Source organism: Anastrepha ludens, chromosome X (assembly GCF_028408465.1).
Source record: "Anastrepha ludens isolate Willacy chromosome X, idAnaLude1.1, whole genome shotgun sequence".
NCBI lineage: Eukaryota > Metazoa > Arthropoda > Insecta > Diptera > Tephritidae > Anastrepha > Anastrepha ludens.
In genome coordinates this window covers 31992704-32064792 of record NC_071503.1, presented here as the reverse complement: position 1 = coordinate 32064792, position 72089 = coordinate 31992704, and the positions used below count along the sequence as shown (strand labels likewise).

The following is a 72089-nucleotide window of genomic DNA, read 5'->3' as shown; positions in this document are numbered from 1 at the left end:
ATATGTAATACTTGTTCGAAAGTATTAAAATTACCGACATGTATGATGTTAATTATTTATTATTTTCAATTATTTTCCGATATATATATTTATATATATATCCCGGATTTAAGAACCAAATTAAAAACAATGGAAACAGAATTCATTTTTTAATTCTGTTTCCATTGTTTTTAATTCGGTTTTTAAATCAGGGATATATATTAAAATATATATTAATTATTATGTTTTTTATAGCTACTACATCACCTATGTTAAAGCATTTAATGTCGAAACATCCTATTTCATATCAGCAATGTGTTGAAATCGGAAAAAAGCGTATGGCCGCGGATGAAAATAAAAATAATGAAGAGTCGCTAAAATGCCAGAAACTCGGGCCACCAACTAAAGCCGAGATAGATCAACTGTGTATCGAGATGATCGCAATCGATATGAAACCTTTCTCAAGTGTTGAAGATAAAGGTTTTCGAAGATTATTAAAAAGACTCGATACTACGTATGATCCGCCATCACGTACTACTTGCTCGCGCAGTCTCTGTCCCAAATTATATGAAGAAATAAAACAAAAAGTAATGGACGAATTGCAAAACGATATAGCATCAGGCTTAATGAGTTTATCTTTCACTACTGATGGCTGGAAGTCGAGAACTGGACATCATTACTTATCATTAACTGTACATTATATGACAAGTAATTTTGAACTGAAAAATATTATGATTGGCCTAACCCAACTTGAAGATCGTCACACTGGGAGTTATATCAAAATGAAACTTGAAAAAATGTTATTGGAATGGAATTTATTAGATGTTCCTAATGTTCCCATTTATTTTACCACTGACAATGGTGCTAATATCTGCAATGCTATCCGTCAAGGAGGTTGGAATCACATCTATTGCTTTGCACACACACTCCAGTTGGTTATAAAAGATTGCCAAAAATACACCAAAGGAATCACTAATTTATTGAAAAAAGTAAAGATTCTCGTACTATTGTTTTTTTAAAGCTCTATAGTTGTTTTTATTGGAATTTGTACATTTAATTTTCAATTAGAATGGTTTTAAACTTAGAAATAATTATGAAGCTCAATTTTTTTTTTTAATCTATTTCAATCAAATTATTCAAAATAATAAATTTTTTAACACAATTCTATTTATTTTTAGGCACGACGTATAGCCACACACTTCCACCACTCTGACCCGGCTCGGCGAGACTTTGAAAATGCTCAAAAAGCGTCTAGTCATCGATCTTCCTTAAAATTAATATAATTCAATCAGTACCAACTCGCTGGAACTCGGAGTATGACATGCTCGAGCGCATGAAGAGATTACAGCAACCATTGTCAGATGTGCTTTCGCGAACTACTAGTGTAACTGGATTGTCTGGCACCGACTGGAAGAAACTTAGTGATATTATCAAGGTCTTAGAACCATTGAACGAGGCCACTAAAATTGCTTGTGGGTCAAAATACCCTACGATCTCCATGATTGAGCCAATACTTCGAGGGGTGGAGGAAGCTTTCGAAAATCTTGCTTTCGATGACGAGACAAGCGTTGGTCTGAATAATATTGATAGCGAAGATAGTGATGACGATGATAATAGTGATGATGTTCAGATGGGACTTCCAACGATTGATAACGAGTCTCAGATGCCTATGGGTTATAACTTTTCAAAAAATATAATCCGGAATTTAAAAATTAGGTTTTGTGAGATTAAGGAAGATAAGTTGTATCGTAAATGTACATTTCTCGATCCTCGTTATCAGGATTACTTTTTAACCGATGATAAGGTGAAAGATGACATAGAGAAAGATATAAAAGAAGAGATTATTGCCTATAAATATTCGAACAATGTTTTTGAAAACGAACATGAAACTGTTGCTGAACCTCCTGTAATCAAACCCACCAAGTTTTGGGACTTCATGAAACAGCGACGAGCTAATAGAGAAGAAACAGTAACCTTGCGCCTTGAGAAAGACATTGATCAAGAACTTATTCAATATTTGTATTCAGCAGATATTGATCCTTCGGATGATCCTATTCATTGGTGGAAAAAAGAATCAGTTAAATATCCTCTCTTATCAATGCTGGCTCGACGTTATTTGCCAATTCCATCTACGTCTGTTGAGAGTGAGAGGCTGTTTTCTACTGCTGGAGACATTGTGACTGAAAAGCGCAATTCATTATCACCTGATAATGTTGCTCGGTTGTTATTTTTAAATAAAAATATAACTCGTTATGTTTGATTGAATATTATATCGAAATTTTAAATAAAATAACGCTATTCTATTTAGACACGCGAGCAAACGTATTCTTAGAAAGAAATTTTTAATTAGAAAAGTTTATTAGCTTATAATTATTTATATTGTTCAAATATTATTGATAAATGTTATATTCAACGATAATTAAATGATAGAAAATTTATTTTATTTTTATTATGTAGAATTACTATATTATAATAGAATAACCTGTTTAGGATTTTATTTCTTCGGATAATTCAAATCGCTCGAATTATTCGAATATTTCAAACTATTCGGAAATTCCGAACTATTCGAATATTTCGAATTATTCGAGTATTTCGAACTATTCGAATATTTCGAATTATTCGAATATTTCGAATTATTCGAATATTTCGAACTATTCGATATTCGACTCGAATATCGAATCGAATCCTAGGATTCGATTCGATTCGAATCGAATGGGATTCGCACACCCCTACTATAAAGTTCATGTTTTATTTTCCTCATTTTATTATTATTCATCCTCAATGTTTTCAATTTCAACAAATGATACGAATGGCTTATGATAGCTAAAATATGATACAAATGCTTTGGTTTCGATGTTGTCAACATGTCTTTGAAATATCGCGTCAATGGTTGTTTTTGATCGTGTTGTCGATTTAGTGCGATTGTTACACATTTTTAAATTGAATGTTTTATTGAGAAAGTCAATTAAAGGAACCGCTGTGTCCAATGCAAAATTTACGTTAAAATCGGCACTTAAAACCATTGGAACTTTATCGTAATCTTTTCTAAGTATCCGCGATACTTCTGGTGATACTTTATTAAATTTTCGTGAATGAGTTCCGTGATGCTATTTATTGATTGATTCGGTGAAATATAAATTGCCACAATTAAAACAGTTTTTCCATTGCTCAATCTGGTTTCGCATGCACATATTTCTCCCACTTTAGAGAGCTCAACAGACAGTGATTCTAGTTGCTGTGCATTCAGATCTATCTGTGGAGTTACAATACGAGCACCGTCATTTTGATTGTGGTATATTGCAACACCGCCTGCTCTCGTTTGTGGTCTTTTAAATTGAACTACAATATCAAAATTGGGAATGTCGAAAATGTTTTCATTATACAACCAAGTCTCGGAAAGAATTAGAAAATTTGACGATGTTGCTACTTTGTCTAACTGCAGATCGTGTACATGAGCGCGCAAACTTCGGCAATTAAATGTAAATAATGACAACTCTTCCCTAGCTGTTATAAAATCACTTAATAACGTTCCAATTGTTTCAAGTCGATTGAGATGTAGCCTTTGAAATTCAGCTAGCAACTCAATTGTAGATACTGTTCCTCATTCTTTTTTGAAACAAGATGTAGTCCTTGAATTAATGTAACTCGTGATAATGCGACGTACAAGAGCTGTTGAGCGTGGGATTTGTCATATTCATATACAATTTCACCAAATGTACCTCCCTGGGACTTATGAATCGTTATGGCACACGCAGAAACAAGTGGAAAATGGTTGCGTTTCACAATCACTGATTTATTAGGCACTAATGGTATAGAAGATGTTCTGCGATCAATTGGAACTGCCAGTGGAGGAAGATTGTGTCGTTGTATGGAGGCCGCGGCCTTTCTTCGGATTTTTTCGCCAGTTTTGGGAGAACCAGGGAATTCCAGCCATAACCGACCTTTGTCATTATATTCTATGTAAATCAGCTTTCCTGTTGCACCATTCGCCAATCCATCTGACACGTCGATATTAGTACTGATGATATATGGTTTATTGATAACTAATGTAGTTTCGTATGGTAAACCTCCTGTATCAACAGTTGACATTTTGTGTAATTTTTGACGCATGGAAGTTTGCTGCTCGACACTTTGACAACCAATGACAACAACCAACCAGAATTCAAAACTTTATTTTTGTACTGAGCAACTGAAAGATTATCGAAGAATAATCTTATGCCGTCTGGAAAAAGTCTTTCAGTCTCTTCTTCAGAGTAAAATCTCGATTCAATCAATTGCAACTCGTCCTCGTCTAACAGCTGTCCATCACCAATTTTCGTTAATATTGTTGAAAAAGTTCTATTGGCTTGTCGCATCACTTCACTTAGTTCGAAGAATTTCAACCCTCGCCATAGTGTTGGCCCCGCTAATTGTCGCTTTATTTGTTTATAAATAGGTGTAGCGCGAACGGGCGGAAGTTGACGTAGATCACCAATCAAAATCAAATCCAATCCTCCAAAATTAACTTGAAAATTACCAGTGCTTTGTTTCAATCTCGCATCAATTTGAGACAATAACTCGGCTCCAATCATACTAATTTCATCAATAATTAATACGCGGACGTATTTGAATAGTGATCTATATTGTTGTGCTACTTCAATTGACAAAGGGAGCAACTTTGATAGACTTATCTTCAGTGCAGTGTGTACCTTTGTCCCATCAATGGCCACAGCAGCTTTGCCAGTTGAGGCGCAAGTGATATAAGCGTTGCAAAATCCATCGTTTTCAGCATAACGATTATAAATTTCCATCAACAGCCTGATCACAAACGTTTTACCGCATCCAGCAGGGCCTGTGAAAAATACTTGTAACGGAGAAGGATTTTGTAACTGAAGATTGTGAATGTCATGCATCAAAAGTTCCTTTTGTTTGTTGTTCGCCATTTTCATCAGCTCATAAAATTGCTCATTAGGCATTAGATTTTCCTTCCGCTTGGCAATGGCACCAAGTTTATTCAGTGTCGCTAAGCGCAAATCACTATTTACATCTGAATTTGGATTGTCATACAATGTTTCGAATGGATTTGCTTCTGGAAACTTGGTAGCAACATCACGTACTTCATCGTCTTCGTCTGCTTGTCCATCTTCACGACATAGTCTTCGACAAATCTCAATAGTTTTATTTATATCTAAGTCGGATTCAAACTCTCTACGACGTTCCAAAATTTGATTTTCATTTTCGTCATAAATGCGAATAAATTTCATCTCTTCAAGAATGTCGATTTCTTCATTTCGAAATGGGATATGTAATGTCACCATTTTCCTTTTATATTCATTATAATCTGTAGCTATATCATAATTTCTATAACGAATTATGCGTCGCTGCTTCCGACGAACATACCCTCCTTGTCTAATACGCTGTCGTTCAATAGGCCATACGGTAGAGATATACACTACAGAGACAGAACTTCTGGACATTGGTTCACGAAGTAGATACCATACTGCCTCCTGACTCGTCAATTCAACAGTATTGAGCATATTAATACTCATTTTCCTTGTTATTTCAACGATGTCGAACTCTGGATGTTCATTCATTATTTCAAGAATTTGCCGCTGTAAGTTGCTTATACCTCTATTAGTATTGTTGACGTACTCAACAACGTATCAGGCACAAGAGTATTCTTCGATAATAAATTGTATGTCTGTATTTGATTGTAATATATTGAGCACAAACGGATTGAGAGGGTTATGCCATTTCTCTCGTGGTTGTCGTTTTAAAAATACTTTTGGTCTAGTAATTCCAGCTTCAAGGATATGAAAGTAATCTTCGTCTGACGAAATTTGATTTTCTTTGTAAAATGATTCAATATTTTCATAATCATTATTCTCGAGATTGGTATGTAACTGTTTATAACGCTTGGCAAAAGTGGCATATTCTGGATGATGTTTCTGCATTGGTTTCAATATCGTCGTAAATTTACATGGCATGAATGGAGCATCAAATCGACATTTTTGAGGTTGATTAGCATTGAGTTTTTTGTAACAGGTGAACGTATGTTTATGAGTTTGCAAACGGATATGTCCAGAAGCCTCTGCTGAAGGAACTGATATTAATTGATCTATCATCGATATAGCTTGTTGATTGTCTTTATCAAGCGCATCCGATGGAGCATCATTCAGCCACAACAAAATATGTGCATGAGGACTGCCACGATGTTGGAATTCTATTCTTTTAAAATAGTCGACCACATGATAGGTTCCAAATGGGCTGTTTTTCTTCGATTGGAGGATAGTCATTAAAATATTGACTAATTTATTGAAATATATTGCACAAGTTACAGGATCTTCATTCACAAGTGTAGTCTTTGATAAATAATCTAGCGATGTAGCTGCTTCTGTTGAAATTTCTGCTCCATTATTTTTTAATTTGTATAGTATTTGTAGTAATTGAATCATTGCGAACAAATCTCTTTTTCGCTCGCTCCAATACCATACTGAATTTGGTATTGATCGTAGGAAAGCCATATTACTTTCGATACAATTATTAATATACTCTTCGCATTCAATTTGCTGCCGTGTAATGTTGGTATTTTTCCCCACATGTTTAAATGCAATAGTCAATGAGTCACGAACTCTTAACCTCATAATTTTCATCGCAACATACAATAAATGATACGGGGTAACTCCGCGTCGGGCAGACCTCCGTAATTCACTTGTCGCTATTGTAAATTGTGTAGCATTAACTCTCTGAATGTTCGGAAGTGACCCAAATAAATCGATGGGAAAGAGAGTTCTTCAGCGTGCTCATCGAAAATTATACTCTTTGGAATATTATGTTGTCCAGGTGCAATCCGCAAATGCTCGTCATCATTCCATATCAGAGTCTGTTGTTGCGCTGTTAGATTGTCTTCAATTGATATGTCTTCACTGATTTCATCCCGGTTAATGTTGGAAATATTATCATCATGATTATCATTGAAGAAGCTTTCATTAATTGTAATGTCGTACATAACATACAGTGGAGTTTGGAGCAGATACTGAAGCCACACACGAAGTGTTCTTTTATTTACGAGTCCCACTAAGTAGCTTGATCGGTGAATTTTTTTCCTCTTGATATGAACGTTAATACAGTGATCTTCGTCAATATTACGAGGTAAATGTTTCACCATATTATCCACATCGACTGGTACATTGATAATTTGTCCATAAATTCCGTATTGTCCATGGACGTGTCGCAATCGTCTAATTTGCATAAATGGAATTCGCGGAGAGACAAGTCTTTCGGAAATCAAATCCGGTGGCGGTAAAGACGCAGGTATTTCGTGATATTTAAAACCGTTGTATTTGGACATCGTTGGAATGTTTTTCTTCTCTATCGCTTGATGACACGTATTGCACAATAAAACATCCTCAATTGTATTATAAATGTCCACTATTACACTTAAAAGTTCTTCATGTTCAACGCGTGGTGTTTTTAAATCTTTTTTAAACCACAATCGATCACACACAGAGCACGCATAACCGAAGGAATTGTCCAAAAACTTTTTGCGGAATTCTTCATGGGCAACTTTATTTCGACGAAATTATGAGTATGGAATCTCAGGTTGAACATCTGTCTGAGGGTCCCCTGAAAAGCAATTTATATTATATTATTCGTTAAGTAATATAATAAGGTCCAATTGAGAAATAAAAGTTTTACATATGCAAAAATATTTGAGTACTTACAATGATCATTTTCAATATCATGTTCATTTGGAGCATTGCCTTGCACATGTGATACATCCACTTGGAAATCGTCTGAAAAGACATTGACAAATAAGGTGCATTGTGCATGTAGGTTATGCATTTAATCTATGAGCATAAACACAAAAATTTGTTGATTAGAAAATATTAAAGTACTTACCATGATCGTTTTCACTATTTTGCACAGTGGATGCATTGTTATGCACAATAGAAACACTAGGTTGCGCATTTCGTATTGTTTTTCGGTGTGCACGAAATTCACGTACACGTTCTGTTGAAGTCTTTGCGGTTTTTCTAGTTTTATTTATTTTTTTTTTTTTGTCGATATTCACGACACTTTTCTGCATTATTTTTCGGCCTAATTGCGGTAAATATTAAAAAATGAAAATATTTACGAATATAAAAATACGGACGCAATACAGCACACGCGGTTGCTATTGTGGGCGTCGTAACGCGTATATTACACAGACGTACTAACATACACACAAACATTCGTAGGACGGTTGGTCTAAGCAAGTATTAGGTAGTGCAGTATAAGTATACATAATGCCTTCTCGCTCACCGTGGCTCCGTTATACGCAGGCGCGCACACATACGTACTAGCATACATACAAACATACATACGTATGATGCTTGAACTAAACACCAAAGCAAGTAATAGGCAGTGTAGTATACATACTACAATACAATACTCACTATACTAACGTGGCTCAGCAGTACGCAGCCACACACATATACGTATATCAACATATAACGCTTCATAGCCAAGAGTGGGGAGGCTACGAAGCACCGCACAAATAGGAGACGGAGAATAGGGAACGCTGTATAACTGTGTTCTATCTCATCCTCTCGCAGGCTATATACTATAAGATCTATATGTATGTCTCTTTTTAGTGTCGCTTTTTCGTTTCATCGAGTCTCAAATCACTCCCAACGATTCTAAGAAAGTTTTCACTTCAAAAATCAGTTGTAATTCAGTAGTGAAAGAAGCAAGTACCTAGTTTTTATTTTTTTCTATTTTTTGGAGCTCAAATTATAATATAACTGGCTCAGTCGGCTTAGGCCTGGTGGATGATTTCAATTTCCATTAAAAGCGCGGGAATATCGGAGCAACCTGGATAAGAAATCAGAGAGTTTCAACTCTTTACTACCAGGAACAACAATGTTTAGAACCATACCCTTGATTTGGATACCACTAGCATTTCCTCAAACGATAGACATAACAGAAATAAGCAACAGCAGAAAGTAGTTAGATTCCGGTAAGGACCCGCACTAATCACAAAAACCTCATACATATTGTTAACCTTGACGAGTGCACTAAAACTGACAATAAAAAACAGAACACTGTCTCAGGCTTCGAGAACACCCACAGAACTACAAGCTTCACAAAGTAACTAGGTTAAAAGTCAAGGAACTAGAAAATAAAGTACAGACACTTACACCATATAAACGACATAAACGTGGACTCATCAACGAACTATGCACAGCCGTGAAATTCATCACGGGGAATATGGATGCCAATGACGCACTTTCCATAAATAAACAAATTCAAGACATTAAAACTAATACAACGCATATCCAGGCTATACTGAATTACCAGAACCAAATAAATTCAATCATGCAGGAAAGATTGCAAAACGTCACTATCCATATAAACAAGGAACAGGATAAAATAGAAACATACATTAACAAAATAGCAAAAAATTTCTTGAAAGAAGATGACCAACTTTTCGAACTTCAGTATATCAGCCAAATTAATTATAATATAGACCTTTTAAACAATCCCCTAAACAATCCTACCAAATCTAAATGTGATATCGAAGTTTTAAACTAAGCACTACAGAGCTAGACCAAATATATAATTATAATATATATATACATATATATAATAAAAATTAGCTCTAAACAGCAAATATATGACTGCTTGGACTACAAGCATATTATAATAATTCATTTATTATTATTATTATTATTATTTATTAGAGCAATATGAAATATAACACTAATTGATAGAGCACACTAGCTACTTAGGCCTACGGTACTATTGTTTTAAATATAACTTTATATGCTATTTTACACGTATAGAAGATTGTTAAGCTTTTTTAATTCGTCGATATTGGTTAAATGCTGTTGATTAGGTTGGTATCTTTTATGAAATTGAATATTTTAAGTACATTGTCTACGGTTATGTTTTTTAGGAGTTTGGAAGGTTGTGTGGAATTGAAGTGGAGTTGTCTTTTGGTGGACAGAGCTGGACAGTTGTCGAGGATGTGTAGTATGCTTAGGTTGTTTCTGCAGTATGGACAAGCAGAAGGGGGTGTGGATGAGAGGAGGTGTTCGTGAGTTAGTTTGGAGTGGCCAATTCTTAGGCGGGTGAAGATACTGGTTTGCGTTTTCGATAGTGTAGGTGGGAAAATTGACTTTTTGCATTCAGGGTTGAGGTTAGTGTAAGGGTGGTTGAAATGAGTCCAGGTGTTATGTTGCTGTAAGTAGAGGTAATGAGTGATAAGCTTGCGGAAGTCTTTTTGCATGAGAGGGTTGAACGTGATGACGGGAGAGAGGTGTAAACTTTTGGCTGCAGAGTCGGCATGTTCATTTCCGGTAATACCTTTGTGACTTGGGGTCCATATTATTTTTGTTTTGCCAGGTTTTTTTATTAAATGGTCGCGTATTTGGGGGATTATTTGATTGCTGTTGTGAATATTGTCTAGACTCTGGAGGACAGAGAAACTATCGGTGAAGACTGCGAACTTGCCTTTTGCATTAGATGCGAGGGTTACTGCCTTCAGGATTGTGAAGACTTCTGATGAATAGATAGAGCTGTAACTTGGTAGTCGACCACCTGTTAATAGTTTGCCGTTGTTATCAACGACAGCAAAAGTTGTACTGTGGTCGATTTTGGACCCATCGGTGAATAATAGGGATCTATTGGCTAAATCTTTCTTGTTGACTAATTCATGATAAATGCTGTTTAAATGTGTCAGGACTGGTGTTATTTTTTTTGAAGGAATGAAGACTATAATTGATTAAGGGAGGATGTAGGAACCATGGCGCCTGGCGGCTTACCGTCGAACAGATTGGCGGTATTTTTATATCCAGGTCGTTAAGGTTGGAGATGCAATGTCGTATGGCGGACTTTATTTTGTAGGTTTCTTTGTGCTTGGAGGCGTTTTTCGAGATATCAAATAGAGGTCTGTTGGTTGTGGTCAATATTTTCGGAATGAGCCTCAAAGTGGCCGTTTTGTATCGTTCGAGGATAGATGGCAGCCCGGCCTCGGCGAGGACGCATTTGTTGGGAAGGCGCACACGCTTCTGCGTACTGCCGTTTGATAAGGTTTATTGAGAAGTTTAAGATGAGAGCTGGCGCATCCTCCATATATTGGAAGACCGTAGTCTATTTTGGATAGAATCAAAGACCTGGTTATGTTCACAAGTGTGTTGGTGTGAATATGTGGGTGTTTTGAGGTAAGGTATTTGATTGTGTTAAGTCGGGCTATAAGGTTTTTTGAAGTGAAAACTTCTTTAGAATCGTTGGGAGTGATTTGAGAAAAAGTGAAACGAAAAAGCGACACCAAAAAGAAGAAGAAAAAAGATATACGTATATATATGTATGTATAGAAAATGCTTCATTACCAGGCACACAGAAGGATGGCATAAGCAAATTTAAATTTGTGAATTTATATATGTATGTATATATGCGGATATATGTATATATGTTGTGTGTATGTACATATGTGCCTCGCCACAGCAAAACATACGGTAAAATTTCTCAAGAAATCCAGCGCGCATTCATAGGCACAGCATTGCATGTACAAATTTAAATTTGTGAATTTATATATGTATGTATATATGCGGATATATGTATATATGTTGTGTGTATGTACATATGTGCCTCGCCACAGCAAAACATACGGTAAAATTTCTCAAGAAATCCAGCGCGCATTCATAGGCACAGCGCACATTCATAGGCACAGCATTGCATGTACAGTAGGGCGGGTCGATTTAAAAATCGCTCATTGCTCTATGAAAATCGTATTATAGGGATCAAAATAAGAAACTTTGCCGAAGGAACCATACCTCTAAAACGAATTCTGATGTCCCCCAATTTCAAAATATCACCATTTTTGGCCTTTGCATGAAAAAATTAGCTAAATGGCTATGTTTTTTTCTTTATTTTTATTTATTTATAATATTATCTATTTTTTCTCTTAAGAAATTTATTTAGTCAGAACATATGTAAATGAATGAATGTGAGTTATAGAAAAGAAACTAAAAAGTTCGACCCATATTGGGGGACATCAGAAATCGTTTTAGAGGTATGGTTCCTTCGGCAAAATTTCTTATTCTGATCCCTAGAATATGATTTTCACAGAGCAATGGGCGATTTTTTTGCCTTCCTACAAATCGACCCGGCCTAATGTACAGTAACCTTGAACAGGCAGCTGCGGTTGTCGAGCATTTAGAAACATATATTTACATACATATATGGGTGCAAACATATTTACGGAGCCGCGGACACTCGACTTGACAAAAATTGAATATTGGCAAATAATTCTACGCGAAATATTCCAATATTGACTATGTTCGAATTGTCGAGAAAATTAGCATATGGGCGGCTCGTTTTATGAATGAAAGTACTTGCTCTTAGAACTATGAGCTCGAATTTATAAATCAATTTTTTGATGATGAGTTTTTGTTGCACAGTACAATAGTTGAAACTGTTCGGCGCCGCCGCGACTGTTCAGCGCTATGGCAACTAGGATCATGGCCGCTACGCCTGCGCCTATTAATGCATTTTGTTCTTGTAGTCGCTAGGCATAGAATTTTAGCTTTGGACGACATACGCATTTCCAGCAATAAAGTGAGTGGCCTGTGTGTGCGGTTGTATGTAGATGCATATGTGTATATTAATAAGCATTGTTTTGCTGGAAGTTCAGAACACAAATATGTATGTACGTACATAGGCTAGGCCATAGTATAGCATACATACATATGTATAAAAAATTCAAACCAAGCGTCCTACGAATGTTTGCGTGTATGTTAGTACGTCTGTGTATTATACGCGTTACGACGCTCATAATAGCAACCGCGTGTGCTGTATTGCGTCCGTATTTTTATATTCGTAAATATTTTCATTTTTAAATATTTACCGCAATTATGCCAAAAAATAATGCAGAAAAGTGTCGTGAATTTCGACAGAAAAACAAAAATACCAGTCTTACGGTTAGACGCGATAGAAGTGAAACCTTCCGTAAAACAAACTGAGAGAGAATGAGATCAAAAACAAGAATTGACGCGGTATTTCAAAGATATGTTGACAATCACACTCGTATCATTTGTTGAAATTGAAAACATTTAGGATGAGTAATAATAAAATGAAGAAAATAAAATTGAACTTTATAGCAATATTATAATGAACCTATGTATAATTATCCCGCTCCTAATGCTGCTTTCGTCTCATTCTCTCTCAGTTTGTTTTACGGAAGGTTTCACTTCTATCGCGTCTAACCGTTAGACTGGTATTTTTTTTTTTTAGGTAGATACAATGTTCTTTGAATGTGTACTTGGTATCGAAAATGATGCCCAGTACTTTCTATGGTTGTATTCGTTGTGTTTACTTGTAGCTGGGGGCAGTTGGATTTTCGACAAATGTGTAGAATTTTGCATTTGTCGTGTGCTAAGATCGCTCCTGAGTATTGTCCCCAGGAGTTAGTGTCTTCCAGCAATTTCGACAGAGTTCTTTGTACGTTGTTTATGTCTTTAGATTTTGTATAGAAGAAAGCGTCGTCGGCATATATTCTGAAGTCTAAACTTTTGTGCACGGATGTGACTTTATTTAACTGTTCAAAGGCTATAATAAAGAGGACTACGGAAAGGGGGGAGCCCTGTGGAATACCGTTTTCAAGTGAGTATATGGGGGTGAAAAAACCGTTAACTCGTGTATAGAATTTACGATTTGTGAGGAATGATTTTATGAGATTGCATATCTTTGGTCCAACTCCCCAGGATGTTAGCTGTTCGATAACGATATGGGCGCCGATGCGGTCAAAGGCCTTTTCAAAGTCTGTAGCCAAGATTGTGACGTGGTTTTTTTTTGTTAGGGAGTCTGCGATGAAGTGTTGTAGTGGTAGGAGTCCGTCCAGTGTGCCATGTTGTTTTTTGAAGGCGATTTGTTTGTGACTGATGAGATTTTTTTTTGTTATAAACCACATTAGGCGTTTGGCGATCATCTTTTCTAGAGTTTTGCCCATGCAGGATAAAAGGGAAATGGGTCTGTACCCGTCGGTTTTATTTGTTTGCTTTTTGGGTTTTGGTATAGGAATTATTGTGGCTGAAAGCTATGGGTGTGGGTTTTGGTGGAGAGGGATAACAGAGATTGTTTGCAAGAAATGGGCAGGTTGTATAGCATAGGGTAGGATATTCTGTCTCTACCGGGTGACTTGCCTTTGGAGTGTTGCAGGGAAAGTTATAGTTCTGTTGGACTAAAATCAACTTCTAGGCTTTGTGCATCGCCTGTTAGTTTATGAGGGTTATATGTTTGGGATAGTATTGATCTTTTGTTTGTGATGTAATTTAATGGGAAGTTGGAGTCCATTGCGTAATCTGACCAAGTTTTTCCGAAGGCGGTGGCAATATCCGAAGAGCTGGAAAGTATCTTGTTGTTTGGGAGTCGGATTGTTGTAATGGGAATTGGTGGGATGCCTACAAGAGACTTTATGGAGGCCCAAATTTTTTTTGGTGTGGAGGTAGGGTTTATTTTTTTTGTGAATTCTGTGATTGATGATCTTTTGGCAATTTTGACGGATTTTTTGAACAGTGCGTTAGCTTTTTTGTACTCTATTAAGTTGGGGAGGGAGGGGGTGGATTTGTATATTTGCCAAAGCTTTTGTTTATTGGTACGAAGAGTGTTTAAGTCTTTGTTCCACCATGTTGAATATTTTCTGATGTGTGAGGTATTACTCTGTGGGATGTCTATATTGGCAGCAATTTTGATGGCTTTTGTAATTTTTGATGCATGTTGGTGGACGTTGGTGGAGTTCCAGTTACCGAAGTTTTTTTCACAGAGGAATTGATACAGTTGCCAATTGGCGGTGTCTGTTTTAAATTTTGGCGATTTTTTGAGGTTACAGAGAGGTGAGTTGGTTTGTATTTCACAAAGTATTGGGTAATGATCACTTCCATATAGGCTTTCGAGTACTTGCCAAATGCATCGAGGACTTAGATTGGCGTCAACTAGCGTAAGGTCAATGTGTGTGAAAGTGTTGTGTGTAGAAAGGTGTGTTGGAGATCCGTCATTTAAGATGACAAGATTTTTTGTTAAGATTATATTTTCCATCGTTATACCGCGAGGGTTTGGTTTTGGAGAGCCCCATAATGGGCTCCAGGCATTGAAATCACCTAGAAGTAATGTGGAATTGTGGGTGTGGGATAGCAGAGGGAAAATATCACTCTCAGAGAATTTTTGACTAGGAGGTATGTAGGTGTTGATTATTGTGAATGACGGGGAAAGATGGAGTTCGATGGCTATGGATAAAGGCATGGAATTTTGGAATATTATTCTGTGGGGTATATCGCGCTTGATAAGAATGGCCACTCCTTGCTCAGAAGTGTTATTGCATTGGCTTTTGTTGAAGTACCCTGCGAAGTTTTTTGGTGTGACTGCGTGTTTAATGTGGTGGGGGATATGGGTTTCTTGGAGACATATCAGATGAGGTTTCGTGTCTCTGACTAAGAGGTCTAGCTCATTGTAATTGTTAAAGTATTCTTTGATATTCCACTGTGCAATTTTAACAGACATTGTTATGGTACATAATGTAGGCTATACAGCAAGTAACATACTGATGATATAAAATTACTCTAATTTTAGTGGCTGAGCTTAGTATGTATGGATAAGTGTATGTGTGTGTGGTGATAGATATAGTTTTGTACAGATTTTTGTGGAAATTGTGTATACGTGAATAATAATTTGTATGTAAATATGTTATTGTGTGAACGAGATGGAGTTTTGGTCCTTACTGAGCGTTGTTGCTTTGTCTAGGTATTCTTCGGATGTTGCCATTGTTGGAGATGTAGCTAGTATGTTGTTGTTTGTGGTCGCAGATGAAGCTCTGGAGTGTATTGTTGTGTTTGGTTGTTGTTGTGAAAACGTGTGGATTTCCATGGTACTACTTTTACTTGTTTCGCAGGTAGTGTAGTTTGGTGAGATAATAGGGGATGGGTATTTGTAATTTGCATTTGAGGTTCCATGTGTTTCGTTTGCCGGTAGGCATGTGTTTTGGGTAATGGTAGATGAGATGTGATTGTGGTGTTGTTTTTGTTGGTTGGTGTTTGTTTTGGTTTCTTTTGTTGATTGTAGGTTTTCTGTGTTATTTTTGGTTATTATTGAAGGGATGATGGTATTTTGTTTCACATTTTTTTTTTCTTCAGGTACGTTGCTTTTTGAAGCGACGCTTGCGTAGGATGTGGAGCTGACCTGTATTGGATTGCGGGACTTGTAAATTTTGTTGGCTTCGCGCATAGAGCATTTTTCTTGGGTTTTTATTATAAGCACTTCTTTTGCTTGTATGTATTTCGGGCAGGAGTTGAATGATGCTGTGTGATCTCCAGCGCAGTTTGCACAGTAGATTCTTGTGCATGGTTCTGGAACGTGGGGAGGTAGATTGCACGAGGCACAAGCGGGCATGCCTTCACAATGTTTTTGGGTGTGCCCAATTCTTTGGCATATTTTACAGCGCATCGGGTTGGGGTAGTAAGGCCTGACGGTTGTGTTGATCCATGCGATGTTTATTTTATCGGGTAGATGGTAACTGTCGAATGTGAGGAGGACGACTCCGGTTGGTTTCAAGGTTCCATCGGTTGTGCGTTGGAATTTGTATGCACTAGAGACGTTGTATTCTTTTAATCCTTCTACGATCTCAGTTTCTGGCACGTTGTTTAAGAATGGAGCATAAACCGTTCCTTTGACGCTGTTGAGTCCTTCGTGGTATTTTGCCGTTATTTCGCATATACCAGGGAGAGTCTTGGCATCTAGGAATTTTTTTGCGTTTGTTTGGTTTTTCAATAAAAGTATTAGGCTTCCATCCGAAACTGGGATTATCTTGTTAATGTCTCTGCATATAGCCAGTAGGGATTTGTGGATCGCGAAGATGGAGTAAGCTGAAAGATTTTTTTTTGGGTCGCTGGCTTTCACTATAATGAACTTTGAATCATCTTTTTTGGTGACCGGGAGTTCAGGAAATTCTGGAAATGGATTTTCGGTTTGATTTTTTTTTTCTTTTTGCTCGGGGCTGGGGGACAATAGAGCAAACCTATTATCCCCAAGGTTGGTGGCCCCAGGGGCCATTTGACACTGAATTATGTTGAATGTCTGCGGTTGTTATGTGTGTGTACGGTGAAAGTGGGTAAATGTGAGTAAATTTAGCACAAAGATAATACAAATAGCACAATAACACTAGATTGCTGTTTAGGCACTGAGCAATAATGTGAAACACTGTAAATATAAATAGCCGAGGAGCGTTGGTGACCGTTCGCGGTGAATGCTTGTCGGTGACTGTCAATTATTATATATAATGTACAGATACCAAAAGTGTCAAAAGATAGCTATTAACTTTAACACCATAACTTTTTTGTGTGAAATTAGTTTTTTTTTGATTTCAAAAACAAAATTGTTCAAAAATGATTAAAATTTTACTTTACTTTCACTTTAGTTCGATATGACCACCTTTTGTCTTGTCTATAGCCTTCAAACGGTCAAAAATTGAGTTGCATGCTGCACGAATGTGATCTTGAGGTATTTTGGCCCATTCTCGTATAATCGCTTTTTTTCAGCGCATCCATACTGGCATAAAGCAGCTTCTAAGACATTTAACACGATCGTTTTGAGTGTTTATGAACTGCTCAATTGGGAAATTTTTTTCATCAGAAAACATAATGTTAGGAAATTCGCCACGTTGGCGCAAGCGCAACAACTCCTTTGCTCTTTCGCACCGATTTTTTTTTTGCTGGGGTGAAAGACAGTGTGCTTTTTGGAACTTGTAAACCATGACCTTGAGCTCATTTTTCAATATGCGTCGAATGCTGTCTTCCGATATTTTTAGTTCTTTGGCCATTTTTCTTCCACTTCGACGTGGATTTCGTTCAAGTCGAGCCTTCACTTTCCGAAGCATTTCTGGCGTTGTTGCGGTTTTTTTTTGGCCCAATGCAATGCTACCTGTATCATTGTACCGTTTTATAATGCGATACACAAACATTTTATTCCTTTTGAGGTGACTGAGCTCACAAACAATGGCTGGTTGTGATTTTCCAACCAAATACAACGCAATCACACTATTACGTTTGAATTCCATCACAGAAAAAAAATTATTCAACAAAACTAAGACGCAAATGCTTTTGATGGCTTATAAACAATATATTAAACTGTCATTAGAACAATTTTGGCGTTGATGTCAAGAGCTGTTTTACAGATACAAGCAGTGTGAAGTTGGTAACACTTCATATCGTTCACCCTGTACTTCCACTCCCTTTAAAGTTTTAAAGGCAAGAAGTTTCTGAATGCGCTAGCAGTGCTTGACTTAGTTCTACTCAACAGTGGCACAGAAAACACATTCAGCAAAATTGTACTGGTTCCATCATAGACCTCTCATTTATAAGTAGGGTACTGAAAACGAGAGATGGGACATGACGATACAAGAACTGTCCAAGCCTGAAATATAAATAGCGACCCTCGTATTCCCAACATCAATAGACCAGCAGATTATAATGAAGTTACGGTAAGTGAATTAATTATAAGGTTGATCATGGCCGATTTATGTTTTTTGTTTATTTATGGTTTCTCACGGCAACTGGATTTCCCGGCATCTTAGAAGTTATGCAGGCTGCGTTCAAGTCGAATTGAGTATATAAGGTGGCGCCATTAGAAAACAGTTTCTTTATATTTCGCGATTTTGACAATTTGACGTCAGCTCTTTTCGCAATACAAAACAAACGCACGAAACAAACAAAAGCAGGAGATATTACATGTTTGTGAAAATTCAGTGAATGGCTTGGTAATATTGTGATTTGTGAGATTTAAACTAATCAAACTAATGAAAACGAAGTGCCGTGTGTTACATTGTGAAAGCACAATGTGATATAAAGCCTCCAAATTCAGTTTGCTTGCGTGTTTATGCGGAAGACGCCGTGGCAAGAAAGTATGTGTGTGCGTGTTAAATAAATCTTCCTCTTTTTCAATTCATGTTTAAAATTTAATAAACATGTTTTTTATTCCACATATTTTCCATTCACATTTAAAATAGAATAAAAGACTTTTTGCAAGCTTTTATTATAAAATGTTCACATATGCATATGTAATATAAGTATAAACGCATATGTAATATATGCAGAGTCAATATTTACATTAAAATAATAAATACATAAATACTTAATACATCACAAAATAAAAAAAAAAATATTTTACACACAAACTCTAATGTAAAATTAGAGGCACTTATTGGTGATAACCTCAAAACCCTGACCCGGTGTAAGCTCGATCATCTCTTCGTTAAAGGGTTCTTTTTCATCAATATCTTCCTCCACCAAATTAATGCATAAGCAATTGACTGTAATATCAAACGTAATGCTTTATTTCTTAATCAACTCAACATCTAGCTTTTCAGAAAAACGACTTACCAAACAATTTTTTGAGTAGATCCATCGGCATGCACCAAGTCCATGGGTTTCAAGGGTTTTTTTATTGTTTTCCAGTCCGGATGGCAAACACTTGGCGTGTTTAATCTAGTTTTTTTGAAGTCAATCCAACAATATAAGAAAAAAGAGCAATATTCAGGGTATCCTGTGACCGAATTTGCTTTTTAAATTTAAAGATTCTCTCTAACCGCTAGGCGTTTGAACAGGGAGCGGAACGCGTTAGCTTTGCAATTTGTGCGGCTTATTTAGACACGATGTCGGAGTGAACAGGTGACCAACTTGCTTTCGCAATCGAAGCATATTTCAAGGCCAATGATATAGATTCAAATCGTACAAGCGCCTAAGCCTAACGATTACAATATGCGTAAAAAGGCCAATTTTCAAAGTTTCGAAGTTTTTTATTAGGATAATATTGAATTGAATTTTACTCTAAAGGGAAGACAGTCAATAGTTCCAATAATGATACGAATAATATAATAAATAAGCACGATAGAATAGATCGTCTGCTATGACGCATTTTTGAGTCAATCAATAAACATCGAGAGCGGTACGATGGTAAGGGTTCAGAAAAGTATGAAGTTCATACCACAAATCGAAGAAAAACTTTCTCAACCCTCTCAACCCGATTAAAGAGATCTACTTGGTACGGTCTCCAAATAACAGGGATATACTCTCATCTCGATCTAACAAAAGCACAATACAATGTTTTGAGAGTGAGTGGGTTAGTAAATACAGAACAATTTCGGCGTAGGAATGCTAGCATCGAATATAACCAGCTCGTAACGTCGCTAGTGAAATTCAACTTATAATACGTTCACATATATTTACATAAGTAGATGATCTACTTTTTCGCGCTCTACTCAAAATCTGTGATTAAAAAGCGCGATTTCCCATACAAAATTTCTCTCCCAAAATCTGAGATTATAAAATAATCCCAGATAATAACGATACTTATTGACATACAACCCTGTGTTTTTTGTGCTATCGATAATTATTATTACGAATGTAAGGAGAAACATCAAAATAAGATCTAAATGAAATGGATGCCGGCAGAGAAAACTGGTCATTAAACCTTATTCTAATATAATGTTTGTAATTAGGGTTTCATTTTGCAGAAAAAAGCGTGTGTCCATAAACATGTGTCCTCCTTTTACTTATTATAAAATGTAATATAGAATTTACTATGCGTATTACTGCCATAATTTTCTGCAACCTCAGTAAACGTCGCATACTGATTTCCTCCAACTGTTTATTATTAGCAGCCAATTGCGCAATTAAATTAGATATTCCTTCTCCTTGTACTTTCTTCATATCATAAATTATAATTAAAGGAACCAAAAACATCGAAGTATTTCACCAAAATGATGAGAAAAGAAAAACCTCTCAAAGTCGTATTGACAGCTGATTGTAGACTTTGCAGGTAATCTGCCAAATGTGAACGGGTTTATAGGTGATTAATGCATATGTGAACGTATTATTAGAGTTAAAAATAACGCCCAAGTCTTAAATTTCTTCAACGGATTGCAGGGGTGAACAATCAATACAATATGAAGAATGCAAATTTTTGGTTGATTTGGCAAATTTTACGTGAAAGCAGTTGCTTATGTTTAGTAACAAAGGATTTAAATAGCATTAATTGAAATTGGATAAGTCGGATTGCAACTTTTCTAAGCTATGGACACTGTTAATGAACGGGATTATTTCAAAATCATCAGCATACAATAAGTGTTCAGTAAAGGAAAATCATGGCCTACAATACTTCACTGCGGAACACCATGGGACGCAATAAATGCGCGTGGTGTCGCATTACCAACGGCTACAACGCAAGGTCTATTGGACAAATATGACCCGATCCACGACAAAGCGTGGAATGTATACCCATTGAAGCTTCGAAAAGGGTATTCGATGTGAGACTTTGTCAAACGGCTTAGAGAATTCCGTATGAACTGTGTCGACTTGAGATCTGTTCTGGAAGGCAGAAATGTAGTAATCATTGAAAATAGACAAATTAGTGACAGTAGAGCCTGTAAGAACAAAGACGGCGAACTGGTGACTGACATTCAGAGCAATCTTAAAATATGCAGGGAGCACTTCTCGAACCTGTTAAACAATGATAGCTGCGCATGTCAAAGAGAATGTGAAGATTCCGATACCCAAATCGTCGACGAGGTGAGAATAGCGATAACACGGCTAAAGAACAACAAAGCGCCGACGGACTGCCAGCTGAGCTATTCAAACATGGTGGCGAGGAGCTGGTAAGGTGCATGCATCAGCTCCTATGCAAAATATAGTCGAATGAAAGCATTCCTGCCGATTGGAGTGTAAGTGTGCTCTGCCCCATCCATAAGAAGGGTGATCCTGCAATCTGTGCCAATTACCGCGGGATTAGTCTTCTAAATATCGCCTATAAGGTTCTAGCGAGCGTATTGTGGGAAAGGCTGAAGCCAACCGTCAACCAACTGATTGGACCTTATAAGTGTGGCTTTAGACCTGGAAAGTCTACCATCGACCAAATACTCACAATACGCCAAATCTTGGAAAAGAGCCATGAAAGTAGAATCGACACACACCATCTTTTCGTCGATTTCAAGGCTGCATTCGACAGTACGAAAAGGAGTTATCTGTATGCCGCGATGTCTGAATTTGGTATCCCCATTAAAACTAATACGGCTTTGCCAGATGACGTTGCTCAACACCAGCAGCGCCGTCAGAATTGGGAAGGACCCCTCCGAGCCGTTTGATACCGAACGAGATTTCAAACAGGGTGACTCGCTGTCGTGTGACTTCTTTAACCTAATGTTGGAGAGCATCGTACCAGCCGCAGAACTTAATCGTTCAGGCACAATATTTTATAAGAGTGTACAATTGTTGGTGTATGCCGATGATATTGACATCATCGGCCTTAACAACCGCGCTGTTAGTTCTGCTTTCTCCAAAGTGGATAAAGAGGCAAATCGAATGGGTTCAAACAAACAGTCGTCGCACTCGCGTTTCCGCACCCACGTCACCGTTGACTGTTATAGTTTTGAGGTTGTAAAAGACTTCGCTTATTTAGGAACCAGCATTAAAACGGATAACAAGGTCAGCCTTGAAATCCAACGTAGAATCTCTCTTGCCATCAAGTGTTACTTTGGACTAAGTAGGCAACAGAGCAGTAAAGTCCTCTCTCGACGAACAAAACTAACACTCTAAAAGGCCCTTATCATACCTGTCCTAACGAAGGGCGCATAAGCTTGGACGATGACAACATCCGATAAAGCGACGCTTGGAGTGTTTGACAGAAAGATTCTGCGCAAGATTTTTGGACCTTTGCACGTTGGCAACGGCGGATATCGCAGACGATAGAACGATGAGCTGTATGAGCTTTACGACGACATAGACATGGCGGAGCGAATAAAGATCCAGCGGCTACGTTGGCTGGGTCATGTCGTCCGAATGGATACAAACGCTCCGGCTCTGAAAGTATTCGATGCGGTAGCAGCTGACGGTAGCAGAGGAAGAGGAAGGCCTCCTTTGTGTTGGAAAGATCAGGTGGAGAAGGACTTGACTTCACTTGGTGTGTCCTACTGGCGCCGGTTAGCACGAGAAAGAAACGAGTGGCGCGCTTTGTTAAACCCGGCTAAAGTCGCGTAAGCGGTTCTAGCGCCAATTAAGAAGAAGTAGAAGTAGAAGAGCCGCATGCAACGAAACCAGTCTGGTTTGGATGTGTTAGGTCTTTGACAGCAAAATATAACTTATCATTCGCAGTTATCTCAAAAGAGAGTTTCCAAATCGGCCTGTAATATGCTAAAACCGTTTCATTTCAACTTTTAAATATAGGGGTTACGGATGTCAATTTCCAGTTATCAACAACTATGCAAGAATATAACGATTTATTATATATAATATAATTGAAAGACGCTCAGCAGGACTCAAACAGTTCTTCAGCAAGATTGCCGAGAGGCTAACCGAGTCAGTTTTCGATGTGGGCTTGAGCTTCCTCATACCATTGACGACATCTGTAACAGACCCGATATTAAGAAATGAGAAAATATAACAGGTCAAACTAGAATTGAAGTCCAAGTCGAGTTCAAAAGTAAAGGAGGAAAGTCAGTAAAAAAATTTACTTAATCTATGGGAGATTCTGTATTTACAGTAAAGGAGGGAAATTTCTACTCCGACAGGCAAACGGCAATTCGAGCCCTGTGCTCGCTGTTTATGCGTTCGAAATTAGTCGGGGAATGCCTGACTCTCCTTCCGATTGCATCGGAATACTTCGATATTAGGCGCATTTGGGTTCGCGGTCACAGCGGCATAGAGGGAAACTGGTAGGCGGATGAGTGGGCCAGACAGGGAACCCTTGAGACGGTTTCATTGCAATATGGGAGAATTGAAGTTCCCTTAAGAACCTGTGGTCTGCTACTGGAAAGATGGGCTTCGTGTCAACTCAGCGAGCATTGGGCTAGTACGGAAACGTGCAAAGTCGCGAGGTCCTTCTGGCAACGGGTAGATTGGGGGCGCTCGAAAGTACTTCTAAGGCCAACAAAGCTAACACAGCTATCGAATTTGATATGTATCCGCACCGTACACTGTCCGTTAGTGGTCCATGCGGTGAGGCTTGGCATTGCGTCAAGCAGAAGCTGTTTGGAGGACGAGGTAGAATCATCTGAACACCTTCTTCTCAGCTGCGCTGCTCTCGTCGGGCCAAGGATTAAACTTCTGGGATCTCACTTTTTCGCTACATCAGCGGATATTACGGACTTAAGCATCACAAATCTTGTGAAATTCATCAGCAGCTTGTAGCGGTTAATACAAACGTGAATCGCCCTGGATTCTGTTTGGTTCTTCCCCCTTTCCTGTTCCCTTCCCCTCCCCCTATATGGTATCCCAACGGACAAATTTTAATTTTTGTCCAAATGGGCCCCTCGCAAGGGCAGCCATTTAACCTAACCTATCCTATGGAAAAATTTGCATATTTACTATTATAAGAAACATTGATGGGTACCATCGAACAAGACTTTTTTATTTTAATGAATTGTCTTCGAGTTCAAAATAGTATCGTTTTCAAAATTCAAGATGCAATTTTTGTATAAGAACTTATTCAAACAGTTAAATTTCTTTAAATTACACTGAAATTTAAAATAATGCACTCTTTGTTTTTCAGATTCTTTAGATACCTTAGCCCAATCATCAATTAAATTGAACCGTAAATAAGCAGCATTACCGTTACTGGTCACTTAGAGGGCACAATCTACTATTCAAATATCAGTAGCCACTTCACAGCTCCAAAAAGATAGTTTGATGTTCATTGTCATGCAGTGAAATAATTAGATCATGTGTTATTGAAAATCGTCGAGTGGAAGCAATTCTTGTGGACGGTTTCAGTAAGATGGACCTATGCTACATACGACTAGAAATACCATAGCGATATTGCACACAAACTGATAAGTCGTTTCGGTGACATTGTTTTTTTTCAAAATTAAAGACTCTGAAACAACTCACGAGGTTAATAGCATCCCGACATAACTTCTCCAGCGAGTGGTATAGAATACGCAGGCCTATTACCAAGAGTATCCGAAGGCGGCCGCCGTAGCTGAATTGGTTAGTGCGTGACTACCATTCGGAATTCACAGTGAGAACGTCGGTTCGAATCTCGGTGAAACACCAAAATTAAGAAAAAGTTTTTCTAATAGCGATCGCCCCTCGGCAGGCAATGGCAAACCTCCGAGTGTATTTCTGCCATGAAAAAGCTCCTCATAAAAATATCTGCCGTTCGGAGTCGACTTGAAACTGTAGGTCCCTCCATTTCTGGCGTTGTTGCGGCTTTGTTTGGTCCACCTGCATCGCGTTGTGCAATGCTACCTGTATCATTGTACCATTTAATAGTGCGATACACCAACATTTTATTCACTTTGAGGTGACTGAGCTCACGAACAATGGCTGGTTGTGATTTTCCAGCCAAATACAACGCAATCACACTATTACGTTTGAATTCCATCACAGAAAAAAATTATTCAACAAAACTAAGACGCAAATGCTTTTGATGGCTTATAAACAATATATTAAACTGTCATTAGAACAATTTTGGCGTTGATGTCAAGAGCTGTTTTACAGATACAAGCAGTGTGAAGTTGGTAACACTTCATATCGTTCACCTTGTACTTCTACTCCCTTTAAATTTCACTAAAAAGATAAAAATAAAACTATACTTAACATACAATAAAAACCACATCCAATTTTTTAACGAGCCTTGCCCAAGATTCGAGAACTCCTTCTATTGTAAAAAATCACCATATACTGAATATTCAACTAACTCCACCTGCATTGCACAAATAATAAACAACAAAGATGCTCTGTGCGACCTAGAAGGTCTTGGCAATATAAATCTAATCATGCAACCTGAACCAAACTATATTTTGTTCATCAATACAAACAAGACTACCGTAACAAGTAGCTGCAACAACAACACTTACGAAGTTTAGGATACAGCTCTCCTCTACTACAACAAGTGTTCAATCAATGCAAAATCTACAAAGACAACCCGAAGTTTTACAAAGACAAATTTACCCCTCTTAAGTTATTCCAAAGTAAGCGCAAAACCCATAACAAACAAAGCGAGACTCAACAAACTTAGAAGCTATCAAATAGAAAGTCACGAAACAACATCAAAGAAAAACAATATTTCTAATATTCTAACAACCTGTTGATTGAGCATCATATCAGATTTACCACCGCCCTTGTTTAGATTTCAAGGAATAAAACTAAATTCCAATTCATGGCTGATCTCCTAAGGGGGAAGGAGTTATGTAAGCCCCCATAACACTAACAATAACACAACCACCAACCAAAGCTCCAAGGTTAGAAGTAAATAGCTAAGTCAATGAACTAAAGGTAGAATTATTATAAAACTTCCAAAATGCTAATGAAGTATTACTAACATTTAAATAAAGAAATTAAACTTATTAAGAAATTGGTTTATTATAATATTAAAATACAGAATAAGCAATTTTGTAATTAATTTATAAGTTTCATATTACCGATTGCCGAACTAACAAAAAACTGGCAAAATACTAATTAAGCAATACTAGCACTTAGACTATGAGGTTAGTTTTCGCGAGACGAGTGCCCGTCAATATTCCATACGTCCACGTCATTGATACTTCTCTATATACTAACGTTCTCTGTTATGTGCGTAAGTGAAGGGAACGTGTAAGAAAACTAAGTTTTAAGAAGCGCAAGGTAATACCATTCACACCAATGATATTAGATTTTAGGGCATAGACATGCTTTACCACTTTAACTTCAAACTTAAATTCATTAGCAGACTTGGGGACTAGAGTTAGATCACTCGTATATAGATTTAATGGCAGCATCAAACATAAATTCATTAGCAGATTTGGGGACTAGAGTTAAATTAATCATATATGACGAAATATTTGTTTGCTTATTTATATATACAATATAATTGGCACGTACACCTATTTGTGACGTACGTCTTGATGTTGTTCCACAAATGGACGGACCTACAGTTTCAAGCCCACTCCGAACGGCAGATATTTTTATTAGGAGCTTCTTCATGGCAGAAATACACTCGGAGGTTTGCCATTGCCTGCCAAAGGGCGACCGTTATAAGAAAAATATTTTTCTTAATTTTGGTGTTTCACCGAAATTCGAACCTACGTTCTCTCTATGAATTCCGAATGGTGGTCACGCACCAACCCATACGGCAAAGTAGCACTTGTTGGATAGATAAAGTAGCTCACTAGGATTTCTAGATTAACGAAGTCTCGTTCAGCACCAAAACTGTTCACTTTGCTTCTTTATCCAGTTTGGAAAAGGCATAACTAACAGCGCGGTAGTTAAGTCTGAGTTACCTTCGGTAAATCCTTCGTAGTTCACAGCACAATCGACCTTCCCTTGATACTCATGAAATGGTGATGTAGCTTATCTATGTCACCCTGCAGTGTTTCTCACTGACTACCTTCGTCGCGAAGACGACCGCAGTACTCCCTGCTTGAGATGTGGAAAGCAGGATCATATGGCTAAACATTGTGTAAAGGTGCCATGTGTGCCCAATTGCGAAGCAGCGAGCTGGACATAGATGTTGCTATTTTAAGCGAGCAGTGTAAAAACAGGTAAGAGGCGTCATGGGTCAGCAACCATGGGAAACCTATTGGAATAAATAATATGCACATAAAACTGTTACATACCACCCAGTACCGATTTAGGTACCTTTATATAGTGGACGTACTTAATGACGCTAAGCAACGAAACTCGACACTTATAACAGGTAATTTTAATGCGAGGGCAGCATTGTGGTAAACGAAAAAAACTCGAAGGGCAAGAAGTTTCTGAATGCGCTAGCAGTGCTTGACTTAGTTCTACTCAACAGTGGCACAGAAAACACATTCAGCAAAATTGTACTGGTTCCATCATAGACCTCTCATTTATAAATAGGGTACTGAAAACGAGAGATGGCACATGACGATACAAGAACTGTCCAAGCAAGAAATATAAATAGCGACCCTCGTATTCCCAACATCAATATACCAGCAGATTATAATGAAGTTACGGTAAGTGAATAAATTATATGACTTGTGGTTGATCATGGCCGATTTATGTTTTTTGTTTATTTATAGTTTCCTCACGGCAACTGGATTTCCCGGCATCTTAGAAGTTATGCAGACTGCGTTCAAGTCGAATTGAGTATATAAGGTGGGGCCATTAGAAAACAGTTTCTTTATATTTCGCGATTTTGACAAGTTGACGTCAGCTCTTTTCGCAATACAAAACAAACGCACGAAACAAACAAAAGCAGGAGATATTACATGTTTGTGAAAATTCAATGAATGGCTTGGTAATATTGTGATTTGTGAGATTTAAACCTATCAAACTAATGAAAACGAAGTGCCGTGTGTTACATTGTGAAAGCACATGTGATATAAAGCCTCCAAATTCAGTTTGCTTGCGTGTTTATGCGGAAGACGCCGTGGCAAGAAAGTATGTGTGTGCGTGTTAAATAAATCTTCCCATTTTTCAATTCACGTTTAAAATTTAATAAACATGTTTTGTATTCCACATATTTTCCATTCACATATAAAATAGAATAAAAGACTTTTTGCAAGCTTTTATTATAAAATGCTCACATATGCATATGTAATATAAGTATAAACGCATATGTAATATATGCAGAGTCAATATTTACTTTAAAATAATAAATACATAAATACTTAATACATCACAAAATAAAAAAAAAGTTATTTTACACACAAACTCTAATGTAAAATTAGAGGCACTTATTGGTGATAACCTCAAAACCCTGACCCGGTGTAAACTCGATCATCTCTTCACTAAAGGGTTCCATTTCATCAATATCTTCCTCCACCAAATTAATGCATTAGCAATTGACTGTAATATCAAACGTACTGCTTTATTTCTTAATCAACTCAACATCTAGCTTTTCAGAAAAACGACTTACCTCCAAACAATTTTTTGAGTAGATCCATCGGCATCCACAAAGTCCATGGGTTTCAAGGGTTTTTTATTGTTTTCCAGTCCGGCTGGCAAACACTTGGCGTGTTTTATCCAGTTTTTTTGAAGTCAATCCAATAATATAAGAAAAAAGAGCAAAATTCAGGGTGTCCTGTGACCGAATTTGCTTTTTAAATTTAAAGATTCTCTCTTACCGCTAGGCGTATGAACAGGGAGGGGAACGCAGATTTTGCAGGTAATCTGCCATAAGTGAACGGGTTTATAGTTGATTAATGCATATGTGAACGTATTATTAGAGTTAAAAATAACGCCCAAGTCTTAAATATCTTCAACGGATTGCAGGGGTGAACAATCAATACAATATGAAGAATGCAAATTATTGGTTGATTTGGCAAATTTTACGTGAAAGCAGTTGCTTATGTTTAGTAACAAACGATTTAAATAGCATTAATTGAAATTGGATAAGGCGGATTGCAACTTTTCTAAGCTATGGACACTGTTAACGAACGGGATTATTTCAAAATCATCAGCATACAATAAGTGTTCAGTAAAGGAAAAGCATGGCCTACAATACTTCACCGCGGGACACCATGGGACGCAATAAATGCGCGTGGTGTCGCATTACCAACGGCTACAACGCAAGGTCTATTGGACAAATATGACCCGATCCACGACAAAGCGTGGAATGTATACCCATTGACGCAAGCTTCGACAAGAGTATTCAATAGGAGACTTTGTCAAACGGCTTAGAGAATTCCGTATGAACTGTATCGACTTGAGATCTGTTCTGGAAGGCAGAAATGTAGTAATCATTGAAAATAGACAAATTAGTGACAGTAGAGCCTGTAAGAACAAAGCCGGCGAACTGATGACTGACATTCAGAGCAATCTTAAAATATGCAGGGAACACTTCTCGAACCTGTTAAACAATGATAGCTGCGCATGTCAAAGAGAATGTGAAGATTCCGATACCCAAATCGTTGACGAGGTGAGAATAGCGATAACACGGCTAAAGAACAACAAAGCGCCGACGGACTGCCAGCTGAGCTATTCAAACATGGTGGCGAGGAGTTGGTAAGGTGCATGCATCAGCTCCTATGAAAAATATAGTCGAATGAAAGCACTCCTGCCGATTGGAGTGTAAGTGTGCTCTGCCCCATCCATAAGAAGGGTGATCCTGCAATCTGTGCCAATTACCGCGGGATTAGTCTTCTAAATATCGCCTATAAGGTTCTAGCGAGCGTATTGTGTGAAAGGCTGAAGCCAACCGTCAACCAACTGATTGGACCTTATAAGTGTGGCTTTAGACCTGGAAAGTCTACCACCGACCAAATATTCACAATACGCCAAATCTTGGAAAAGAGCCATGAAAGTAGAATCGACACACACCATATTTTCATCGATTTCAAGGCTGCATTCGACAGTACGAAAAGGAGTTATCTGTATGCCGCGATGTCTGAATTTGGTATCCCCATAAAACGAATACGGCTTTACCAGATGACGTTGCTCAACACCAGCAGCGCCGTCAGAATTGGGAAGGACCCCTCCGAGCCGTTTGATACCGAACGAGATTTCAAACAGGGTGACTCGCTGTCGTGTGACTTCTTTAACCTAATGTTGGAGAGCATCGTACCAGCCGCAGAACTTAATCGCTCAGGCACAATATTTTATAAGAGTGTACAATTGTTGGTGTATGCCGATGATATTGACATCATCGGCCTTAACAACCGCGCTGTTAGTTCTGCTTTCTCCAAAGTGGATAAAGAGGCAAATCGAATGGGTTCAAACAAACAGTCGTCGCACTCGCGTTTCCGCACCCACGTCACCGTTGACTGTTATAGTTTTGAGGTTGTAAAAGACTTTGTTTATTTAGGAACCAGCATTAACACGGATAACAATGTAAGCCTTGAAATCCAACGTAGAGTCTCCCTTGCCAACAAGTGCTACTTTGGACTAAGTAGGCAACAGAGCAGTAAAGTCCTCTCTCGACGAACAAAACTAACACTCTAAAAGGCCCTTATCATACCCGTCCTAACGAAGGGCGCATAAGCTTGGACGATGACAACATCCGATAAAGCGACGCTTGCAGTGTTTGACAGAAAGATTCTGCGCAAGATTTTTGGACCTTTGCACGTTGGCAACGGCGGATATCGCAGACGATAGAACGATGAGCTGTATGAGCTTTACGACGACATAGACATGGCGGAGCGAATAAAGATCCAGCGGCTACGTTGGCTGGGTCATGTCGTCCGAATGGATACAAACGCTCCGGCTCTGAAAGTATTCGATGCGGTAGCAGCTGACGGTAGCAGAGGAAGACCTCCTTTGTGTTGGAAAGATCAGGTGGAGAAGGACTTGACTTCACTTGGTGTGTCCTACTGGCGCCGGTTAGCACGAGAAAGAAACGAGTGGCGCGCTTTGTTAAACCCGGCTAAAGTCGCGTAAGCGGTTCTAGCGCCAATTAAGAAGAAGTAGAAGTAGAAGAGCCGCATGCAACGAAACCAGTCTGGTTTGGATGTGTTAGGTCTTTGACAGCAAAATATAACTTATCATTCGCAGTTATCTCAAAAGAGAGTTTCCAAATCGGCCTGTAATATGCTAAAACCGTTTCATTTCAACTTTTAAATATAGGGGTTACGGATGTCAATTTCCAGTTATCAACAACTATGCAAGAATATAACGATTTATTATATATAATTGAAAGACGCTCAGCAGGACTCAAACAGTTCTTCAGCAAGATTGCCGAGAGGCTAACCGAGTCAGTTTTCGATGTGGGCTTGAGCTTCCTCATACCATTGACGACATCTGTAACAGACCCGATATTAAGAAATGAGAAAATATAACAGGTCAAACTAGAATTGAAGTCCAAGTCGAGTTCAAAAGTAAAGGAGGAAAGTCAGTAAAAAAATTTACTTAATCTATGGGAGATTCTGTATTTACAGTAAAGGAGGGAAATTTCTACTCCGACAGGCAAACGGCAATTCGAGCCCTGTGCTCGCTGTTTATGCGTTCGAAATTAGTCGGGGAATGCCTGACTCTCCTTCCGATTGCATCGGAATACTTCGATATTAGGCGCATTTGGGTTCGCGGTCACAGCGGCATAGAGGGAAACTGGTAGGCGGATGAGTGGGCCAGACAGGGAACCCTTGAGACGGTTTCATTGCAATATGGGAGAATTGAAGTTCCCTTAAGAACCTGTGGTCTGCTACTGGAAAGATGGGCTTCGTGTCAACTCAGCGAGCATTGGGCTAGTACGGAAACGTGCAAAGTCGCGAGGTCCTTCTGGCAACGGGTAGATTGGGGGCGCTCGAAAGTACTTCTAAGGCCAACAAAGCTAACACAGCTATCGAATTTGATATGTATCCGCACCGTACACTGTCCGTTAGTGGTCCATGCGGTGAGGCTTGGCATTGCGTCAAGCCCTTTCTGCAGAAGCTGTTTGGAGGACGAGGTGGAATCATCTCAACACCTTCTTCTCAGCTGCCCTGCTCTCGTCGGGCCAAGGATTAATCGTCTAGGATCTCACTTTTTCGCTACATCAGCGGATATTACGGACTTAAGTATCTCAAATCTAGTGAAATTCATCAGCAGCTTGTAGCGGTTAATTCAAACGTAAATCGCCCTGGATTCTGTTTGGTTCCTCCCCTTTCCTGTTCCCCTCCCGTCCTTCTATTTGGTATCCTAACGGACAAATTTTAATTTTTGTCCAAATGGGCCCCTCGCAAGGGCAGCCATTTAACCTAACTTATCCTATGGAAGAATTTGCATATTTACTATTATAAGAAACATTGTTTGGTACCATCGAACAAGACTTTTTAATTTTAATGAATTGTCTTCGAGTTCAAATTAATATCGTTTTCAAAATTCAAGATGCAATTTTTGTATAAGAACTTATTCAAACAGTTAAATTTCTTTAAATTACACTGAAATTTAAAATAATGCACTCTTTGTTTTTCAGATTCTTTAGATACCTTAGCCCAATCATCAACTAAATTAAACCGTAAATAAGCAGCATTACCGTTACTGGTCACTTAGAGGGCATAATCTACTATTCAAATATCAGTAGCCACTTCACAGCTCCAAAAAGATAGTTTGATGTTCATTGTCATGCAGTGAAATAATTAGATCATATGTTATTGAAAATCGTCGAGTGGAAGCAATTCCTGTGGACGGTGTCTCTTATCGGTGCATGCTGAACGGATATTTTTTGCCAATTAAGAGCGAACATCCGTCCTTCAGTACACACGCATGCTACAGACGACTAGAAATACCATGGCGATATTGCACACAAACTGATAAGCCGTTTCGGTGACATTTACCGGCCACCCAGGTCATCCGATCTTACCCTTGAGCTCGTTCTCTGTGGAGGTTTTTCAAAATTAAAGTCTTTGAAACAAATCCTGCGAAAATCTCAGTACTAAAAGAAAATATCGTTCACGAGGTTAATGGCATCCCGACATAACTTCTCCAGCGAGTGGTATAGAATACGCAGGCCTATTGCCAAGAGTATCCGAAGGCGGCCGCCGTAGCCGAATTGGTTGGTGCGTGACTACCATTCGGAATTCACAGTGAGAACGTCGGTTCGAATCTCGGTGAAACACCAAAATTAAGAAAAAGTTTTTCTAATAGCGATCGCCCCTCAGCAGGCAATGGCAAACTTCCGAGTGTATTTCTGCCATGAAAAAGCTCCTCATAAAAATATCTGCCGTTCGGAGTCGACTTGAAACTGTAGGTCCCTCCATTTCTGGCGTTGTTGCGGCTTTGTTTGGTCCACCTGCATCGCGTTGTGCAATGCTACCTGTATCATTGTACCATTTAATAGTGCGATACACCAACATTTTATTCACTTTGAGGTGACTGAGCTCACGAACAATGGCTGGTTGTGATTTTCCAGCCAAATACAACGCAATCACACTATTACGTTTGAATTCCATCACAGAAAAAAATTATTCAACAAAACTAAGACGCAAATGCTTTTGATGGCTTATAAACAATATATTAAACTGTCATTAGAACAATTTTGGCGTTGATGTCAAGAGCTGTTTTACAGATACAAGCAGTGTGAAGTTGGTAACACTTCATATCGTTCACCTTGTACTTCTACTCCCTTTAAATTTCACTAAAAAGATAAAAATAAAACTATACTTAACATACAATAAAAACCACATCCAATTTTTTAACGAACCTTGCCCAAGATTCGAGAACTCCTTCTATTGTAAAAAATCACCATATACTGAATATTCAACTAACTCCACCTGCATTGCACAAATAATAAACAACAAAGATGCTCTGTGCGACCTAGAAGGTCTTGGCAATATAAATCTAATCATGCAACCTGAACCAAACTATATTTTGTTCATCAATACAAAAAAGACTACCGTAACAAGTAGCTGCAACAACAACACTTACGAAGTTAAGGGTACAGCTCTCCTCTACTACAACAACTGTTCAATCAATGTCAACGGCACAATCTACAAAGACAACCCGAAGTTTTACAAAGACGAATTTTTTCTACCCCTCATAAGTTATTCCGAAGTAAGCGCAAAACCCATAACAAACAAGCCGAGACTCAACAAACTTAGAAGCTATCAAATAGAAAGTCACGAAACAACATCAAAGAAAAACAATATTATTATTCGAACAACCTATTCATTGAGCATCATATCAGATTTACCGCCGCCCTTGTTTACATTTCAAGGAATAGAACTAAATTCCAATTCATGGCTGATCTCCTAAGGGGGAAAAAGTTATGTAAACCCCCATAACACTAACAATAACACAACCACCAACCAAACCTCCAAGGTTAGACGTAAATAGCTAAGTCAATGAACTAAAGGTAGAATTATTATAAAAAACTGCATTAATAATAAACCAATTGCCAATTTAAAAAAACTTCCAAAATGCTAATGAAGCATTACTAACATTTAAATAAAGAAATTAAACTTATTAAGAAATTGGTTTATTATAATATTAAAATACAGAATAAGCAATTTTGTAATTAATTTATAAGTTTCATATTACCGATTGCCGAACTAACAAAAAACTTGCAAAATACTAATTAAGCAATACTAGCATTTAGACAATGAGGAAACTAAAATTATTAAGAAATTGGTTTATTATTAAAATACAGAATAAGCAATTTTGTAATTAATTTATAAGTTTCATTTAAGCATTTTTAACAATAAAATATCAGTTGTAATTCAGTGGTGAAAGAAGCAAGTACCTAGTTTTTATTTATAGCATATTAGTATATTACTTTACGTATGTAGTTCTTCCATTGATAAAAAGTGCACAAAAACATATGCATAAACTTATCTGCAAGGTTAGTTTTCGCGAGACGAGTACCCGTCAATATTCCATGGGTTCGCGTCATTGAGACTTCTCTATACGTTAACGTTCTCTGTTATGTGTGTAAGTGAAGGAAACACGTAAGAAAACTTAGTTTTAAGAAGCGCAAGGTAATACCATTCACACCAATGATATTAGATTTTAGGGCATAGACATGCTTTAAATATAAATTCATTAGCAGATTTGGGGACTAGAGTTAAATTAATCGTATATGACGAAATAATTGTTTGCTTATTTATATATACAATATGATTGGCACGTACACGCCGTTAGGAGCTTCTTCACGCAGAAATACACTCGGAGGTTTGCCATTGCCTGCCAAAGGGCGACCGTTATAAGAAAAATGTTTTTCTTAATTTTGATGTCTCACCGAAATTCGAACCTACGTTCTCTCTATGAATTCCGAATGGTAGTCACGCATCAACCCATACGGCAAAGTAGCACTTGTTGGATAGATAAAGTAGCTCACTAGGATTTCTAGATTAACGCAGTCTCCTACATAATTTTCAACAGTGACGTGGGTGCCAATACGCGAGTGCGCCGACTGTTTCTTTGTCGTCCTCGTTCAGTACCAAAACTGTTCACTTTGCTTCTTTATCCAGTTTGGAAAAGGCATAACTAGCAGCGCGGTAGTTAAGTCTGAGTTACCTTCGGTAAATCCTTCGTAGTTCACAGCACAATCGACCTTCCATTGATACTCATGAAATGATGATGTAGCTTATCTATGTCACCCTGCAGTGTTTCTCACTGACTACCTTCGTCGCGAAGACGACCGCAGTACTCCCTGCTTGAGATGTGGAAAGCAGGATCATATGGCTAAACATTGTGTAAAGGTGCCATGTGTGCCCAATTGCGAAGCAGCGAGCTGGACATAGATGTTGCTATTTTAAGCGAGCAGTGTAAAAACAGGTAAGATGCGTCATGGGTCAGCAACCATGGGAAACCTATTGGAATAAATAATATGCACATAAAACTGTTACATACCACCCAGTACCGACTTAGGTACCTTTATATAGTGGACGTACTTAATGACGCTAAGCAAAGAAACTCGACACTTATAACAGGTAATTTTAATGCGAGGGCAGCATTGTGGTAAAAGAAAAAAACTCGAAGGGCAAGAAGTTTCTGAATGCGCTAGCAGTGTTTGACTTAGTTCTACTTAACAGTGGCACAGAAAACACATTCAGCAAAATTGTACTGGTTCCATCATAGACCTCTCATTTATAAATAGGGTACTGAAAACGAGAGATGGCACATGACGATACAAGAACTGCCCAAGCCAGAAATATAAATAGCGACCCTCGTATTCCCAACATCAATATACCAGCAGATTATAATGAAGTTACGGTAAGTGAATAAATTATATGACTTGTGGTTGATCATGGCCGATTTATGTTTTTTGTTTATTTATAGTTTCCTCACGGCAATTGGATTTCCCGGCATCTTAGAAGTTATGCAGACTGCGTTCAAGTCGAATTGAGTATATAAGGTGGCGCCATTAAAAAACAGTTTCTTTATATTTCGCGATTTTGACAAGTTGACGTCAGCTCTTTTCGCAATACAAAACAAACGCACGAAACAAACAAAAGCAGGAGATATTACATGTTTGTGAAAATTCAATGAATGGCTTGGTAATATTGTGATTTGTGAGATTTAAACCTATCAAACTAATGAAAACGAAGTGCCGTGTGTTACATTGTGAAAGCACAATGTGATATAAAGCCTCCAAATTCAGTTTGCTTGCGTGTTTATGCGGAAGACGCCGTGGCAAGAAAGTATGTGTGTGCGTGTTAAATAAATCTTCCCCTTTTTCAATTCATGTTTAAAATTTAATAAACATGTTTTTTATTCCACATATTTTCCAAGCTTTTATTTTTATTTTTGCAAGCTTTTATTATAAAATGCTCACATATGTATATGTAATATAAGTATAAACGCATATGTACAATAATATATGCAAAGTCAATATTTACATTAAAATAATAAATACATAAATACTTAATACATCACAAAATAAAAAAAAAATTATTTTACACACAAACTCTAATGTAAAATTAGAGGCACTTATTGGTGATAACCTCAAAACCCTGACCCGGTGTAAACTCGATCATCTCTTCGTTAAAGGGTTCCATTTCATCAATATCTTCCTCCACCAAATTAATGCATTAGCAATTGACTGTAATATCAAACGTAATGCTTTATTTCTTAATCAACTCAACATCTAGCTTTTCAGAAAAACGACTTACCTCCAAACAATTTTTTGAGTAGATCCATCGGCATCCACCAAGTCCATGGGTTTCAAGGGTTTTTTTATTGTTTTCCAGTCCGCCTGGCAAACACTTGGCGTGTTTTATCCAGTTTTTTTGAAGTCAATCCAACAATATAAGAAAAAAGAGAAAAAATTCAGGGGAATCCTGTGACCGAATTTGCTTTTTAAATTTAAAGATTCTCTCTAACCGCTAGGCGTATGAACAGGGAGCGGAACGCGTTAGCTTCGTAATTCGTGCGGCTTATTTAGACACGATGTCGCAGTGAACAGGTGACCAACTTGCTTTCGCAATCGAAGCATATTTCAAGGCCAATGATATAGATTCAAATCGTACAAGCGCCTAAGCCTAACGATTACAATATGCGTAAAAAAAGTCAATCTTCAAAGTTTCGAAGTTTTTTATTAGGATAATATTGAATTGAATTTTACTCTAAAGGGAAGACAGTCAATAGTTCCAATAATGATACGAATAATATAATAAACTAGCATCACCCAGTGGGCTTCGCACCACCATACATAAAATGTTTTTTTTATATCGCAAGAAATTTTTCATATTAAGTTTTCTTTATAGAACTGGTAAAATGTTTAAACAGTTGAATTAGTTGATTTTTTTCATTCAACATACTTTCTAAAGATGCCACAATAGCCTTTTCTGTACTTTTTTAAAATTTGATTGTGGTGGTCACCTATATACAGGTAAGGTGAAAGAGCCGATAAAAACTTGTAATTAAACTTTGATTCTTTAATTTCCATTTCAATTTTTTACGCTAAATAAATTATGCTAAAATAAATAAAGTTAAAAATGTTTTTCCAGTTCCTTGAATGTTCCAGTTTTTATTATATTTTCGCCCAAAATTAATATTAACATAATACACTTACAACCACAACAGTACAACAGAAACGCTCATAAGCGGCTGTGTATTTGTTATTGTTTTTCCCATACAGGCATTTCGTATGAGAGGAAACCATTACTCACATAAAATATCATAACTCAGGAATGGCTGCACCGATTTCAATCAAACTTCACACAAACCACCTCCTCAAAGATAGAAAAGAACTCTAATATTTTTGTGTCAATCGGTTCGGCGGTTCTTGAGTTATAAGATTACCAAGGAAATGTAATATATAACGGCAACTTGAAATAACCCAGGATCAGCATTGTGGTTAGGAATTTCAGCTGATATAAGGCTATCGATTTGATCCGGAGTTATTTTATGTACCAGCCAAATTAGTATATGTGCGTGCGGCAATCCCCTTTTCTGCATTCGATGGAGTACATATGAAAACGCACCTCCCCAAATACGTATAATTTCACAATTAAATCCATAAGTGCTATACATTTTTGCCGAAATGGATACTCATCTGGTTCAAACACATCCTAGGGTTATCCAGGTCCACGTTTTGGTCTATATCTCGGGACCCTAGTTACGGAGGGGCATTAAAAATACTCTATACTATAGAATCATCAGCAGCTTCCATTTGCTACCCATATTGTACAAACACATCCTAGGGTTACCCGGGTCCACGTTTTGGTCTATATCTCGAGACCCTAGTCACGAAACGGTATGAAAAATACTCTATACTATAGAAATCATCAACAGCTTCCATTTGCTACCCTTATTGTACGAACACATCCTTAAGTTATCGGGGTCCACATTTTGGGCGATATCTCGAGACCCTAGTCACGGAGGGGCATTAAAAATACTCTATACAACAGAATCATCAGCAGCTTCCATTTGCTACCCATATTGTACAAACACATCCTAGGGTTACCCGGGTTCACGTTTTGGCCTATTTCTCGAGACCCTGGTATCCGATTCTTAAAATTTTAAAACACAAACCATCTACTGAATAGTCCAAACAAAGTCTAAAAATTTGGTTTGGATAGGTGAGCCCGTTCTTGAGTTATAAGATTACCAAGGAAATGTAACTTCTTTTTATATATATAGATAAGCATGATAGAATAGATCGTCTGCTATGACGTATTTTTGAGTCAATCAATAAACATCGAGAGCGGTACGATGGTAAGGGTTCAGAAAAGTATGAAGTTCATACCACAAATCGAAGAAAAACTTTCTCAACCCTCTCAACCCGATTGAAGAGATCTACTTGGTACGGTCTCCAAATAACAGGGATATACTCTCATCTCGATCTAACAAAAGCACAATACAATGTTTTGAGAGTGAGTGGGTTAGTAAATACAGAACAATTTCGGCGTACGAATGCTAGCATCGAATATGACCAGCTTGTAACGTCGCTAGTGAAATTCAGCTTATAATACGTTCACATATATTTACATAAGTAGATGATCTACTTTTTCGCGCTCTACTCAAAATCCGTGATTAAAAAGCGCGATTTCCCATACAAAATTTCTCTCCCAAAACCTGGGATTATAAAATAATCCCAGATAATAACGATGCTTATTGACATACAACCATGTGTTTTTTGTGCTATCGATAATTATTATTACGAAAGTAAGGAGAAACATCAAAATAAGAACTAAATGAAATGGATGCCGGCAGAGAAAACAGGTAATTAAACCTAATTCGAATAAAATGTTTGTAATTAGGGTTTCATTTTGCAGAAAAAAGCGTGTGTCCTCCTTTTACTTATTATAAAATGTAATATAGAATTTCCTATGCGTGTTACTGCCATAATTTTCTGCAACCTCAGTAAACGTCGCATACTGATTTCCTCCAACTGTTTATTATTAGCAGCCAATTGCGCAATTAAATTAGCTATTCCTTCTCCTTGTACTTTCTTCATATCATAAATTATAATTAAAGGAACCAAAAACATCGAAGTATTTCACCAAAATGATGAGAAAAGAAAAACCTCTCAAAGTCGTATTGACAGCTGATTGTAGATTTTGCAGGTAATCTGCCATATGTGAACGGGTTTATAGGTGATTAATGCATATGTGAACGTATTATTAGAGTTAAAAATAACGCCCAAGTCTTAAATTTCTTCAACGGATTGCAGGGGTGAACAATCAACACAATATGAAGAATGCAAATTATTGGTTGATTTGGCAAATTTTACGTGAAAGCAGTTGCTTATGTTTAGTAACAAAGGATTTAAATAGCATTAATTGAAATTGGATAAGTCGGATTGCAACTTTTCTAAGCTATGGACACTGTTAATGAACGGGATTATTTCAAAATCATCAGCATACAATAAGTGTTCAGTAAAGGAAAAGCATGGCCTACAATACTTCACTGCGGGACACCATGGGACGCAATAAATGCGCGTGGTGTCGCATTACCAACGGCTACAACGCAAGGTCTATTGGACAAATATGACCCGATCCACGACAAAGCGTGGAATGTATACCCATTGACGCAAGCTTCGACAAGAGTATTCAATATGAGACTTTGTCAAACGGCTTAGAGAATTCCGTATGAACTGTATCGACTTGAGATCTGTTCTGGAAAGCAGAAATGTAGTAATCATTGAAAATAGACAAATTAGTGACAGTAGAGCCTGTAAGAACAAAGACGGCGAACTGGTGACTGACATTCAGAGCAATCTTAAAATATGCAGGGAACACTTCTCGAACCTGTTATACAATGATAGCTGCGCATGTCAAAGAGAATGTGAAGATTCCGATACCGAAATCGTCGACGAGGTGAGAATAGCGATAACACGGCCAGCTGAGCTATTCAAACATGGTGGCGAGGAGCTGGTATGGTGCATGCATCAGCTCCTATGCAAAATATAGTCGAATGAAAGCATTCCTGCCGATTGGAATGTAAGTGTGCTCTGCCCCATCCATAAGAAGGGTGATCCTGCAATCTGTGCCAATTACCGCGGGATTAGTCTTCTAAATATCGCCTATAAGGTTCTAGCGAGCGTATTGTGTGAAAGGCTGAAGCCAACCGTCAACCAACTGATTGGACCTTATAAGTGTGGCTTTAGACCTGGAAAGTCTACCATCGACCAAATATTCACAATACGCGAAATCTTGGAAAAGAGCCATGAAAGTAGAATTGACACACACCATATTTTCATCGATTTCAAAGCTGCATTCGACAGTATGAAAAAGAGTTATCTGTATGCCGCGATGTCTGAATTTGGTATCCCCATGAAACGAATACGGCTTTACCAGATGACGTTGCTCAACACCAGCAGCGCCGTCAGAATCGGGAAGGACCCCTCCGAGCCGTTTGATACCGAACGAGATTTCAAACAGGGTGACTCGCTGTCGTGTGACTTCTTTAACCTAATGTTGGAGAGCATCGTACCAGCCGCAGAACTTAATCGCTCAGGCACAATATTTTATAAGAGTGTACAATTGTTGGTGTATGCCGATGATATTGACATCATCGGCCTTAAAAACCGCGCTGTTAGTTCTGCTTTCTCTAAAGTGGATAAAGAGGCAAATCGAATGGGTTCAAAACAACAGTCGTCGCACTCGCGTTTCCGCACCCACGTCACCGTTGACAGTTATAGTTTTGAGGTTGTAAAAGACTTCGTTTATTTAGGAACCAGCATTAACACGGATAACAATGTCAGCCTTGAAATCCAACGTAGAGTCTCTCTTGCCAACAAGTGCTACTTTGTATTAAGTAGGCAACAGAGCAGTAAAGTCCTCTCTCGACGAACAAAACTAACACTCTAAAAGGCCCTTATCATACCCGTCCTAACGAAGGGCGCATAAGCTTGGACGATGACAACATCCGATGAAGCGACGCTCGGAGTGTTTGACAGAAAGATTCTGCGCAAGATTTTTGGACCTTTGCACGTTGGCAACGGCGAATATCGCAGACGATAGAACGATGAGCTGTATGAGCCTTACGACGACACAGACATGGCGGAGCGAATAAAGGTCCAGCGGCTACGTTGGCTGGGTCATGTCGTCCGAATGGATACAAACGCTCCGGCTCTGAAAGTATTCGATGCGGTACCAGCTGGTGGTAGCAGAGAAAGAGGAAGGCCTCCTTTGTGTTGGAAAGATCAGGTGGAGAAGGACTTGACTTCACTTGGTGTGTCCAACTGGCGCCGGTTATCACAAGAAAGAAACGACTGGTGCGCTTTGTTAAACTCGACCAAAATCGCGTAAACGGTTATAGCGCCAATTAAGAAGAAGTAGAAGTAGAAGAGCCGCATGCAACGAAACCAGTCTGGTTTGGATGTGTTAGGTCTTTGACAGCAAAATATAACTTATCATTCGCAGTTATCTCAAAAGAGAGTTTCCAAATCGGCCTGTAATATGCTAAAACCGTTTCATTTCAACTTTTAAATATAGGGGTTACGGATGTCAATTTCCAGTTATCAACAACTATGCAAGAATATAACGATTTATTATATATAATTGAAAGACGCTCAGCAGGACTCAAACAGTTCTTCAACAAGATTGCCGAGAGGCCAACCGAGTCAGTTTTCGATGTGGGCTTGAGCTTCCTCATACCATTGACGACATCTGTAACAGACCCGATATTAAGAAATGAGAAGATATATGAGGTCAAACTAGAATTGAAGACCAAGTCGAGTTCAAAAGTAAAGGAGAAAAGTCAGTAAAAAAATTTACTTAATCTATGGGAGATTCTGTATTTACAGTAAAGGAGGAAAATATCTACTCCGACAGGCAAAACGGCAATTCGAGCCCTGGGATCGCTGTTTATGCGTTCGAAATTAGTCGGGGAATGCCTGACTATCCTCACGATTGCATCGGAATACTTCGATATTAGGCGCATTTGGGTTCGCGGTCACAGCGGCATAGAGGGAAACTGGTAGGCGGATGAGTGGGCCAGACAGGGAACCCTTGAGACGGTTTCATTGCAATATGGGAGAATTGAAGTTCCCTTAAGAACCTGTGGTCTGCTACTGGAAAGATGGGCTTCGTGTCAACTCAGCGAGCATTGGGCTAGTACGGAAACGTGCAAAGTCGCGAGGTCCTTCTGGCAACGGGTAGATTGGGGGCGCTCGAAAGTACTTCTAAGGCCAACAAAGCTAACACAGCTATCGAATTTGATATGTATCCGCACCGTACACTGTCCGTTAGTGGTCCATGCGGTGAGGCTTGGCATTGCGTCAAGCCCTTTCTGCAGAAGCTGTTTGGAGGACGAGGTGGAATCATCTCAACACCTTCTTCTCAGCTGCCCTGCTCTCGTCGGGCCAAGGATTAATCGTCTAGGATCTCACTTTTTCGCTACATCAGCGGATATTACGGACTTAAGTATCACAAATCTAGTGAAATTCATCAGCAGCTTGTAGCGGTTAATTCAAACGTAAATCGCCCTGGATTCTGTTTGGTTCCTCCCCTTTCCTGTTCCCCTCCCGTCCTTCTATTTGGTATCCTAACGGACAAATTTTAATTTTTGTCCAAATGGGCCCCTCGCAAGGGCAGCCATTTAACCTAACTTATCCTATGGAAGAATTTGCATATTTACTATTATAAGAAACATTGTTTGGTACCATCGAACAAGACTTTTTAATTTTAATGAATTGTCTTCGAGTTCAAAATAATATCGTTTTCAAAATTCAAGATGCAATTTTTGTATAAGAACTTATTCAAACAGTTAAATTTCTTTAAATTACACTGAAATTTAAAATAATGCACTCTTTGTTTTTCAGATTCTTTAGATACCTTAGCCCAATCATCAACTAAATTAAACCGTAAATAAGCAGCATTACCGTTACTGGTCACTTAGAGGGCATAATCTACTATTCAAATATCAGTAGCCACTTCACAGCTCCAAAAAGATAGTTTGATGTTCATTGTCATGCAGTGAAATAATTAGATCATATGTTATTGAAAATCGTCGAGTGGAAGCAATTCCTGTGGACGGTGTCTCTTATCGGTGCATGCTGAACGGATATTTTTTGCCAATTAAGAGCGAACATCCGTCCTTCAGTACACACGCATGCTACAGACGACTAGAAATACCATGGCGATATTGCACACAAACTGATAAGCCGTTTCGGTGACATTTCCTGGCCACCCAGGTCATCCGATCTTACCCCTGAGCTCGTTCTCTGTGGAAGTTTTTCAAAATTAAAGTCTTTGAAACAAATCCTGCGACAATCTCAGTACTAAAAGAAAATATCGTTCACGAGGTTAATGGCATCCCGACATAACTTCTCCAGCGAGTGGTATAGAATACGCAGGCCTATTGCCAAGAGTATCCGAAGGCGGCCGCCGTAGCCGAATTGGTTGGTGCGTGACTACCATTCGGAATTCACAGTGAGAACGTCGGTTCGAATCTCGGTGAAACACCAAAATTAAGAAAAAGTTTTTCTAATAGCGATCGCCCCTCAGCAGGCAATGGCAAACTTCCGAGTGTATTTCTGCCATGAAAAAGCTCCTCATAAAAATATCTGCCGTTCGGAGTCGACTTGAAACTGTAGGTCCCTCCATTTCTGGCGTTGTTGCGGCTTTGTTTGGTCCACCTGCATCGCGTTGTGCAATGCTACCTGTATCATTGTACCATTTAATAGTGCGATACACCAACATTTTATTCACTTTGAGGTGACTGAGCTCACGAACAATGGCTGGTTGTGATTTTCCAGCCAAATACAACGCAATCACACTATTACGTTTGAATTCCATCACAGAAAAAAATTATTCAACAAAACTAAGACGCAAATGCTTTTGATGGCTTATAAACAATATATTAAACTGTCATTAGAACAATTTTGGCGTTGATGTCAAGAGCTGTTTTACAGATACAAGCAGTGTGAAGTTGGTAACACTTCATATCGTTCACCCTGTACTTCTACTCCCTTTAAATTTCACTAAAAAGATAAAAATAAAACTATACTTAACATACAATAAAAACCACATCCAATTTTTTAACGAACCTTGCCCAAGATTCGAGAACTCCTTCTATTGTAAAAAATCACCATATACTGAATATTCAACTAACTCCACCTGCATTGCACAAATAATAAACAACAAAGATGCTCTGTGCGACCTAGAAGGTCTTGGCAATATAAATCTAATCATGCAACCTGAACCAAACTATATTTTGTTCATCAATACAAAAAAGACTACCGTAACAAGTAGCTGCAACAACAACACTTACGAAGTTAAGGGTACAGCTCTCCTCTACTACAACAACTGTTCAATCAATGTCAACGGCACAATCTACAAAGACAACCCGAAGTTTTACAAAGACGAATTTTTTCTACCCCTCATAAGATATTCCGAAGTAAGCGCAAAACGCATAACAAACAAACCGAGACTCAACAAACTTAGAAGCTATCAAATAGAAAGTCACGAAACAACATCAAAGAAAAACAATATTATTATTCGAACAACCTATTCATTGAGCATCATATCAGATTTACCACCGCCCTTGTTTACATTTCAAGGAATAGAACTAAATTCCAATTCATGGCTGATCTCCTAAGGGGGAAAAAGTTATGTAAACCCCCATAACACTAACAATAACACAACCACCAACCAAACCTCCAAGGTTAGACGTAAAAAGCTAAGTCAATGAACTAAAGGTAGAATTATTATAAAAAACTGCATTAATAATAAACCAATTGCCAATTTAAAAAAACTTCCAAAATGCTAATGAAGCATTACTAACATTTAAATAAAGAAATTAAACTTATTAAGAAATTGGTTTATTATAATATTAAAATACAGAATAAGCAATTTTGTAATTAATTTATAAGTTTCATATTACCGATTGCCGAACTAACAAAAAACTTGCAAAATACTAATTAAGCAATACTAGCATTTAGACAATGAGGAAACTAAAATTATTAAGAAATTGGTTTATTATTAAAATACAGAATTAGCAATTTTGTAATTAATTTATAAGTTTCATTTAAGCATTTTTAACAATAAAATATCAGTTGTAATTCATTGGTGAAAGAAGCAAGTACCTAGTTTTTATTTATAGTATATTAGTATATTACTTTACGTATGTAGTTCTTCAATTGATAAAAAGTGCACAAAAACATATGCATAAACTTATCTGCAAGGTTAGTTTTCGCGAGACGAGTACCCGTCAATATTCCATGGGTTCGCGTCATTGAGACTTCTCTATACGTTAACGTTCTCTGTTATGTGTGTAAGTGAAGGAAACACGTAAGAAAACTTAGTTTTAAGAAGCGCAAGGTAATACCATTCACACCAATGATATTAGATTTTAGGGCATAGACATGCTTTACCACTTTGACTTCAAACGTAAATTCATTAGCAGACTTGGGGACTAGAGTTAGATCACTCGTATATAGATTTAATGGCAGCATCAAACATAAATTCATTAGCAGATTTGGGGACTAGAGTTAAATTAATCGTATATGACGAAATAATTGTTTGCTTATTTATATATACAATATGATTGGCACGTACACGCCGTTAGGAGCTTCTTCACGGCAGAAATACACTCGGAGGTTTGCCATTGCCTGCCAAAGGGCGACCGTTATAAGAAAAATGTTCTTCTTAATTTTGATGTTTCACCGAAATTCGAACCTACGATCTCTCTATGAATTCCGAATGGTAGTCACGCACCAACCCATACGGCAAAGTAGCACTTGTTGGATAGATAAAGTAGCTCACTAGGATTTCTAGATTAACGAAGTCTCCTACATAATTTTCAACAGTGACGTGGGTGCCAATACGCGAGTGCGCCGACTGTTTCTTTGTCGTCCTCGTTCAGTACCAAAACTGTTCACTTTGCTTCTTTATCCAGTTTGGAAAAGGCATAACTAGCAGCGCGGTAGTTAAGTCTGAGTTACCTTCGGTAAATCCTTCGTAGTTCACAGCACAATCGACCTTCCATTGATACTCATGAAATGATGATGTAGCTTATCTATGTCACCCTGCAGTGTTTCTCACTGACTACCTTCGTCGCGAAGACGACCGCAGTACTCCCTGCTTGAGATGTGGAAAGCAGGATCATATGGCTAAACATTGTGTAAAGGTGCCATGTGTGCCCAATTGCGAAGCAGCGAGCTGGACATAGATGTTGCTATTTTAAGCGAGCAGTGTAAAAACAGGTAAGAGGCGTCATGGGTCAGCAACCATGGGAAACCTATTGGAATAAATAATATGCACATAAAACTGTTACATACCACCCAGTACCGACTTAGGTACCTTTATATAGTGGACGTACTTAATGACGCTAAGCAAAGAAACTCGACACTTATAACAGGTAATTTTAATGCGAGGGCAGCATTGTGGTAAAAGAAAAAAACTCGAAGGGCAAGAAGTTTCTGAATGCGCTAGCAGTGTTTGACTTAGTTCTACTTAACAGTGGCACAGAAAACACATTCAGCAAAATTGTACTGGTTCCATCATAGACCTCTCATTTATAAATAGGGTACTGAAAACGAGAGATGGCACATGACGATACAAGAACTGCCCAAGCCAGAAATATAAATAGCGACCCTCGTATTCCCAACATCAATATACCAGCAGATTATAATGAAGTTACGGTAAGTGAATAAATTATATGACTTGTGGTTGATCATGGCCGATTTATGTTTTTTGTTTATTTATAGTTTCCTCACGGCAATTGGATTTCCCGGCATCTTAGAAGTTATGCAGACTGCGTTCAAGTCGAATTGAGTATATAAGGTGGCGCCATTAAAAAACAGTTTCTTTATATTTCGCGATTTTGACAAGTTGACGTCAGCTCTTTTCGCAATACAAAACAAACGCACGAAACAAACAAAAGCAGGAGATATTACATGTTTGTGAAAATTCAATGAATGGCTTGGTAATATTGTGATTTGTGAGATTTAAACCTATCAAACTAATGAAAACGAAGTGCCGTGTGTTACATTGTGAAAGCACATGTGATATAAAGCCTCCAAATTCAGTTTGCTTGCGTGTTTATGCGGAAGACGCCGTGGCAAGAAAGTATGTGTGTGCGTGTTAAATAAATCTTCCCCTTTTTCAATTCATGTTTAAAATTTAATAAACATGTTTTTTATTCCACATATTTTCCATTCACATATAAAATAGAATAAAAGACTTTTTGCAAGCTTTTATTATAAAATGCTCACATATGTATATGTAATATAAGTATAAAGGCATATGTAATATATGCAGAGTCAATATTTACATTAAAATAATAAATACATAAATATTTAATACATCACAAAATAAAATAAAAAAAATTAATGCATTAGCAATTGACTGTAATATCAAACGTAATGCTTTATTTCTTAATCAACTCAACATCTAGCTTTTCAGAAAAACGACTTACCTCCAAACAATTTTTTGAGTAGATCCATCGGCATCCACCAAGTCCATGGGTTTCAAGGGTTTTTTTATTGTTTTCCAGTCCGCCTGGTAAACACTTGGCGTGTTTTATCCAGTTTTTTTGAAGTCAATCCAACAATATAAGAAAAAAGAGAAAAAATTCAGGGGAATCCTGTGACCGAATTTGCTTTTTAAATTTAAAGATTCTCTCTAACCGCTAGGCGTATGAACAGGGAGCGGAACGCGTTAGCTTCGTAATTCGTGCGGCTTATTTAGACACGATGTCGCAGTGAACAGGTGACCAACTTGCTTTCGCAATCGAAGCATATTTCAAGGCCAATGATATAGATTCAAATCGTACAAGCGCCTAAGCCTAACGATTACAATATGCGTAAAAAAAGTCAATTTTCAAAGTTTCGAAGTTTTTTATTAGGATAATATTGAATTGAATTTTACTCTAAAGGGAAGACAGTCAATAGTTCCAATAATAATACGAATAATATAATAAATAAGCATGATAGAATAGATCGTCTGCTATGACGTATTTTTGAGTCAATCAATAAACATCGAGAGCGGTACGATGGTAAGGGTTCAGAAAAGTATGAAGTTCATACCACAAATCGAAGAAAAACTTTCTCAACCCTCTCAACCCGATTAAAGAGATCTACTTGGTACGGTCTCCAAATAACAGGGATATACTCTCATCTCGATCTAACAAAAGCACAATACAATGTTTTGAGAGTGAGTGGGTTAGTAAATACAGAACAATTTCGGCGTAGGAATGCTAGCATCGAATATAACCAGCTCGTAACGTCGCTAGTGAAATTCAACTTATAATACGTTCACATATATTTACATAAGTAGATGATCTACTTTTTCGCGCTCTACTCAAAATCCGTGATTAAAAAGCGCGATTTCCCATACAAAATTTCTCTCCCAAAATCTGAGATTATAAAATAATCCCAGATAATAACGATGCTTATTGACATACAACCCTGTGTTTTTTGTGCTATCGATAATTATTATTACGAATGTAAGGAGAAACATCAAAATAAGAACTAAATGAAATGGATGCCGGCAGAGAAAACAGGTCATTAAACCTAATTCTAATAAAATGTTTGTAATTAGGGTTTCATTTTGCAGAAAAAAGCGTGTGTCAATAAACGTGTGTCCTCCTTTTACTTATTATAAAATGTAATATAGAATTTCCTATGCGTGTTACTGCCATAATTTTCTGCAACCTCATTAAACGTCGCATACTGATTTCCTCCAACTGTTTATTATTAGCAGCCAATTGCGCAATTAAATTAGCAATTCCTTCTCCTTGTACTTTCTTCATATCATAAATTATAATTAAAGGAACCAAAAACATCGAAGTATTTCACCAAAATGATGAGAAAAGAAAAACCTCTCAAAGTCGTATTGACAGCTGATTGTAGATTTTGCAGTTAATCTGATATACATATGTGAACGGGTTTATAGGTGATTAATGCATATGTGAACGTATTATTAGAGTTAAAAATAACGCCCAAGTCTTAAATTTCTTCAACGGATTGCAGGGGTGAACAATCAATACAATATGAAGAATGCAAATTATTGGTTGATTTGGCAAATTTTACGTGAAAGCAGTTGCTTATGTTTAGTAACAAAGGATTTAAATAGCATTAATTGCAATTGGATAAGTCGGATTGCAACTTTTCTAAGCTATGGACACTGTTAACGAACGGGATTATTTCAAAATCATCAGCATACAATAAGTGTTCAGTAAAGGAAAAGCATGGCCTACAATACTTCACTGCGGGACACCATGGGACGCAATAAATGCGCGTGGTGTCGCATTACCAACGGCTACAACGCAAGGTCTATTGGACAAATATGACCCGATCCACGACAAAGCGTGGAATGTATACCCATTGACGCAAGCTTCGACAAGAGTATTCAATAGGAGACTTTGTCAAACGGCTTAGAGAATTCCGTATGAACTGTATCGACTTGAGATCTGTTCTGGAAGGCAGAAATGTAGTAATCATTGAAAATAGACAAATTAGTGACAGTAGAGCCTGTAAGAACAAAGACGGCGAACTGATGACTGACATTCAGAGCAATCTTAAAATATGCAGGGAACACTTCTCGAACCTGTTAAACAATGATAGCTGCGCATGTCAAAGAGAATGTGAAGATTCCGATACCCAAATCGTTGACGAGGTGAGAATAGCGATAACACGGCTAAAGAACAACAAAGCGCCGACGGACTGCCAGCTGAGCTATTCAAACATGGTGGCGAGGAGTTGGTAAGGTGCATGCATCAGCTCCTATGAAAAATATAGTCGAATGAAAGCACTCCTGCCGATTGGAGTGTAAGTGTGCTCTGCCCCATCCATAAGAAGGGTGATCCTGCAATCTGTGCCAATTACCGCGGGATTAGTCTTCTAAATATCGCCTATAAGGTTCTAGCGAGCGTATTGTGTGAAAGGCTGAAGCCAACCGTCAACCAACTGATTGGACCTTATAAGTGTGGCTTTAGACCTGGAAAGTCTACCACCGACCAAATATTCACAATACGCCAAATCTTGGAAAAGAGCCATGAAAGTAGAATCGACACACACCATATTTTCATCGATTTCAAAGCTGCATTCGACAGTGCGAAAAGGAGTTATCTGTATGCCGCGATGTCTGAATTTGGTATCCCCATAAAACGAATACGGCTTTACCAGATGACGTTGCTCAACACCAGCAGCGCCGTCAGAATTGGGAAGGACCCCTCCGAGCCGTTTGATACCGAACGAGATTTCAAACAGGGTGACTCGCTGTCGTGTGACTTCTTTAACCTAATGTTGGAGAGCATCGTACCAGCCGCAGAACTTAATCGCTCAGGCACAATATTTTATAAGAGTGTACAATTGTTGGTGTATGCCGATGATATTGACATCATCGGCCTTAACAACCGCGCTGTTAGTTCTGCTTTCTCCAAAGTGGATAAAGAGGCAAATCGAATGGGTTCAAACAAACAGTCGTCGCACTCGCGTTTCCGCACCCACGTCACCGTTGACAGTTATAGTTTTGAGGTTGTAAAAGACTTCGTTTATTTAGAAACCAGCATTAACACGGATAACAATGTCTGCCTTGAAATCCAACGTAGAATCTCTCTTGCCAACAAGTGCTACTTTGGACTAAGTAGGCAACAGAGCAGTAAAGTCCTCTCTCGACGAACAAAACTAACACTCTAAAAGGCCCTTATCATACCCGTCCTAACGAAGGGCGCATAAGCTTGGACGATGACAACATCCGATGAAGCGACGCTCGGAGTGTTTGACAGAAAGATTCTGCGCAAGATTTTTGGACCTTTGCACGTTGGCAACGGCGAATATCGCAGACGATAGAACGATGAGCTGTATGAGCCTTACGACGACACAGACATGGCGGAGCGAATAAAGGTCCAGCGGCTACGTTGGCTGGGTCATGTCGTCCGAATGGATACAAACGCTCCGGCTCTGAAAGTATTCGATGCGGTACCAGCTGGTGGTAGCAGAGAAAGAGGAAGGCCTCCTTTGTGTTGGAAAGATCAGGTGGAGAAGGACTTGACTTCACTTGGTGTGTCCAACTGGCGCCGGTTATCACAAGAAAGAAACGACTGGTGCGCTTTGTTAAACTCGACCAAAATCGCGTAAACGGCTATAGCGCCAATTAAGAAGAAGCAGAAGTAGAAGAGCCGCATGCAACGAAACCAGTCTGGTTTGGATGTGTTAGGTCTTTGACAGCAAAATATAACTTATCATTCGCAGTTATCTCAAAAGAGAGTTTCCAAATCGGCCTGTAATATGCTAAAACCGTTTCATTTCAACTTTTAAATATAGGGGTTACGGATGTCAATTTCCAGTTATCAACAACTATACAAGAATATAACGATTTATTATATATAATTGAAAGACGCTCAGCAGTACTCAAACAGTTCTTCAGCAAGATTGCCGAGAGGCCAACCGAGTCAGTTTTCGATGTGGGCTTGAGCTTCCTCATACCATTGACGACATCTGTAACAGACCCGATATTAAGAAATGAGAAAATATTAGAGGTCAAACTAGAATTGAAGACCAAGTCGAGTTCAAAAGTAAAGGAGAAAAGTCAGTAAAAAAATTTACTTAATCTATGGGAGATTCTGTATTTACAGTAAAGGAGGAAAATATCTACTCCGACAGGTAAAACGGCAATTCGAGCCCTGGGATCGCTGTTTATGCGTTCGAAATTAGTCGGGGAATGCCTGACTATCCTCACGATTGCATCGGAATACTTCGATATTAGGCGCATTTGGGTTCGCGGTCACAGCGGCATAGAGGGAAACTGGTAGGCGGATGAGTGGGCCAGACAGGGAACCCTTGAGACGGTTTCATTGCAATATGGGAGAATTGAAGTTCCCTTAAGAACCTGTGGTCTGCTACTGGAAAGATGGGCTTCGTGTCAACTCAGCGAGCATTGGGCTAGTACGGAAACGTGCAAAGTCGCGAGGTCCTTCTGGCAACGGGTAGATTGGGGGCGCTCGAAAGTACTTCTAAGGCCAACAAAGCTAACACAGCTATCGAATTTGATATGTATCCGCACCGTACACTGTCCGTTAGTGGTCCATGCGGTGAGGCTTGGCATTGCGTCAAGCCCTTTCTGCAGAAGCTGTTTGGAGGACGAGGTGGAATCATCTCAACACCTTCTTCTCAGCTGCCCTGCTCTCGTCGGGCCAAGGATTAATCGTCTAGGATCTCACTTTTTCGCTACATCAGCGGATATTACGGACTTAAGTATCACAAATCTAGTGAAATTCATCAGCAGCTTGTAGCGGTTAATTCAAACGTAAATCGCCCTGGATTCTGTTTGGTTCCTCCCCTTTCCTGTTCCCCTCCCGTCCTTCTATTTGGTATCCTAACGGACAAATTTTAATTTTTGTCCAAATGGGCCCCTCGCAAGGGCAGCCATTTAACCTAACTTATCCTATGGAAGAATTTGCATATTTACTATTATAAGAAACATTGTTTGGTACCATCGAACAAGACTTTTTAATTTTAATGAATTGTCTTCGAGTTCAAAATAATATCGTTTTCAAAATTCAAGATGCAATTTTTGTATAAGAACTTATTCAAACAGTTAAATTTCTTTAAATTACACTGAAATTTAAAATAATGCACTCTTTGTTTTTCAGATTCTTTAGATACCTTAGCCCAATCATCAACTAAATTAAACCGTAAATAAGCAGCATTACCGTTACTGGTCACTTAGAGGGCATAATCTACTATTCAAATATCAGTAGCCACTTCACAGCTCCAAAAAGATAGTTTGATGTTCATTGTCATGCAGTGCAATAATTAGATCATATGTTATTGAAAATCGTCGAGTGGAAGCAATTCCTGTGGACGGTGTCTCTTATCGGTGCATGCTGAACGGATATTTTTTGCCAATTAAGAGCGAACATCCGTCCTTCAGTACACACGCATGCTACAGACGACTAGAAATACCATGGCGATATTGCACACAAACTGATAAGCCGTTTCGGTGACATTTCCTGGCCACCCAGGTCATCCGATCTTACCCCTGAGCTCGTTCTCTGTGGAAGTTTTTCAAAATTAAAGTCTTTGAAACAAATCCTGCGACAATCTCAGTACTAAAAGAAAATATCGTTCACGAGGTTAATGGCATCCCGACATAACTTCTCCAGCGAGTGGTATAGAATACGCAGGCCTATTGCCAAGAGTATCCGAAGGCGGCCGCCGTAGCCGAATTGGTTGGTGCGTGACTACCATTCGGAATTCACAGTGAGAACGTCGGTTCGAATCTCGGTGAAACACCAAAATTAAGAAAAAGTTTTTCTAATAGCGATCGCCCCTCAGCAGGCAATGGCAAACTTCCGAGTGTATTTCTGCCATGAAAAAGCTCCTCATAAAAATATCTGCCGTTCGGAGTCGACTTGAAACTGTAGGTCCCTCCATTTCTGGCGTTGTTGCGGCTTTGTTTGGTCCACCTGCATCGCGTTGTGCAATGCTACCTGTATCATTGTACCATTTAATAGTGCGATACACCAACATTTTATTCACTTTGAGGTGACTGAGCTCACGAACAATGGCTGGTTGTGATTTTCCAGCCAAATACAACGCAATCACACTATTACGTTTGAATTCCATCACAGAAAAAAATTATTCAACAAAACTAAGACGCAAATGCTTTTGATGGCTTATAAACAATATATTAAACTGTCATTAGAACAATTTTGGCGTTGATGTCAAGAGCTGTTTTACAGATACAAGCAGTGTGAAGTTGGTAACACTTCATATCGTTCACCCTGTACTTCTACTCCCTTTAAATTTCACTAAAAAGATAAAAATAAAACTATACTTAACATACAATAAAAACCACATCCAATTTTTTAACGAACCTTGCCCAAGATTCGAGAACTCCTTCTATTGTAAAAAATCACCATATACTGAATATTCAACTAACTCCACCTGCATTGCACAAATAATAAACAACAAAGATGCTCTGTGCGACCTAGAAGGTCTTGGCAATATAAATCTAATCATGCAACCTGAACCAAACTATATTTTGTTCATCAATACAAAAAAGACTACCGTAACAAGTAGCTGCAACAACAACACTTACGAAGTTAAGGGTACAGCTCTCCTCTACTACAACAACTGTTCAATCAATGTCAACGGCACAATCTACAAAGACAACCCGAAGTTTTACAAAGACGAATTTTTTCTACCCCTCATAAGATATTCCGAAGTAAGCGCAAAACGCATAACAAACAAACCGAGACTCAACAAACTTAGAAGCTATCAAATAGAAAGTCACGAAACAACATCAAAGAAAAACAATATTATTATTCGAACAACCTATTCATTGAGCATCATATCAGATTTACCACCGCCCTTGTTTACATTTCAAGGAATAGAACTAAATTCCAATTCATGGCTGATCTCCTAAGGGGGAAAAAGTTATGTAAACCCCCATAACACTAACAATAACACAACCACCAACCAAACCTCCAAGGTTAGACGTAAAAAGCTAAGTCAATGAACTAAAGGTAGAATTATTATAAAAAACTGCATTAATAATAAACCAATTGCCAATTTAAAAAAACTTCCCAAAATGCTAATGAAGCATTACTAACATTTAAATAAAGAAATTAAACTTATTAAGAAATTGGTTTATTATAATATTAAAATACAGAATAAGCAATTTTGTAATTAATTTATAAGTTTCATATTACCGATTGCCGAACTAACAAAAAACTTGCAAAATACTAATTAAGCAATACTAGCATTTAGACAATGAGGAAACTAAAATTATTAAGAAATTGGTTTATTATTAAAATACAGAATTAGCAATTTTGTAATTAATTTATAAGTTTCATTTAAGCATTTTTAACAATAAAATATCAGTTGTAATTCATTGGTGAAAGAAGCAAGTACCTAGTTTTTATTTATAGTATATTAGTATATTACTTTACGTATGTAGTTCTTCAATTGATAAAAAGTGCACAAAAACATATGCATAAACTTATCTGCAAGGTTAGTTTTCGCGAGACGAGTACCCGTCAATATTCCATGGGTTCGCGTCATTGAGACTTCTCTATACGTTAACGTTCTCTGTTATGTGTGTAAGTGAAGGAAACACGTAAGAAAACTTAGTTTTAAGAAGCGCAAGGTAATACCATTCACACCAATGATATTAGATTTTAGGGCATAGACATGCTTTAAATATAAATTCATTAGCAGATTTGGGGACTAGAGTTAAGTTAATCGTATATGACGAAATAATTGTTTGCTTATTTATATATACAATATGATTGGCACGTACACGCCGTTAGGAGCTTCTTCACGCAGAAATACACTCGGAGGTTTGCCATTGCCTGCCAAAGGGCGACCGTTATAAGAAAAATGTTTTTCTTAATTTTGATGTTTCACCGAAATTCGAACCTACGTTCTCTCTATGAATTCCGAATGGTAGTCACGCACCAACCCATACGGCAAAGTAGCACTTGTTGGATAGATAAAGTAGCTCACTAGGATTTCTAGATTAACGAAGTCTCCTACATAATTTTCAACAGTGACGTGGGTGCCAATACGCGAGTGCGCCGACTGTTTCTTTGTCGTCCTCGTTCAGTACCAAAACTGTTCACTTTGCTTCTTTATCCAGTTTGGAAAAGGCATAACTAGCAGCGCGGTAGTTAAGTCTGAGTTACCTTCGGTAAATCCTTCGTAGTTCACAGCACAATCGACCTTCCATTGATACTCATGAAATGATGATGTAGCTTATCTATGTCACCCTGCAGTGTTTCTCACTGACTACCTTCGTCGCGAAGACGACCGCAGTACTCCCTGCTTGAGATGTGGAAAGCAGGATCATATGGCTAAACATTGTGTAAAGGTGCCATGTGTGCCCAATTGCGAAGCAGCGAGCTGGACATAGATGTTGCTATTTTAAGCGAGCAGTGTAAAAACAGGTAAGAGGCGTCATGGGTCAGCAACCATGGGAAACCTATTGGAATAAATAATATGCACATAAAACTGTTACATACCACCCAGTACCGACTTAGGTACCTTTATATAGTGGACGTACTTAATGACGCTAAGCAAAGAAACTCGACACTTATAACAGGTAATTTTAATGCGAGGGCAGCATTGTGGTAAAAGAAAAAAACTCGAAGGGCAAGAAGTTTCTGAATGCGCTAGCAGTGTTTGACTTAGTTCTACTTAACAGTGGCACAGAAAACACATTCAGCAAAATTGTACTGGTTCCATCATAGACCTCTCATTTATAAATAGGGTACTGAAAACGAGAGATGGCACATGACGATACAAGAACTGCCCAAGCCAGAAATATAAATAGCGACCCTCGTATTCCCAACATCAATATACCAGCAGATTATAATGAAGTTACGGTAAGTGAATAAATTATATGACTTGTGGTTGATCATGGCCGATTTATGTTTTTTGTTTATTTATAGTTTCCTCACGGCAATTGGATTTCCCGGCATCTTAGAAGTTATGCAGACTGCGTTCAAGTCGAATTGAGTATATAAGGTGGCGCCATTAAAAAACAGTTTCTTTATATTTCGCGATTTTGACAAGTTGACGTCAGCTCTTTTCGCAATACAAAACAAACGCACGAAACAAACAAAAGCAGGAGATATTACATGTTTGTGAAAATTCAATGAATGGCTTGGTAATATTGTGATTTGTGAGATTTAAACCTATCAAACTAATGAAAACGAAGTGCCGTGTGTTACATTGTGAAAGCACATGTGATATAAAGCCTCCAAATTCAGTTTGCTTGCGTGTTTATGCGGAAGACGCCGTGGCAAGAAAGTATGTGTGTGCGTGTTAAATAAATCTTCCCCTTTTTCAATTCATGTTTAAAATTTAATAAACATGTTTTTTATTCCACATATTTTCCATTCACATATAAAATAGAATAAAAGACTTTTTGCAAGCTTTTATTATAAAATGCTCACATATGTATATGTAATATAAGTATAAACGCATATGTAATATATGCAGAGTCAATATTTACATTAAAATAATAAATACATAAATATTTAATACATCACAAAATAAAATAAAAAAAATTAATGCATTAGCAATTGACTGTAATATCAAACGTAATGCTTTATTTCTTAATCAACTCAACATCTAGCTTTTCAGAAAAACGACTTACCTCCAAACAATTTTTTGAGTAGATCCATCGGCATCCACCAAGTCCATGGGTTTCAAGGGTTTTTTTATTGTTTTCCAGTCCGCCTGGTAAACACTTGGCGTGTTTTATCCAGTTTTTTTGAAGTCAATCCAACAATATAAGAAAAAAGAGAAAAAATTCAGGGGAATCCTGTGACCGAATTTGCTTTTTAAATTTAAAGATTCTCTCTAACCGCTAGGCGTATGAACAGGGAGCGGAACGCGTTAGCTTCGTAATTCGTGCGGCTTATTTAGACACGATGTCGCAGTGAACAGGTGACCAACTTGCTTTCGCAATCGAAGCATATTTCAAGGCCAATGATATAGATTCAAATCGTACAAGCGCCTAAGCCTAACGATTACAATATGCGTAAAAAAAGTCAATTTTCAAAGTTTCGAATTTTTTTATTAGGATAATATTGAATTGAATTTTACTCTAAAGGGAAGACAGTCAATAGTTCCAATAATAATACGAATAATATAATAAATAAGCATGATAGAATAGATCGTCTGCTATGACGTATTTTTGAGTCAATCAATAAACATCGAGAGCGGTACGATGGTAAGGGTTCAGAAAAGTATGAAGTTCATACCACAAATCGAAGAAAAACTTTCTCAACCCTCTCAACCCGATTAAAGAGATCTACTTGGTACGGTCTCCAAATAACAGGGATATACTCTCATCTCGATCTAACAAAAGCACAATACAATGTTTTGAGAGTGAGTGGGTTAGTAAATACAGAACAATTTCGGCGTAGGAATGCTAGCATCGAATATAACCAGCTCGTAACGTCGCTAGTGAAATTCAACTTATAATACGTTCACATATATTTACATAAGTAGATGATCTACTTTTTCGCGCTCTACTCAAAATCCGTGATTAAAAAGCGCGATTTCCCATACAAAATTTCTCTCCCAAAATCTGAGATTATAAAATAATCCCAGATAATAACGATGCTTATTGACATACAACCCTGTGTTTTTTGTGCTATCGATAATTATTATTACGAATGTAAGGAGAAACATCAAAATAAGAACTAAATGAAATGGATGCCGGCAGAGAAAACAGGTAATTAAACCTAATTCTAATAAAATGTTTGTAATTAGGGTTTCATTTTGCAGAAAAAAGCGTGTGTCAATAAACGTGTGTCCTCCTTTTACTTATTATAAAATGTAATATAGAATTTCCTATGCGTGTTACTGCCATAATTTTCTGCAACCTCATTAAACGTCGCATACTGATTTCCTCCAACTGTTTATTATTAGCAGCCAATTGCGCAATTAAATTAGCAATTCCTTCTCCTTGTACTTTCTTCATATCATAAATTATAATTAAAGGAACCAAAAACATCGAAGTATTTCACCAAAATGATGAGAAAAGAAAAACCTCTCAAAGTCGTATTGACAGCTGATTGTAGATTTTGCAGGTAATCTGATACACATATGTGAACGGGTTTATAGGTGATTAATGCATATGTGAACGTATTATTAGAGTTAAAAATAACGCCCAAGTCTTAAATTTCTTCAACGGATTGCAGGGGTGAACAATCAATACAATATGAAGAATGCAAATTATTGGTTGATTTGGCAAATTTTACGTGAAAGCAGTTGCTTATGTTTAGTAACAAAGGATTTAAATAGCATTAATTGCAATTGGATAAGTCGGATTGCAACTTTTCTAAGCTATGGACACTGTTAACGAACGGGATTATTTCAAAATCATCAGCATACAATAAGTGTTCAGTAAAGGAAAAGCATGGCCTACAATACTTCACTGCGGGACACCATGGGACGCAATAAATGCGCGTGGTGTCGCATTACCAACGGCTACAACGCAAGGTCTATTGGACAAATATGACCCGATCCACGACAAAGCGTGGAATGTATACACATTGACGCAAGCTTCGACAAGAGTATTCAATAGGAGACTTTGTCAAACGGCTTAGAGAATTCCGTATGAACTGTATCGACTTGAGATCTGTTCTGGAAGGCAGAAATGTAGTAATCATTGAAAATAGACAAATTAGTGACAGTAGAGCCTGTAAGAACAAAGACGGCGAACTGATGACTGACATTCAGAGCAATCTTAAAATATGCAGGGAACACTTCTCGAACCTGTTAAACAATGATAGCTGCGCATGTCAAAGAGAATGTGAAGATTCCGATACCCAAATCGTTGACGAGGTGAGAATAGCGATAACACGGCTAAAGAACAACAAAGCGCCGACGGACTGCCAGCTGAGCTATTCAAACATGGTGGCGAGGAGTTGGTAAGGTGCATGCATCAGCTCCTATGAAAAATATAGTCGAATGAAAGCACTCCTGCCGATTGGAGTGTAAGTGTGCTCTGCCCCATCCATAAGAAGGGTGATCCTGCAATCTGTGCCAATTACCGCGGGATTAGTCTTCTAAATATCGCCTATAAGGTTCTAGCGAGCGTATTGTGTGAAAGGCTGAAGCCAACCGTCAACCAACTGATTGGACCTTATAAGTGTGGCTTTAGACCTGGAAAGTCTACCACCGACCAAATATTCACAATACGCCAAATCTTGGAAAAGAGCCATGAAAGTAGAATCGACACACACCATATTTTCATCGATTTCAAAGCTGCATTCGACAGTACGAAAAGGAGTTATCTGTATGCCGCGATGTCTGAATTTGGTATCCCCATAAAACGAATACGGCTTTACCAGATGACGTTGCTCAACACCAGCAGCGCCGTCAGAATTGGGAAGGACCCCTCCGAGCCGTTTGATACCGAACGAGATTTCAAACAGGGTGACTCGCTGTCGCGTGACTTCTTTAACCTAATGTTGGAGAGCATCGTACCAGCCGCAGAACTTAATCGCTCAGGCACAATATTTTATAAGAGTGTACAATTGTTGGTGTATGCCGATGATATTGACATCATCGGCCTTAACAACCGCGCTGTTAGTTCTGCTTTCTCCAAAGTGGATAAAGAGGCAAATCGAATGGGTTCAAACAAACAGTCGTCGCACTCGCGTTTCCGCACCCACGTCACCGTTGACAGTTATAGTTTTGAGGTTGTAAAAGACTTCGTTTATTTAGAAACCAGCATTAACACGGATAACAATGTCAGCCTTGAAATCCAACGTAGAATCTCTCTTGCCAACAAGTGCTACTTTGGACTAAGTAGGCAACAGAGCAGTAAAGTCCTCTCTCGACGAACAAAACTAACACTCTAAAAGGCCCTTATCATACCCGTCCTAACGAAGGGCGCATAAGCTTGGACGATGACAACATCCGATGAAGCGACGCTCGGAGTGTTTGACAGAAAGATTCTGCGCAAGATTTTTGGACCTTTGCACGTTGGCAACGGCGAATATCGCAGACGATAGAACGATGAGCTGTATGAGCCTTACGACGACACAGACATGGCGGAGCGAATAAAGGTCCAGCGGCTACGTTGGCTGGGTCATGTCGTCCGAATGGATACAAACGCTCCGGCTCTGAAAGTATTCGATGCGGTACCAGCTGGTGGTAGCAGAGAAAGAGGAAGGCCTCCTTTGTGTTGGAAAGATCAGGTGGAGAAGGACTTGACTTCACTTGGTGTGTCCAACTGGCGCCGGTTATCACAAGAAAGAAACGACTGGTGCGCTTTGTTAAACTCGACCAAAATCGCGTAAACGGCTATAGCGCCAATTAAGAAGAAGCAGAAGTAGAAGAGCCGCATGCAACGAAACCAGTCTGGTTTGGATGTGTTAGGTCTTTGACAGCAAAATATAACTTATCATTCGCAGTTATCTCAAAAGAGAGTTTCCAAATCGGCCTGTAATATGCTAAAACCGTTTCATTTCAACTTTTAAATATAGGGGTTACGGATGTCAATTTCCAGTTATCAACAACTATACAAGAATATAACGATTTATTATATATAATTGAAAGACGCTCAGCAGTACTCAAACAGTTCTTCAGCAAGATTGCCGAGAGGCCAACCGAGTCAGTTTTCGATGTGGGCTTGAGCTTCCTCATACCATTGACGACATCTGTAACAGACCCGATATTAAGAAATGAGAAAATATTAGAGGTCAAACTAGAATTGAAGACCAAGTCGAGTTCAAAAGTAAAGGAGAAAAGTCAGTAAAAAAATTTACTTAATCTATGGGAGATTCTGTATTTACAGTAAAGGAGGAAAATATCTACTCCGACAGGTAAAACGGCAATTCGAGCCCTGGGATCGCTGTTTATGCGTTCGAAATTAGTCGGGGAATGCCTGACTATCCTCACGATTGCATCGGAATACTTCGATATTAGGCGAATTTGGGTTCGCGGTCACAGCGGCATAGAGGGAAACTAGTAGGCGGATGAGTGGGCCAGACAGGGAACCCTTGAGACGGTTTCATTGCAATATGGGAGAATTGAAGTTCCCTTAAGAACCTGTGGTCTGCTACTGGAAAGATGGGCTTCGTGTCAACTCAGCGAGCATTGGGCTAGTACGGAAACGTGCAAAGTCGCGAGGTCCTTCTGGCAACGGGTAGATTGGGGGCGCTCGAAAGTACTTCTAAGGCCAACAAAGCTAACACAGCTATCGAATTTGATATGTATCCGCACCGTACACTGTCCGTTAGTGGTCCATGCGGTGAGGCTTGGCATTGCGTCAAGCCCTTTCTGCAGAAGCTGTTTGGAGGACGAGGTGGAATCATCTCAACACCTTCTTCTCAGCTGCCCTGCTCTCGTCGGGCCAAGGATTAATCGTCTGGGATCTCACTTTTTCGCTACATCAGCGGATATTACGGACTTAAGTATCACAAATCTAGTGAAATTCATCAGCAGCTTGTAGCGGTTAATTCAAACGTAAATCGCCCGGGATTCTGTTTGGTTCCTCCCCTTTCCTGTTCCCCTCCCGTCCTTCTATTTGGTATCCTAACGGACAAATTTTAATTTTTGTCCAAATGGGCCCCTCGCAAGGGCAGCCATTTAACCTAACTTATCCTATGGAAGAATTTGTATATTTACTATTATAAGAAACATTGTTTGGTACCATCGAACAAGACTTTTTAATTTTAATGAATTGTCTTCGAGTTCAAAATAATATCGTTTTCAAAATTCAAGATGCAATTTTTGTATAAGAACTTATTCAAACAGTTAAATTTCTTTAAATTACACTGAAATTTAAAATAATGCACTCTTTGTTTTTCAGATTCTTTAGATACCTTAACCCAATCATCAACTAAATTAAACCGTAAATAAGCAGCATTACCGTTACTGGTCACTTAGAGGGCATAATCTACTATTCAAATATCAGTAGCCACTTCACAGCTCCAAAAAGATAGTTTGATGTTCATTGTCATGCAGTGAAATAATTAGATCATATGTTATTGAAAATCGTCGAGTGGAAGCAATTCCTGTGGACGGTGTCTCTTATCGGTGCATGCTGAACGGATATTTTTTGCCAATTAAGAGCGAACATCCGTCCTTCAGTACACACGCATGCTACATACGACTAGAAATACCATAGCGATATTGCACACAAACTGATAAGCCGTTTCGGTGACATTTACCGGCCACCCAGGTCATCCGATCTTACCCTTGAGCTCGTTCTCTGTGGAGGTTTTTCAAAATTAAAGTCTTTGAAACAAATCCTGCGACAATCTCAGTACTAAAAGAAAATATCGTTCACGAGGTTAATGGCATCCCGACATAACTTCTCCAGCGAGTGGTATAGAATACGCAGGCCTATTGCCAAGAGTATGCGAAGGCGGCCGCCGTAGCCGAATTGGTTGGTGCGTGACTACCATTCGGAATTCACAGTGAGAACGTCGGTCCGAATCTCGGTGAAACACCAAAATTAAGAAAATGTTTTTCTAATAGCGATCGCCCCTCAGCAGGCAATGGCAAACTTCCGAGTGTATTTCTGCCATGAAAAAGCTCCTCATAAAAATATCTGCCGTTCGGAGTCGACTTGAAACTGTAGGTCCCTCCATTTCTGGCGTTGTTGCGGCTTTGTTTGGTCCACCTGCATCGCGTTGTGCAATGCTACCTGTATCATTGTACCATTTAATAGTGCGATACACAAACATTTTATTCACTTTGAGGTGACTGAGCTCACGAACAATGGCTGGTTGTGATTTTCCAGCCAAATACAACGCAATCACATTATTACGTTTGAATTCCATCACAGAAAAAAATTATTCAACAAAACTAAGACGCAAATGCTTTTGATGGCTTATAAACAATATATTAAACTGTCATTAGAACAATTTTGGCGTTGATGTCAAGAGCTGTTGGTAACACTTCATATCGTTCACCCTGTACTTCTACTCCCTATAAATTTCACTAAAAAGATAAAAAAATAAAACCATACTTAACATACAATAAAAACCACATCCAATTTTTAAACGAACTTTGCCCAAGATTCGTGAACTCCTTCTATTGTAAAAAATCACCATATACTGAATATACAACTAACTCCACCTGCATTGCACAAATAATAAACAACAAAGATGCTCTGTGCGACCTAGAAGGTCTTGGCAATATAAATCTAATCATGCAACCTGAACCAAACTATATTTTGTTCATCAATACAAAAAAGACTACCGTAACAAGTAGCTGCAACAACAACACTTACGAAGTTAAGGGTACAGCTCTCCTCTACTACAACAACTGTTCAATCAATGTCAACGGCACAATCTACAAAGACAACCCGAAGTTTTACAAAGACGAATTTTTTCTACCCCTCATAAGTTATTCCGAAGTAAGCGCAAAACCCATAACAAACAAACCGAGATTCAACAAACTTAGAAGCTATCAAATAGAAAGTCACGAAACAACATCAAAGAAAAACAATATTATTATTCTAACAACCTGTTCATTGAGCATCATATCAGATTTACCGCCGCCCTTGTTTACATTTCAAGGAATAGAACTAAATTCCAATTCATGGCTGATCTCCTAAGGGGGAAGGAGTTATGTAAACCCCTATAACACTAACAATAACACAACCACCAACCAAACCTCCAAGGTTAGACGTAAAAAGCTAAGTCAATGAACTAAAGGTAGAATTATTATAAAAAACTGCATTAATAATAAACCAATTGCCAATTTAAAAAAAACTTCCAAAATGCTAATGAAGCATTACTAACATTTAAATAAAGAAATTAAACTTATTAAGAAATTGGTTTATTATAATATTAAAATACAGAATAAGCAATTTTGTAATTAATTTATAAGTTTCATATTACCGATTGCCGAACTAACAAAAAACTTGCAAAATACTAATTAAGCAATACTAGCATTTAGACAATGAGGGAACTAAAATTATTAAGAAATTGGTTTATTATTAAAATACAGAATTAGCAATTTTGTAATTAATTTATAAGTTTCATTTAAGCATTTTTAACAATAAAATATCAGTTGTAATTCATTGGTGAAAGAAGCAAGTACCTAGTTTTTATTTATAGTATATTAATTAGTATATTACTTTACGTATGTAGTTCTTCAATTGATAAAAAGTGCACAAAAACATATGCATAAACTTATCTGCAAGGTTAGTTTTCGCGAGACGAGTACCCGTCAATATTCCATGGGTTCGCGTCATTGAGACTTCTCTATACGTTAACGTTCTCTGTTATGTGTGTAAGTGAAGGAAACACGTAAGAAAACTTAGTTTTAAGAAGCGCAAGGTAATACCATTCACACCAATGATATTAGATTTTAGGGCATAGACATGCTTTACCACTTTGACTTCAAACGTAAATTCATTAGCAGACTTGGGGACTAGAGTTAGATCACTCGTATATAGATTTAATGGCAGCATCAAACATAAATTCATTAGCAGATTTGGGGACTAGAGTTAAATTAATCGTATATGACGAAATAATTGTTTGCTTATTTATATATACAATATGATTGGCACGTACACGCCGTTAAGAGCTTCTTCACGGCAGAAATACACTCGGAGGTTTGCCATTGCCTGCCAAAGGGCGACCGTTATAAGAAAAATGTTTTTCTTAATTTTGATGTTTCACCGAAATTCGAACCTACGTTCTCTCTATGAATTCCGAATGGTAGTCACGCACCAACCCATACGGCAAAGTAGCACTTGTTGGATAGATAAAGTAGCTCACTAGGATTTCTAGATTAATGAAGTCTCGTTCAGCACCAAAACTGTTCACTTTGCTTCTTTATCCAGTTTGGAAAAGGCATAACTAACAGCGCGGTAGTTAAGTCTGAGTTACCTTCGGTAAATCCTTCGTAGTTCACAGCACAATCGACCTTCCCTTGATACTCATGAAATGGTGATGTAGCTTATCTATGTCACCCTGCAGTGTTTCTCACTGACTACCTTCGTCGCGAAGACGACCGCAGTACTCCCTGCTTGAGATGTGGAAAGCAGGATCATATGGCTAAACATTGTGTAAAGGTGCCATGTGTGCCCAATTGCGAAGCAGCGAGCTGGACATAGATGTTGCTATTTTAAGCGAGCAGTGTAAAAACAGGTAAGAGGCGTCATGGGTCAGCAACCATGGGAAACCTATTGGAATAAATAATATGCACATAAAACTGTTACATACCACCCAGTACCGATTTAGGTACCTTTATATAGTGGACGTACTTAATGACGCTAAGCAAAGAAACTCGACACTTATAACAGGTAATTTTAATGCGAGGGCAGCATTGTGGTAAAAGAAAAAAACTCGAAGGGCAAGAAGTTTCTGAATGCGCTAGCAGTGCTTGACTTAGTTCTACTCAACAGTGGCACAGAAAACACATTCAGCAAAATTGTACTGGTTCCATCATAGACCTCTCATTTATAAATAGGGTACTGAAAACGAGAGATGGCACATGACGATACAAGAACTGTCCAAGCCAGAAATATAAATAGCGACCCTCGTATTCCCAACATCAATATACCAGCAGATTATAATGAAGTTACGGTAAGTGAATAAATTATATGACTAGTGGTTGATCATGGCCGATTTATGTTTTTTGTTTATTTATAGTTTCCTCACGGCAACTGGATTTCCCGGCATCTTAGAAGTTATGCAGACTGCGTTCAAGTCGAATTGAGTATATAAGGTGGCGCCATTAGAAAACAGTTTCTTTATATTTCGCGATTTTGACAAGTTGACGTCAGCTCTTTTCGCAATACAAAACAAACGCACGAAACAAACAAAAGCAGGAGATATTACATGTTTGTGAAAATTCATTGAATGGCTAGGTAATATTGTGATTTGTGAGATTTAAACCTATCAAACTAATGAAAACGAAGTGCCGTGTGTTACATTGTGAAAGCACAATGTGATATAAAGCCTCCAAATTCAGTTTGCTTGCGTGTTTATGCGGAAGACGCCGTGGCAAGAAAGTATGTGTGTGCGTGTTAAATAAATCTTCCCCTTTTTCAATTCATGTTTAAAATTTAATAAACATGTTTTTTATTCCACATATTTTCCATTCACATATAAAATAGAATAAAAGACTTTTTGCAAGCTTTTATTATAAAATGCTCACATATGTATATGTAATATAAGTATAAAGGCATATGTAATATATGCAGAGTCAATATTTACATTAAAATAATAAATACATAAATACTTAATACATCACAAAATAAAAAAAAAATTATTTTACACACAAACTCTAATGTAAAATTAGAGGCACTTATTGGTGATAACAGAAATATTTAAAGGATTTTTCCTTATAAAAGAAATACGACTTTTGTCGTTGGCTGTGTTTTCACAACTGAATCTCTTTATTCAATTCCTTTTCTTATATTCTAAAATTTCAATTTACTTATTAACTAAAAATGTCGGTTTTTTGCTTACTAATCATAAGTGAGTCAATAAATTAGGTTGAATTGCATTTTCGTCGTGATAACGGAAATGCAGTTGATTTGGAAATAATATTAAGTTACATTTTTGTCAAGTGGCATAAGTATGTATACATGAATGCAATTTACTTAGTGTCGGTTTTTTGCCTACTAATCATAAGTGTGTTAATGAATTAAGTTGAATTGCATTTTCGTTGTGATAACGGAAATGCAGTTGATTTGGAAATAATATTAAGTTACATTTTCGTCAAGTGGCATAAGTATGTATACATGAATGCAATTTACTTAGTGTCGGTTTTTTGCCTACTAATCATAAGTGTGTTAATAAATTAAGTTGAATTGCATTTTCGTTGTGATAACGGAAATGCAGTTGATTTGGAAATAATATTAAGTTATGTTTTTGGCAAGTGAAATAAACATAAATATGTATACATTGGTAATATGAATGCATATGTATATAAATATATACATGCATTCATATTACCAATGTATACATATTTATGTTTATTTCACTTGCCAAAAACATAACTTAATATTATTTCCAAATCAACTGCATTTCCGTTATATAAATATATACATGCATTCATATTATATTAACCCTTGTTATGGGGATAATGGTTGGTGTTAAGAAAAAAGAGAAGAAATTCAGGGGAATCCTGTGACCGAATTTGCTTTTTAAATTTAAAGATTCTCTCTAACCGCTAGGCGTATGAACTGGGAGGGGAACGCGTTAGCTTCGTAATTCGAGCGGCTTATTTAGACACGATGTCGCAGTGAACAGGTGACCAACTTGCTTTCGCAATCGAAGCATATTTCAAGGCCAATGATATAGATTCAAATCGTACAAGCGCCTAAGCCTAACGATTACAATATGTGTAAAAAAGTCAATTTTCAAAGTTTCGAAGTTTTTTATTAGGATAATATTGAATTGAATTTTACTCTAAAGGGAAGACAGTCAATAGTTCCAATAATGATACGAATAATATAATAAATAAGCATGATAGAATAGGTCGTCTGCTATGACGTATTTTTGAGTCAATCAATAAACATCGAGAGCGGTACGATGGTAAGGGTTCAGAAAAGTAAGAAGTTCATACCACAAATCGAAGAAAAACTTTCTCAACCCTCTCAACCCGATTGAAGAGATCTACTTGGTACGGTCTCCAAATAACAGGGATATACTCTCATCTCGATCTAACAAAAGCACAATACAATGTTTTGAGAGTGAGTGGGTTAGTAAATACAGAACAATTTCGGCGTACGAATGCTAGCATCGAATATGACCAGCTTGTAACGTCGCTAGTGAAATTCAGCTTATAATACGTTCACATATATTTACATAAGTAGATGATCTACTATTTCGCGCTCTACTTAAAATCCGTGATTGAAAAGCGCGATTTCCCATACAAAATTTCTCTCCCAAAATCTGAGATTAAAAAATAATCAAAGATAATAACGATGCTTATTGACATACAACCCTGTGTTTTTTGTGCTATCGATAATTATTATTACGAATGTAAGGAGAAACATCAAAATAAGAACTAAATGAAATGGATGCCGGCAGAGAAAACAGGTAATTAAACCTAATTCTAATAAAATGTTTGTAATTAGGGTTTCATTTTGCAGAAAAAAGCGTGTGTCCTCCTTTCACTTATTATAAAATGTAATATAGAATTTTCTATGCGTATTACTGCGTCGCATACTGATTTCCTCCAACTGTTTATTATTAGCAGCCAATTGCGCAATTAAATTAGCTATTCCTTCTCCTTGTACTTTCTTCATATCATAAATTATAATTAAAGGAACCAAAAACATCGAAGTATTTCACCAAAATGATGAGAAAAGAAAAACCTCTCAAAATCGTATTGACAGCTGATTGTAGATTTTGCAGGTAATCTGTCATATGTGAACGGGTTTATAGGTGATTAATGCATATGTGAACGTATTATTAGAGTTAAAAATAACGCCCAAGTCTTAAATTTCTTCAACGGATTGCAGGGGTGAACAATCAATACAATATGAAGAATGCAAATTATTGGTTGATTTGGCAAATTTTACGTGAAAGCAGTTGCTTATGTTTAGTAACAAACGATTTAAATAGCATTAATTGAAATTGGATAAGTCGGATTGCAACTTTACTAAGCTATGGACACTGTTAATGAACGGGATTATTTCAAAATCATCAGCATACAATAAGTGTTCAGTAAAGGAAAAGCATGGCGTACAATACTTCACTGCGGGACACCATGGGACGCAATATATGCGCGTGGTGTCGCATTACCAACGGCTACAACGCAAGGTCTATTGGACAAATATGACCCGATCCACGACAAAGCGTGGAATGTATACCCATTGACGCAAGCTTCGACAAGAGTATTCAATATGAGACTTTGTCAAACGGCTTAGGGAATTCCGTATGAACTGTATCGGCTTGAGATCTGTTCTGGAAGGCAGAAATGTAGTAATCATTGAAAATAGACAAATTAGTGACAGTAGAGCCTGTAAGAACAAAGACGGCGAACTGGTGACTGACATTCAGAGCAATCTTAAAATATGCAGGGAACACTTCTCGAACCTGTTAAACAATGATAGCTGCGCATGTCAAAGAGAATGTGAAGATTCCGATACCCAAATCGTCGACGAGGTGAGAATACCGATAACACGGCTAAAGAACAACAAAGCGCCGACGGACTGCCAGCTGAGCTATTCAAACATGGTGGCGAGGAGCTGGTAAGGTGCATGCATCAGCTCCTATGCAAAATACAGTCGAATGAAAGCATTCCTGCCGATTGGAGTGTAAGTGTGTTCTGCCCCATCCGTAAGAAGGGTGATCCTGCAATCTGTGCCAATTACCGCGGGATTAGTCTTCTAAATATCGCCTATAAAGTTCTAGCGAGCGTATTGTGTGAAAGGCTGAAGCCAACCGTCAACCAACTGATTGGACCTTATAAGTGTGGCTTTAGACCTGGAAAGTCTACCATCGACCAAATATTCACAATACGGGAAATCTTGGAAAAGAGCCATGAAAGTAGAATTGACACACACCATATTTTCATCGATTTCAAAGCTGCATTCGACAGTATGAAAAGGAGTTATCTGTATGCCGCGATGTCTGAATTTGGTATCCCCATAAAACGAATACGGCTTTACCAGATGACGTTGCTCAACACCAGCAGCGCCGTCAGAATTGGGAAGGACCCCTCCGAGCCGTTTGATACCGAACGAGATTTCAAACAGGGTGACTCGCTGTCGTGTGACTTCTTTAACCTAATGTTGGAGAGCATCGTACCAGCCGCAGAACTTAATCGCTCAGGCACAATATTTTATAAGAGTGTACAATTGTTGGTGTATGCCGATGATATTGACATCATCGGCCTTAACAACCGCGCTGTTAGTTCTGCTTTCTCCAAATTGGATAAAGAGGCAAATCGAATGGGTTTAAACAAACAGTCGTCGCCCTCGCATTTCCGCACCCACGTCACCGTTGACTGTTATAGTTTTGAGGTTGTAAAAGACTTCGTTTATTTAGGAACCAGCAATAACACGGATAACAATGTCAGCCTTGAAATCCAACGTAGAGTCTCTCTTGCCAACAAGTGCTACTTTGGACTAAGTAGGCAACAGAGCAGTAAAGTCCTCTCTCGACGAACAAAACTAACACTCTAAAAGGCCCTTATCATACCTGTCCTAACGAAGGGCGCATAAGCTTGGACGATGACAACATCCGATAAAGCGACGCTTGGAGTGTTTGACAGAAAGATTCTGCGCAAGATTTTTGGACCTTTGCACGTTGGCAACGGCGAATATCGCAGACGATAGAACGATGAGCTGTATGAGCTTTACGACGACATAGACATGGGGGAGCGAATAAAGATCCAGCGGCTACGTTGGCTGGGTCATGTCGTCCGAATGGATACAAACGCTCCGGCTCTGAAAGTATTCG

At 38.1% G+C, this 72089-nt stretch overlaps 1 protein-coding gene and 4 long non-coding RNA genes across 8 annotated transcripts; all 5 read left to right on the top strand.

Annotated features, from left to right (window-relative positions):
- Positions 1-1266: 1266 nt before the first annotated feature.
- LOC128869328 (uncharacterized) lies at positions 1267-2288 on the top strand. The gene is made up of 2 exons (XM_054111860.1): positions 1267-1948; positions 2010-2288. Exons 1-2 carry the CDS (start codon positions 1301-1303, stop codon positions 2157-2159), a joined length of 798 nt encoding a protein of 265 aa, XP_053967835.1. The 5' UTR covers positions 1267-1300; the 3' UTR covers positions 2160-2288.
- Positions 2289-36001: 33713 nt separating this feature from the next.
- On the top strand, positions 36002-37061 carry LOC128869680 (uncharacterized). Of its 2 annotated transcripts, none has more exons than XR_008455362.1 (3): positions 36002-36113; positions 36269-36551; positions 36618-37061. It is a non-coding gene; the product is annotated as an uncharacterized LOC128869680 (long non-coding RNA). The 2 variants fall into 2 exon arrangements; XR_008455361.1 differs by having other exon boundaries at positions 36207-36551.
- Positions 37062-47321: 10260 nt separating this feature from the next.
- Positions 47322-48281, top strand: LOC128869639 (uncharacterized). The gene is made up of 3 exons (XR_008455354.1): positions 47322-47433; positions 47589-47871; positions 47938-48281. It is a non-coding gene; the product is annotated as an uncharacterized LOC128869639 (long non-coding RNA).
- An 8732-nt stretch (positions 48282-57013) lies between these two features.
- Positions 57014-57973, top strand: LOC128869603 (uncharacterized). Its single transcript, XR_008455343.1, has 3 exons — positions 57014-57125; positions 57281-57563; positions 57630-57973. It is a non-coding gene; the product is annotated as an uncharacterized LOC128869603 (long non-coding RNA).
- Positions 57974-66695: 8722 nt separating this feature from the next.
- On the top strand, positions 66696-68256 carry LOC128869467 (uncharacterized). 3 transcript variants are annotated; one of them, XR_008455303.1, is made up of 3 exons: positions 66696-66815; positions 66971-67253; positions 67320-68256. It is a non-coding gene; the product is annotated as an uncharacterized LOC128869467 (long non-coding RNA). The 3 variants fall into 3 exon arrangements; XR_008455302.1 differs by having other exon boundaries at positions 66909-67253; XR_008455301.1 differs by having other exon boundaries at positions 66898-67253.
- The last annotated feature ends 3833 nt before the right edge of the window (positions 68257-72089 follow it).

Bases quoted from the DNA above. Each gene is read 5' to 3' on its own strand.
- LOC128869328 (XM_054111860.1), top strand. From the start codon at position 1,301: ATGCTCGAGCGCATGAAGAGATTACAGCAACCATTGTCAGATGTGCTT. The intron at 1,949-2,009 runs GTAACCTTGCGC...TGTATTCAGCAG, and splicing joins GAGCTAATAGAGAAGAAACA to ATATTGATCCTTCGGATGAT.